Here is a 72,089-nt window from a genome sequence, read left to right on the forward strand (position 1 = left end):
ACAGTTATTTCTTTCCGTAAGGGTACAAAACAGTTGTCCACAGTATCATCAGCTTCTGTTCAATCCATTCACCTTACCCGTTCCGTCTTAATTTCCCTTTTGATTCTAACTTATTATTATCAATAACACAATCCCACAAGAAGCCTCTTCCCAAGCATAATGTCAATTACTTACAGACCTACTGGAATATTACTGATTGCAGCCACAGCAACCAACAACACACTGGGTAATGATTTGTAGTTCCCGACGATCGATGCCAGGACAGCCAACAAACCAGGACAGCCAACAAACCGCAGAAGAGCATGGTTGTTGCACAACACTAAAGCTTTGCCACATTGATTTACACTGCCATCTCTGTTTGATCAGGCCAAGAAAAGAACACTTAAAGAAAACAACTGCAGGTTTAATAATTATTTCCAGGCACTTCATTACAAAGTTTCATTAAAATATGACAATAAAGCAAACAATTGTGTACACTATTGTAAGAATACATGACAAATGGCAATGATGACAGTAAAAGGAATGCATAATGCAAACATACAGAAAAGATATCAAAAGTATATGCATAAATTCTGATATGTATAAAGGTAGCTTGTTTCAGCAAGTCACTTCAACATTTTTCTTTCAATTGTACAAATGATTATTACACACAGAATATTTGTTACTGGGTTTTCACCAAGACATTCATTTTTTTTATCCACATCTTTTAATACTTCAAGACATCACTTAAATGTATCTCAGACTTTCTGAAAGGTAAAATGGCGTTTAACGTCGCGTCCAAGATTATTGCACTTATATATTGATGAACATGCATGTGTGTGTGGCTGCTTGTACTAGTCCAGATCAATGCTGATTTTATAGTGCTAGCCCACAGGGATACCATTCCACAGGTTACATGAATACCCCACTCAGACACAGAATACTGACTCCCAGCCAACCACTCCTTGTTTCAGCCCCTTAATGCTGAGCACCAGGCAGGGTAACAACAAATACCACCTTTTAACATCTCTTGCTATGACACGGTCGGGGATCAAACCCCAGACATTCCACTCCCGGGCAGATCCTCTACAACTGGACCAGGGAGGCGTTCTAAATGTAGATTATATATATATATATATAGTTTCTCTTTTTGTTCACACATTTAGGTAGTTCCCTAAATTGCAGGACATCCCATTGATGACATCATGTAACAAGGTTACAATATAGTGATGTCATAGTTGAAAGGCCGTTACAGCATTCTCTCATTCACTTCCAGGGCAATTGGTGACCTGTCCTAATATGGACTTAATCCCCTTTTCGTATGGTATATTACGTCAGTTATTCTTCGTTTGGGTTTTTGACTTCGTCGCGTCATACATACTGGTGAGGTGGGGTTTAACATCGTGTTCAAGATCATTGTACCGGTACTTATATAGTGATGTGCATGCCTGTGTGTGTGGCTGCTTGTACTAGTCTGGACTAATGCCAATTATATAGTGCTAGCCTACTGAGATACCTTCTGAATACTCCATACAGTACACTGACTCCAAGCCGACCAGTGCTTGTTTTAGCCCCTTAAGCACCAGGCAGGGTAACAACAAGTACCATCTTTTAACGTTGCTTGGTGTGACACAGCCAGGGATTGAACCCCTGAACTTCCGCTCTCCAGGCGGACACTCTACCACTAAACCATGGCGGCAGTCTCATACCATCTTCCTGAGGCAAGTGAGGTAACTGACTGTAAAAGTCCAGTTTCCACCCTTGCCGAACTAGGCTGGTATTATGGAGTTACATTTTGGCTGGACTAACGAGTCTATGCATAGTCCAATCAAAATCGCGCACCAAAATCGAAATCCGATTCGTAAAGTGTCATGCATAGTTCGGTCGACTGCAGGATTTGCAAAGCATGTGCACCACTAACACATTGTCAACAAATATTTTCTATATCTTTTCATGTTTTTCATCAAGGTGCTCACGTGATTTGATGCACTTCGCGATGTAAGACTCGTTTGATGACAATATAGATCTTGATTATCGATCAGATCATCTTGACTGGGCGCCACCGTTTTGTTTAAAGTAAATGCTAGCGATACGAGAGGTTGAATCTGATTGGTCAATAGGATAGGCATAGAAAGGACATAACTCGTTATAGCCACTGGTGGCGCTACGATCGAGCCAAGGAATTCCAGCCTAGTTCGGCATGGTTGGAAACTGGACTTTTAAAGTCAGTTAACTCTCTTGCCCCGGCAAGATTGTCTCATACATACTGGAGATAGATAGACTAATAACATGTCATTACAGGACACAGATATGTAATAGTTTGAGACACACAGTAAACATATAACCATACAAGCAGCCTTGACCTGAGGCTAAACAGGCTTCAGTCCCTTAGCAGTACTGACTACTATTGGCATGACAATCTCTCCAAGCAATCTGTCACATTCAGTCCCCAGCTAACACTCAGTATATCCCTATTGTAAGTTGAGTAGTATATATATCGTTGGATCATTGGTTTTCGGACATCATACGTTTTCGGACGGCCATGTTTAAAGTGACTACTAGCGATACAGCACACAGACATTGTAATTACTCCGATGATTGCCTGTTTTTTAAGAGAAAGCTGCCTTTAAAAAGTGAATGTCATGTTTTAGAGTTGTTCATATGATTCTTAAAAAACACATAACATTGGGATATATATACATAAAAGGTTATAAACATCTGCACAGTACTTTCACTATGTAACTGGGATGTCATATTAAATATCTCAAGACTTCTGACTTCAATAACCTCAAATTAATCATTTGCAGTCACAAGTAGAAAATTCACAATAAATCAGGCCGTTTTTGTTTGTTTGTTTGTTTGTTGTTTAACACTGCATTCAGCAACATTCCAGCTATATGATGCAGTCGAGCAAATAATCGAGTCTGAACCAGACAATCCAGTGATTGATATCATGAGCATCAATCCATGCAATTGGGATACGATGACATGCATCAACTAAATCAGCGAGCCTGACCACCCCATTCCGTTAGTCGCCTTTTATGGCAGGCATGGGTTTCTGAAGACCAATTCTACCCCGAATCTTCACGGGCACAACAGAGCACATCTAACAAGTGTACTTCCTTGTTTTCCTAACACCACTTTCTGACAATGATGCAGTGGCATTACACACAAGTGTGGCATAATGGTGCTTACAATAATCTTCCAGTTATACCACCGCACGTCCCCTTAATGTGGGAGGAGAGCGATGCGACATGGCCGGAAAAAACTGCCACTTTGGTAAAACAAACACTAGTGTAGAACTCGCATGTTAACGGCGGATCCAGCATTTTTAAAAGAGAGGGGTCCGAAATACCAATATCCTCTCTCGGTCAATTTTACTGCCTTCAACATACTACCAAATTTGGTTTTCAAAAGGGGATTCTCCTCTGCAGACCAGGGATCATAAGCAAGAAAATCTGACATTTCCCTCCTACAATCAGCGATTGTCACCAATGGTTGAAGCCACTTCGCACCCTTTGGCTTAGGGGTCAGTAGGGGTTATCATCCAGTGATGACAGAAATCACCATTCATTTTGGCATCATTAACAACACTCATAGTACCAATGTTACAATATAACAATAATTGAACAGGTTCATACAATTGTTCGATGTAGGAAATACCTAATCAGAGTATCACAATAAATATAGATACAAAAATAAAATTCCTCCACCACAAATTGGATAACAAGTATAATAATTATAAAATATATCAATATAAAATTTACAAAAATACTCACACCATGGCATCACTGAGTTCATTTTTACAGTGTGAAAAAAAAAGGTCAATAACTCTGACGACAAGTGATTTCAATTTTTCTTCTGTGATGGAGCTGGAGAATTGACAGTTGACGTTGTTATTGCAAGTCCTGATTTGCCACGATTCAGCAGTATGAAATTTCCGGCGGCAGTCACCCATGTGTGAGTGAGTGAGTGAGTTTGGTTTAACGCCGGTTTTAATATTATTCCAGTTATATCACGGCGTGTCAGCTTAATGTGGGAGGAAAGCCCGAAATGATGCAGGTCTGGGATGTTTACCACTCCAGTGAAAACCACGAGCACAGGTATGGTGCTGACAAACCTAGAAACATAATCGGGGCGAACCGGGATTCTAACCCACGATCATAGGTTTCTGGCGTGCCCAAGGGACGCAACTCTGCACAGCGAATCGCGGTGCCTTAGACGACTGGGTCACCTGTGCCCCGGTCACCCATGACATAACAAGCTCAGGCACGTGAAGGATAGATATACAGTGGCAAGCACTGGACAATGTAAGGGAAAATGATTGGCTTCGTCATGTACGAGATGTTCATATATTGATAACCATATTGATCAATGCGTGTAAATGGTGTGATGGGAATTACAACTAAACTTGTAAGCAACTGTTTCTAGTTATTATTTTTATCAATATTTACATTTATGTTAAGGCTTTGACCCAGTGTGTAATCTCCTTTTGCTCCTGTCAAGACTTTACCTTACAGAAAAACAACAGAGTTTTTGAGTGTGCTTAATACACAGATAACACTGTTTCACAAAACGTGTACCCCTCTATATATTATAACCTTAATATTTATTTGCTAGTCCTAAAGACTGGTTGGACCAGTAGACAAATAAAACATTACCAAAATAAAATTACTTCCATTACCGAAAAAAATATGCATCTTTTTATGCAAACTATTAAAGTTAACTCAGTTTGCGAACGATGAAAAATATATCTTCTCACTGATGCAAGAAGTCAGTAACTTTGGGATGGGAGTGTTTTAGATGACATTCTATAACCAGAGGTAGTATTGTCAAGTTGTAATCGTGACCAAAACCTTTTTAAAGCAGGGACCCATCCTGGAAAGGTATATACCAAGTTTAATGATAATCACACTCACTTTTTTAAAACATGCATGAAAGACAGTTTATGGAAGAATAATCGCTTATGTCAATAATGTTCCATAGTAGTCATGGGATGATGAATAAAATTTTAATAAAATGACTTAAAATATGAAACTAATGTCGAGTGAGTATTATTTTATGCCTCTCAAAGCATATCTTAGAAAGATCACGGAGCCCCCCGGAGGAGGATGCCAGAAAGGGCTTCACACATTGTACTCTGTGAGCGTGGACCAGCAACCAAGGCGCCGTTGTACAAAACAACCATAGCGCTATGACTGTCGTAAGTCTATGTTAAGGTATGGGCGTTACAATCACCTTAGCGCTAATATCGCTTTGTACAATGGCACCCTGGTCTTCAGCATGCTCCCCCACCTCCCCACATAAAGAAAACAAGCTACAAATGTACTTCAGTGCTGCCGACAAATCCATAAAAATAATCTTTGAGGAGAGAACACATTTTTGTAACAGTGTGAGTTTTGAGACATTTATCAGGATCATGTGAGTATTAAGTGTGTGAGTGAGTTGAATTATACACAAGGGCTGGGATGGGTAATGCGGGTACCTGGGTCGGGTGGGTACTGGGCAGGACCCGGGTACCCTCAGGACTACCCTGACACATGGTTAGTCACATCATTTACTGAATAATGACACAAGTTATCTCGAACTCACCCATTGTACCATGACGTCATATGAGCATTCCATAGCATACCCGTAGCATTCGAGAGTGATGCCATGTCTGTCTTACAAATGTGAGACTTTACATTGTGCTTCAGGAAAGGACTGATATCTTTTGCATTTTACTATGTCAATAAACATGTATGAACACACAATGCCATTTCGAAAGTGGTCAAATGTAACAAATGGTATATTTGGAATAACACTTTCTTAGTTAAGTACAGTTTCTCGTACATTTTTTGGTTGAGTCCCGTTCGGGATTCGAACCAACACTGCCAGAATAAGGCACCTAATCGCCAGCACACAAAGTCAGCGATCTCACCCACTCAGCCACCGAGGCTTCCACAAAAATGAAAGTCTGACAACTGGTAGTCCAGATCACGTACTTTGTGTACCCCTCTGTCAAGAACCCCTCTTTGTTATCCCAAATATAATATCCTGACCATCAGTCACATATTAAGGAGATAAACATGCAGAGCTACAGATAAGTTTTCTTGCATAAAGGTATTTGCGTAAAATATCCCCCCCCCCCCCAAATATTCAAAACCCAATTACTTTCAATTAACTTGCGTACAGAAACGCATGCATTAAATGAAAAACTCACATGTATCAAAACAGCACACTTAAATACCCAATGAAGCTTTTCCAGCATTCGTACAATGGAGCTAATTTCTGAAACACAATTACAAGCTAATTTACTTTCCGAGTCAAATTTTAGTAAGAACCCTTATATACATCTAAAACATTATTTTATTTTATTTTAAATCTCAAAATGTTTACTCATTTTGGGAAAAAGGCAAAAGAGTGATGAATAGATGAGTGAAAAAATATTGGTTCCCCATTGAAAAATGTAATAACCTAATTAAAATAAAAACCTTTGAGTAAAACCTCAATTGCTCAAAAACTTATCTGTGGCTCAGAACATGTGTCTTCAGATTTGTGGGTGTGATTGAGAAATAACGCCGGTGGTTTCCAGTGAAAGTTCCAGGCATCAAACACTCAATAAAACCAGCAAATCTGAAAACTCATGTTTCTTAATATGTGACTGATGGTCAGCAACATACTGTTCAATAACGGCCTCAAGCAGTATTAAATATTCCAAGGCACAATGAACTTTATTGTTTTACTCCTATAAATATATAGAAAGCAAATAAAGTATATTCCTATGAAAATATGTTTGATATCACAAATATGGTTATTCTGACAAGCTCCTATATGATAATGGTTGCATGGACCCATTGGCGGAAACGGTTGCAGGGGACATCTCGGTTGGCTGATCACCGTCAGCGCTGTTGTGCTGTAAGAGGCTTCTGCTGCGCGGGATGATGGTGTGGCCACAGATCTAGTGACATAAAAAGGCATGACTTCATTCCGCCTGATCTGATAATATGTGAACTTTCTACTTAATATACTACTTGACATGGTGTGCCAGATGATACCGTGGGAGAGGGCAATATTTAGAGGTTATCATATGGCATTTTTCTTGTTATAGCCCATATCAGCCCGAGACATCCATATCAACCCGGGTCCCCCATATCATCCTGAGTCCCCCATATCAGCCCGAAACCCCCATATCAACCAGAGACCCCCATATTAAGCCAAAGTCCCCACATCAACCTGAGACCCCCATATTAACCTGAGACCCTCATAGCAACCCAAGACCCCCATATCAACCCAAGGTCCCCACATCAACTCAAGACTCCCATATCAGCCCCAGACCCCCATATCAGCCCAAGACCCCCACATCAACCCGAGACCTCCACATCAAAGTGAGACCCCCATATCAACCCAAGACCCCCATAACAGCCCGAGACGCCAATATCAATCAGAGTCCCCCATATCAGCCCGAAACCCCCATATCAACCAGAGACCCCCATATTAAGCCAAAGTCCCCACATCAACCTGAGACCCCCATATTAACCTGAGACCCTCATAGCAACCCCAGACCCCCATATCAACCCACGGTCCCCACATCATCCCAAGGTCCCCACATCAACCCGAGACCCCCATATCAACCTGAGACCTCCATATCAACCTGTGACACCTTTTCAGCCAAAGACCTCCATATCAACCCAAGACTCCCATATCAACCCCAGACCCCCATATCAGCCCAAGACCCCCACATCAACCCAAGACCCCCACATCAACCCAAGACCCCCATATCAGCCCCAGACTCCAATATCAATCAGAGACCCCCATATCAACCCCAGAGCCCCATATCAACCCAAGGTCCCCACATCAACTCAAGACTCCCATATCAGCCCCAGACCCCCATATCAGCCCAAGACCCCCACATCAACCCGAGACCTCCACATCAAAGCGAGACACCCATATCAACCCAAGACCCCCATATCAGCCCGAAACCCCGATATCAACCAGAGACCCCCATATTAAGCCAGTCCCCACATCAACCTGAGACCCCCATATTAACCTGAGACCCTCATAGCAACCCCAGACCCCCATATCAACCCACGGTCCCCACATCATCCCAAGGTCCCCACCTCAACCCGAGACCCCCATATCAACCTGAGACCTCCATATCAACCTGTGACACTTTTCAGCCAAAGACCTCCATATCAACCCAAGACTCCCATATCAACCCCAGACCCCCATATCTGCCCAAGACCCCCACATCAACCCCAGACCCCCATATCAGCCCAAGACCCCCACATCAACCCAAGACCCCCACATCAACCCAAGACCCCCACATCAACCCAAGACCCCCATATCAGCCCCAGACTCCAATATCAATCAGAGACCCCCAAATCAACCCCAGAGCCTCAACCCGAGACCTCCACATCAAAGCGAGACACCCATATCAACCCAAGACCCCCATAACAGCCCGAGACGCCAATATCAATCAGAGACCCCCATATCAGCCCGAGACACCAATATCAACCTGAGACCTCTATATCGACCTGAGACCCCTTTTCAGCCGAAAACCCCCATATCAACCCAAGACCCTCATATCAACCCAAGATCCCCATATGAACCCGAGTCCCCCATATTAGCCCGAGGTTGAAAATATTACGAATCTTACCACAATTTTCTTAAGACATTCTGCTCCCATCATTGCCAGGCAGTGTAGAGACTGAAACATGCAACAAGACAGTTGTAACTACAGATGAGGTCAGGTGAGGTGAAATGGGGTTTAACGTCGCGTCCAAGATTATTTTCCTTATATAGCGACGTGCATGTACGTGTGTGTGTGTTTGTGGCTGCTTGTACTAGTCCAGACTGATGCCGATTTATAGTGCTAGCTCACTGAGATACCATGATGCAGTTTAACATGAATACCCCACTCAGACACAGTATACTGACTCTGAGCCGACCAGTCCTTGTTTTAGCCCCTTAATGCTGAGCGCCAGACAGGGTAACAACAAGTACCATCTTTTAACATCTTTTGGTATAACACAGTCGGGGATCGAACCCCAGACCTTCCGCTCTCCGGGCGGACACTCTACCACTAGACCACGGAGGCGGTCTTAACTACAGATGAAATAACCCGAAACTAATAATGATACACGATTCAAGAACCATGATGATACAATACAATACAATACACATAGCTTAACTTTCCTAGCAAAAGAATAACCCGGTTGGAACAGGAATAAATGTGAGCTGTAAAGGCCACATGTGTCCTACAAATCAGCTGTTTGGGATCACATTGGTTTCCATGACTTTGAAATGGACTCAGTCAACAAGGAACCAACTGTTCATATCTTTGGGTTGTTTTTCAAGCATATCGAGATATGCAACATATCGTGACCAGTGAACTGAGATACATATCGTATCATGGCCTTCTGTATCATTGTACTGTTAGTCGGTGGGGTATCCTGGTGGGGTAGCCTAGTGGTCAAAGTGTTCGCTTGTAACGCAGGTTCGATTCCCCACATGTGCAGACCCTTCAATGTGTAAAGCCCATTTCTGCTCCCTTGTGATATTGCTGGAATATTGCTAAAACCCGTAAAACAATAGTCACTCACTCATGTTGTATAGTAGGCATTGTTGGAAGTGTATTTATCACGTTTAGAAAGTATTTACAGAACCTGTTTCAAAAGATGAGAAAGAAGCTACCAGTCGCATCTGTCTAATTATTGACCGATCGTCATTTAATCCCTAAATTTATCTTTAAAAAATAATGTATTGACCCTATTTACAGTCAAATTCCTTTAATCCTACATGGTTGGTTGCATATGATTATGTCGGATTAATGAGTATGTCAGATAAAGAAATTAAGTAGTATCAATGTTTGTGGTCGAAAATTGGACAACAACTCACTAGATAACGATAGAAACACGTAATAAAAAAAGGGAGAGGAAATATTTTAATATTGTTGTGTTACATCGTTTGCAGAATGTTTTCTAATCATGCAACCTCTAAAGCTTATGACTGTATGAATGACTGACTGATTCAAAATACTTTGTCTGGAATGGAAGTCACCAGTTTGAAACTAGTGAAGCAAGAGCTTGTTTTTTATTGGCTAATGTTGACTTCCTGTTAGTCATCTCATTGGTTGCGAAAGGTCATTCTGACATGCCCTGTAATGGGATATCCTCAGAGGTAGCGAGAACTTGCATCTGATGTTAATGAGATTGAGCTAATCTAAGCATGTGATTAATCCTGTTTTGTTTATTTAAAGCAGTAATTGTTTATTGTTAAGCAAGTTTATCTCTGCACCCGTTGTAATATGTAGCTACTAGCAGACTCATCTCATATCAAAACATGGTCTGTATACTGGCGGGCAGTTGACTACAGGGTACACTGATCTCTGTGTCGGATTAACGAGACTGATTTCAGTAATTTGTTGCTAATTAGGTGTGTCGGAGTCGGAGTGCGAGAATGTCGGATTAACAGGTTTAAATAGCACTGATCTAATCTGTTCCCATCATTAGTGTCGGATAAAGCTGATTGTCAGATTAACAAGACTTGACTGTATTTCAATAGCCATCTGGGCCAAGGAAATATGAAAGCAGTGGTCTAGGTCAAATTTCACTAGCACTTGTCAAGCTGGCCAGCATATTTGTCAAGCCAGCACTAGAAATTGGCACTGTAGTCCTTGCCAAACTGCCCAATAGTGAAAGTATCATAACGACTAGTAAAAATTTGCCATTTTAAAGGGTTTTGCTACATGTTATCATAAGGATTCGTGACTGAAAATGTAGCCCTGTCTACTTACCAAATAGATAACAAAACAGATGTAGAAGCAAACAACGATGGCCACAGCCAGGTAGATGGCCCAGTGAGCAGGTGCTTGCTGGATGTAGACGACGACGAAGAACAAGTTTATGATGATGACTCCCACAGCCAGGAGGCCTGCCAAAATCTTCATCACCCTGCAAAGAGAGATGTGGGTCCTTTAGAATCGTGTGTACAATGTGCACTTGAGCATATTTCACACACCCAATTCTTGGGTACAATTTCAAGAAAAATTGCAGAATCGTATATCGTAAGTGTAGCATCGTTGGTCACAGGGAATCCTTGGATAGGTGACTAAATTTCAGCAGCTTGACTCCTGAGAGTTTGTAGGGCTTCGGTCCTTCCCCCCACTGAAGCACATGCACCACATGTGGTGTCTCCTTGGGCAATGGACTCTGTTCGAAATGTGCCTCTGTTCCAAGCAGTGAATGGGTAACTTCTTTAAGTGGCATTTAGAAGTTGGTGTGATGAAGTTAGACAAGTTCTATGGATGAACAACTTCTTTATTACAATTAGTGTGACGTTTCGGTGTAGATCCTAACACCTTTATCACTTGCTTGATAAAGGTATTAGGATCTACATCTTAACGTCGCACCAATTGTAATAAAGAAGTTATGAATACACAATGCCATTTAGAAAGTGGTCAAATGTAACTAATGTTATATTTGGGATAACACTTTCTTAGTAAAGTACAGATTCTAGTACTTTTTTGGGTTGAGTCCCGTCTGGGATTCGAACCCACACCTGCCAGGGTGAGGCACCTAATCGCCAGCACACAAAGTCAGCGATCTAACCCACTCAGCCACCGAGCCCTCCACAAAATGGAAGTCCGACAACTGGTAGTCCAGATCACGTACTTTGAGTACCCCTCTGACAAGAGTAAATTTGCACGGCTCCCATGGCCGAAAGTTATGAATACACAATGCCATTTAGAAAGTGGTCAAATGTAACTAATGTTATATTTGGGATAACACTTTCTTAGTAAAGTACAGATTCTAGTACTTTTTGGGGTTGAGTCCCGTCCGGGATTCGATTAGGTGCCTCACCCTGGCAGGTGTGGGTTCGAATCCCGGACGGGACTCAACCCCCAAAAAGTACTAGAATCTGTACTTTACTAAGAAAGTGTTATCCCAAATATAACATTAGTTAAATAAAGAAGTTGTTCATCCATAGAACTTGTCTTACTTCAGTGAATGGGTCCCTATTCTCCTGGTGGGTCACATTTGTTGATTCAATGTATTATATATGACTACAGATTAGAAATGCACCAACACAATTTTCAAGTTACATGGTACCAAGATATTTTCCTCAACTACATGAGTGTCCTACAATTTCACGTCAAGGTCAATAATGATGACTCGTCAAGTACTTACACGCCATTGGCGAAGTCCTCCATGATGTCGGGTGAGCTTGTGAACGTAAGGATGGGGATGAGGGCAAAGGGCAGCTGCAGACTCATCAGCACATTGAGCAGGTCATTCATCACAGTCAGGTGGTCGATGCCTTGGAATATGGCCACAAAGATAGTTGGCAGGATGGCGATACTCCGGGTCAGCAATACACGCTGCCATCTCTTCCACGTCAAGTTCAAGAAACCCTGGAGTTGGTAAACATCATAATTTGTAATTAATTCAGGACATAATTAAATCCTATATAGGCATTTACTCATTAACATGAATGACTTAAGCAGTGCCTCTTTACAAGGTGAGGCGGTCGGATAGTCTAGTGGTTAAAGCGTTCGCTCGTCACGCCGAAGACCCGGGTTCGATTCCCGACATGGGTACAATGTGTGAAGCCCATTTCTGGTGCCCCCCCCGCCGTGATATTGCTGGAATATTGCTAAAATTGGCGTAAAACCATACTCACTCACTCACTCACTTTACAAGGATTGTCTCCCTTTGATATATTGGTGATTCAGTATATTTGTTTGTTTTTTCACACCGCATATTTCAGCTATATCATAGCAGTCTGTAAAATAATCAAGTCTGGGCCAGATTTTCCACTGTTCACTAAGCTCTTCTCTTTTCTCCAACCTTATATTTCACTTCTTGTTTTATTACTTTTTGATCTACCACTAAACGGGTCATCTGTTTGGCACGGGTGGCCATGTTGTCTAAGGCGCCGCGATTCGCTGTGCAGAGTTGCGTCCCTTGGGCACGCCAGAAACCTATGATTGTGGGATCGAATCCCAGTTCATTATGTTTCTAGGTTTGTCAGCACCATTTCCGTGCTCGCGTGTTTCACCGAAGTGGTAAACGTCTGAGAACTGCATCACTTCTGGCTTTTCTCCCACATTAAGCTGACCGCCACAACTTAACTGTAATACTGTTAAAAGCGGCGTTAAACCCAACTCACTCACTCACTGGCTTCAAGATCACACAAGTTCTGAGAAAAAAAATCGGGTCTAGAACATAAAAAGACTAAACCCTACCTGCTAGGCTACTCCCCTTAAAGGTATTGCTCAACACTTCACTAAACATATTAAACAACGTTGTCAGTTGTCAAATGGCAATAATTATCAACCACCATCAACAGATAATGGTCATATTTCAATGGCAAGTTGTTTCTTACCTAAATAAATCTAAAATCTTACCAAAAAAAATCAGATTAAATTCTAATTAGAGAAGGCCAAATTCCAATAAGAAGCAACACTTTACTATTTAGGTAGTCTCCATGAAAAGAAGTAAATATGAACCACAGTGTTTCCACTTCAGCTTAATCAGTGCAATGCTTCATAGAAACGCTGTGTTTGAAGAGAAATACTGTAAACAGCTTTATTTCTGCGCCGTTAAAATATTGCGAATACCACATCAAAGACAATACTGCGACGAGATATTTTTGCGAGTTGCTGTGTTGAGATGACCACTCAATTACCAAACAATAGACAGCTTCTCTCCGAAGCTAGTTAATCTGAGTTGGCCGGAAAGAAGGCAGGATTACTGTGAGGTAACAGTGACACTAATTGGTCTGTTTACACTGTCATTTGTTATGTATTGTGTAACCATTCTGCATTCATTTGTGTTTTTAACTTATTGAGTAACTTGTGGTTCTGGTTGATGATTTCAACATTTGATGACGTGTTGCAATGAATAAAATATGTATGTATTATTTATACTTATTTTTGCGTTTTTAATTTTTGCGATTGAGTCTCGTTCGCAAAACTCGCAATAATAAAACGGTCGCAAAAAATTCCCTGTTTACAGTAAGTGGCTCTGGCACAATTAATCTATACTACTGGACTTGTACAAAATTTCAGCTGGGCCAGACAGTAAAGTGACTGTAAGCATGGATGAATATAGTCTACACAATAAGGGCATAATACCATGATTACACGAAATAAGACCACAGAGACCTTGGGGCCTTTTCACCTTAACCAATGTCGAGTCAAATTGGTCAGGACATATGGATTCTTCATGTACTGAACAATTATCATCATATCTTATATAACAATTTTACAAAAGAAATTGGTCTAATAATGTAAAAAACGTCTCAATATTCAATATTCTCACCTCCATCACAAACTGTCCAGTATATGTGCCGGTCATGGTTGAACTTTGACCAGCGGCCAGGATCCCCACTGCCCAAATGTACATAGCAGCGACCCCAAACTGACATCCCAGAAACACCCCCTGGAGAAGGAAGGAAGAATTCCTATTATGCCAATCTCGCAGACATGTACTAAAAGAATGTACGTTTAAGGGAAAATGTGCTTCTTTCAAAGGACGAAAAACATTAAATGAATCCTGTTATTACATATAGGTTTTTAAGGAATAGGAGGAGTTATTCTATCAATATAAACACACACTGTAAGCAATAGTAAGTAATAAATGTGGCCCAACTAAGTTGTTATTTTAATTAATTTTTTTTTCAAATTTGTAGATTATTTTTAGCACCTATCCCTGTTGCTACATAAGTGCAATAGTCTTGAACACGATATTAAGACCCATTTCACCTCACCTCACCTCTCATCATTCTCGCAATGTTGACACTAGTCCTAAGCATGAACCACCAACTCACCATCACCACTGTTCCCAAGCATCAGCTGCAAGATCAACTCACCCCTCTGTAGATGTCCACTTCAACCAGCCCATTAGTGTCATTCACCTGTTGAAGGAAACATGCAGGATTTGAATACACAGGCAGTCTCCTCCACTAATCAGGTCTACCTCAGACTATCTATTCTATTCTTGTCAAGGGGAGTCTCTAGGAATACATCGTGGGGTCCAAGGCTGAGTAGGGGGCAACAGCCTGACATCTTCCCGAGGCAAGACAGTTAACTGACCATAAAAGTCCAGTTTCCACCCTTGTTAAACTAGGCTGGTATTATGGAGTTACATTTTGGCTGGACTAATAAGTCTATGCATAGTCCAATCAAAATCGTGTAACAAAATAAAAAACCAGTTCGTAAACTGTCGTGCAGGTTTCAGTCAATTGCGGGATTTGCAAAGCATGTTCACCGCCAACTAGTTTTCAACAGATATTTTCCAAATCTTTTCATGTTTTTAATCAAGCTGCTCATGTGATTTGATGCACTTCGAGATGTAAGACCTGTTTTATCACAGAGATCTTGATTATCGATCAGATCGTCTTTACTAGGCACCGCAATTTTGTTTGAAACAATTACAAGTGATACGAGGGTGGAATCTGATTGGTCCATAGGAGAGGCATAGAAGGGACATAACTCGTTATCGCCAATGGTGGCGCTACAATCAGGCCCAGAAATTCCAGCTTAGTTCGGCAAGGGTGGAACTTGACTTTTAAAGTCAGTTAACTCTCTTGCTTGTGGCATGTGGCATACTTAATTTCATTTCCAAGAAGGTCTTCAAGGAAATTAACGTCAAAGTAGTCCTGTCAAATCTGTAAATCAACACATAACATTGGCCCGGACCGTCACCAAACATGCAGGTAAATTCGGTGATCATTTAAGGAACTTAATTTAATTTTCATCAGGTGCATGATGACATGACAACCAGACCAACCTGGTTGCACAGTACACAGTCTTGGTTTATTTACACCTCCTCAACAAAGTCAGATCTTCACTGCAACATGATACCTATCTGAGTGAGTGAGTGAGTGAGTGAGTGAGTGAGTGAGTGAGTGAGTGAGTGAGTGAGTGAGTGAGTGAGTGAGTGAGTGAGTGAGTGAGTGAGTGAGTGAGTGAGTGAGTGAGTGAGTGAGTGAGTGAGTGAGTGAGTGAGTGAGTGAGTGAGTGAGTGAGTGAGTGAGTGAGTGAGTGAGTGAGTGAGTGAGTGAGTGAGTGAGTGAGTGAGTGAGTGAGTGAGTGAGTGAGTGAGTGAGTGAGTGAGTGAGTGAGTGAGTGAGTGAGTGAGTGAGTGAGTGAGTGAGTGAGTGAGTGAGTGAGTGAGTGAGTGAGTGAGTTAGTTAGTTAGTTAGTTAGTTAGTTAGTTAGTTAGTTAGTTAGTTAGTTAGTTAGTTAGTTAGTTAGTTAGTAAGTTAGTTAGTTAGTTAGTTAGTTAGTTAGTTAGTTACAATATTATGGCGCAGCCCTTATAATTTTGCTCACTCGAACCAAACATTTAGAAGCCTCGAGGCTGAATGGCTGATTAGATAGTTCATTGACGTGACATCCCATGTAGGGGTCCAACCTTCATGCAGAGAGGTATCACACTGGGGCAAAAGACCCTGATATCAACGAGATTGTGCTTAAAAAGAATTCATGTGTATCAAAATTACTTACATCAAAGACATACGCATGAGGGTTACCAGCGGCAACACAGCTGTTGTACTGAAAAGTGAGCAAAACATAGAATCAGGTTGGTCGGAAGATGTCTGCATATGCAGTGGAAATTCTAGAAGTTTTTGAGCTACAAATCCAATCTAAAACCCTTTTAAATCAAATAGTGGGACACAAACAAGTTCCTTTATCATTGCTTTGTTGTTTCTTTGTTGTTTAACGCCTCACTCAGCAAATTCCAACTATGTGATTGCAGTCTGTTAATAAAAGAGTCTGGACCAGACAATCTAGTGATTGATATCATGAGCATTGATCAATGCAATTGGGATATGATGACATTCATCAACCAAGTCAGAGAGCCTGACCACCCAATCCCGTTAGTTGCCTCTTACGACAAGCACAGTCCTCTTTCAGGGTAGGACGCTGACAAACCTAGAAACCTAATTGGGGTGAACTAGGATTCATACCCATGATTGTAGGTGTCTGGTGCGCCCAAGGGATGCAACTCTGCAGAGTAAACTGTGGCATGGTAGACACCTAGGCCACCCCTGCCCCTAGCCAGGTTTGTGCAAGTACAGAGCTCATTCATGTTAAAGGGACATTACTAAACACAGAAATTATTCCTGATTCTGTTTGCAAAATAATTTTTGTTTTACTACTGGCTTGACAGGCCAAGAGTTACAGGCCGTCATGATATCGCAAGAATACTGCTAACTGCTGAAACAAATAACAAACAACTTTTGATCTGCTTACAATCTCCCTCGTGGTTCTGGAGTAAAGCCCTTCAGCAAACACTGCCACCACAAACAGATTGATGACAAAGGACACAAACAAGGCAATCACAGCCTCGATAAAGAAGTAGAAGTTGGCCTCGCGGACTTCTGCCTTCTTATTCCGGTCTACTTCTCTTGACTGAAAAAATACATGAAATGGTAACAGCGCCAGGTTGTTCTTTTGATATTTTGGAGCTTTGAGTTAACAAGATTTTTTTATCTACGATTCCCAGCCCCCAGCCCATGCCACAGGTTAACTTGGATATCTCATTCAGACACAGAATACTGACTCCCAGTCATCCAGTCCTTGTTTTATCTTCTTAATGCCAAGCTATGGGCTGGGTAACAACAAGTACCATCTTTCCACGCCTTTGGTATGACACGGGATCGAACCACCGGCCTTCCGCCTCAAAGGTTGAAACTCTAGCCACTAGACCACAGAAGTGGTCCAATAAAGATTTGACAAAACTATGACCTCTCACTTCTTAATTCAAGAATTAATAGTCATTTGAATTCTTGAAATTGTTAAATGAGCAACAGCTGACCTCAAAATCATTGTTACCTCAAACATGTCAAACAATCAAATCTGCTGAAAAACAACTTTCATAAATTACATTTCTCTATGTTTACCATTAGCAGGCTGCAAAACTTTCAAAGCAATATGTGTTGCTTATGAAAAGCGAAAGAAGGCTCACCTTGACGAGAGCTGAATGTAGGTAGATGTTGTGGGGCATGATGATGGCGCCAACCATGGCTATGCCCTGCATCAGCTGTGTGGGGCCACAGCCCCCACAATAGGGCACAAACAGCCCCTTCATCACCTGGCCCTGGTCTGGGGCCACCACCACATACTGCAAGAGAACAAGTCACTCAAACAGGGAATCTACAGACAATGGCCCACCACCAGAACACATCACTCAAACAGGGAATCTACAGACAATGGCCAACCACCAGAACACATCACTCATACAGGGAAACTACAGACAATTGACCACCAGCAGAACACATCACTCAAACAGGGCAACTACAGACAATGGCCAACCACCAGAACACATCACTCATACGGGGCAACCACCAGAACACATCACATAAACAGGAAAACTACAGACAATTGCCAACCACAAGAACACATCACTCATACAGGGAAACTACAGACAATGGCCCACCACCAGAACACATCACTCAAACAGGGCAACTACAGACAATGGCCCACCACCAGAACACATCACTCAAACAGGGAAACTACAGACAATGGCCCACCACCAGAACACATCACTCAAACAGGGAAACTACAGACAATGGCCCACCACCAGAACACATCACTCAAACAGGGAAACTACAGACAATGGCCCACCACCAGAACACATCACTCAAACAGGGAAACTACAGACAATGGCCCACCACCAGAACACATCACTCAAACAGGGAAACTACAGACAATGGCCAACCAGCAGAACACATCACTCATACGGGCAACCACCAGAACACATCACTTAATCAGGAAAACTACAGACAATGGCCCACCACCAGAACACATCACTCATACAGGGAAACTACAGACAATGGCCCACCACCAGAACACATCACTCAAACAGGGAAACTACAGACAATGGCCCACCACCAGAACACATCACTCAAACAGGGAAACTACAGACAATGGCCAACCAGCAGAACACATCACTCATACGGGCAACCACCAGAACACATCACTCAAACAGGGAAACTACAGACAATGGCCCACCACCCGAACACATCACTCAAACAGGGAAACTACAGACAATGGCCCACCACCAGAACACATCACTCAAACAGGGCAACCAGCAGAACACATCACTCAAACAGGGCAACCAGCAGAACACATCACTCAAACAGGGCAACCAGCAGAACACATCACTCAAACAGGGCAACCACCAGAACACATCACTCAAACAGGGAAACTACAGACAATGGCCCACCACCAGAACACATCACTCAAACAGGGAAACTACAGACAATGGCCAACCAGCAGAACACATCACTCATACAGGGAAACTACAGACAATGGCCAACCACCAGAACACATCACTCAAACAGGGAAACTACAGACCAAGGCCCACCACTGCATATAAACAGTAGTATCATCCAAGTTTGTGTTTTCATTTATCAATCATAATGACCAAACCTCTGTTAAATGTTCCTCACAACAAATATTAAGTAATAGCCTCATATATAATATATATAACTATATTTTACAATGTCCATATATATTACTTCAGGATGAATCAGTTTGAAAGACACACTCCATTCATTTCACAATGTACAGACGAACACACAGCTGGAAATAGATTTTCAACACACCTCATAGCCAAATGTTACAGCCATAGCAAAGATGAGGAAGGCAAAGAAAGCCTCCAGCTTCCGTAACCCATATTTGTCCAGCAGCAGGAAGGTGAAGGTGTCTGCTATAGTGATGATTACTCCGCCATAGAGAGGGATTCTAAAACAATAAACGGTCCTCTTAGAAAATTGCAGTGTGGTATTAAAGTTAGCTCACCTGGTACATGAATATCTGCAGTGTTACATGTTAACAGTTAGGGCCGGAACGGGTAACTCGGGTACCTGGGTTAAGTAGGTACCCACAGGACTACCCGTACCCGTGGTTAGTCATGTGATATATTGTTTAATGACAAAAATTATCTGGAAGTCTATGGTTACACTACAAGTCACTAACGTTCATATTTCTTTCTGATTATGCACCCATTCCTTCTGACTTTTCAAATGGTGAATAAAGATATAACTTGAGTCAACTCCAGTGTAAGCATGACCAGATTGTTTAATACATGTATCTAAATGCATTTTGCAAGTGCTGTGGTAAACAAATTCTCAATCAGACATTTTGTATCTCTTGAGACCTACAGCGGGTACCCAAGTAGGGTCAGGTAATAGGGGGTGGGTACCTGGGTAGGGTCAGGTAATAGGGGGTGGGTACCTGGGTAGGGTCAGGTAATAGGGGGTGGGTACCTGGGTAGGGTCAGGTAATAGGGTGTGGGTACCCGGGTAGGGTCAGGTAATAGGGGGTGGGTACCCGGGTAGGGTCGGGTAATAGGGGGTGGGTACCCGGGTAGGGTCGGGTAATAGGGGGTGGGTACCCGGGTAGGGTCGGGTAATAGGGGGTGGGTACCCGGGTAGGGTCGGGTAATAGGGGGTGGGTACCCGGGTAGGGTCGGGTAATAGGGGGTGGGTACCCGGGTAGGATCGGGTAATAGGGTGTGGGTACCCGGGTAGGGTCGGGTAATAGGGGGTGGGTACCCGGGTAGGGTCGGGTAATAGGGGGTGGGTACCCGGGTAGTAAATTTGGACTCGTCCCAGACCTACTGACAGTACATATAGCTGCAGTGGGAGTTGGAAACTTAAACATGTAAAACAATGTTCCTAAGCAAGCCACAAATCTTAGAGACAAAAAACTGCAATCCAAAATGTTTGTAGTAGTCAATTATATTATCTTCAACACATTGACTTGTTTAGTAATAATTGATTACAAGAACATCATTAGGACTGCGTACTCATCAACATGATAAAATGTATATTATCATATTTTTAAAACATATGAAGGATAATGAATGAAGTTCTGATCAGAAGAACGAAATTGGGAGGATTATCCATGCAAACTTAAGGTTTCATTGGTTTAGTGATTTTGGTGCTAATGTATCAGGTGTGAAAAGTGCATAGAGAAATTCACAATTCATCTTCACAATGCTTCCACAAATAGTATTGGAAAATAGAAATCGAAGAGAGAGTTTGAACTGTTGATCTTTTCATCTTTCAAAATGTTTGAATACAAGAGTGATGCTGACCTCTAGGGTTGGTTGGTTTGTTTGTTGTTTAACGCCAAACTCAGCAATATTCCAGCTATATGACGGTGGTCTGTAAATAATCGAGTCTGGACCAGACAATCCAGTGATTGATATCATGAGTATCGAGCCACGCAATTGGGATCGATGACATGCATCAACCAAGTCAGCAAGCCTGACCACCCGATCCTGTTAGTCGCCTTTAACAACAAGCATAGTCGCCTTTTACAGCAAGCATGGGTTCCTGAAGACCTATTCTACCCCGGAATGACCTCTAGGGCTTCCATCTGTTAGCAACATGGTTAGTGATTATGATGGAAAGCTTATTCATGCTTACCTATCCAGTGTTCAAAATTATGGTCGCTTCTGGAGTCCTAAAGGATTACTCCTATAGTGTTGTTTGTTTATTTGTTGTTGTTTATTGGCACACTCAGCAATATTTGAGCTATATGACAGCAGTCTGTAAATAATCGGGTCTGCACAAGACAGTGATTGACATCAAGAGCATAGATCCACGTCATTGGGATATGATAACATGTATAAACCAAGTCAGCAAGCCTGACCAACCGATCCCGTTAGATGCCTCTTACGACAGGCATGGTCGCCTTACACAGCATACTCCTATAGTACCTATATCAATATAGGGACCCACTAAATCGTTCAACTTCCAACATTAGGGTTATGACAAGAACCCTTGACTTTCAAGCTCAATGTCAAAAAATGTCCATCATCTGGGTTAGAGTAGGTTTTCAGCAACCTCTGCTTGCCCTAAAACACGGCTTTTCTTGTCGTAAGAGACAACTAACAGGATCTGGCGGTCATGATCACTGACATGGTTGATGCATGTCTTCATATCCCAATTACGTGGATTGATGCTAATGATGTCAATCACTGGATTGCCTGGTCCACACTTATTATTTACAGACTGCCATCATATAGCTGGAATATTGCTGAGTGCGGCACTGAACAAACAACTTTTGAAGTCCTGGTAAATTAAATTCAAATTTATGCCAAGTGCCAAGGCACATTTGTTGCCATCATATGGGCTACACAATGTGTATGAGACATTTACAGTTGTCAGTTTTACTTACTTTCCATTTGACAAAATATATAATGCAATGGATGTTCCGATGACCTCTTGCATGTCAGAGCCAATGATGGCGATCTCTACCATGATCCACAAGATGAGGCGGGATGCTTTAGGGTACTGCCGGTAACAGACCTCGGCTAGATGCATCCCTGTGACCACCCCGAGGCGTGCTGCTAGTCGCTGCAGCATCAGCCCCAACAAAGTAGAGGCTAGTAGAACCCATAGCAGCTGAAACAAACAGAACAGATGACTGATACGTTTGTGCGGCAAGTCGCTGCATCATCAGCCACAACAAAGCAGAGGCTAGTAGAACCCATAGCAGCTGAAACAAACAGAATAGATGACTGATACGTTTGTGCGGCAAGTCGATGCATCATCAGCCACAACAAAGCAGAGGCTAGTAGAGCCCATAGCAGCTGAAACAAACAGAACAGATGACTGATACATTTGTGCGGCAAGTCGCTGCATCATCAGCCCCAACAAAGTAGAGGCTAGTAGAACCCATAGCAGCTGAAACAAACAGAACAGATGACTGATACGTTTGTGCGGCAAGTCGCTGCATCATCAGCCACAACAAAGCAGAGGCTAGTAGAACCCATAGCAGCTGAAACAAACACAGAACAGATGACTGAGTAAGTTTTGGAAGCAGGTATAGATTTCAAGCTCTGTTGCATTGTCAACTTACCTACTAGGTACACCCTAGTCAGCTAACTGATTACTAACCTTGAACTGAGCGACGGCACCAGACTGCAGATCAGACTCTACGTTCCCAGGATCCAGGTATGCAATGCTCATCAGAAAACCTGGCCCAGTGAACGCCCATAATTTCCGGAAACTAAACCGAGGCTGTAAAGATATGATTTGTTGGATTCTTAAGACAGAATATGTGAGCCTGGTAAATGTTGCGACTTACTTTGTGAAGGGAGTTTGGTAAAGGAAGACCTCAGTAAATATAGGCAGGCTCGAAAGTTACTATTTTGCATGGTCACAATTCTATTTCAGGCAACAACTTCATTTCATGGAGCCAAACCACTTGTCTGATGGATTTTCAGGTACATTATGTACCATCTTCCCAAGGCAAATGAGTTAACTGACTAAAAAAGTCCAGTTTCCATCCTTGCCGAACTAGGCTGGTATTATGGAGTTACATTTTGGCTAGACAACGAGTCTATGCACAGTCCAATCAAAATCGTGCTCTGAAATCGAAATCAAGTTCATAAACTGTCATGCAGATTTCGGTCGAATGAAGGACTTGCAAAGCATGTGCACCGCCAACTCATTGTCAACAGATATTTTCCAAATCTTTTCATGTTTTTAATCAAGGTGCTCATGTGTTTTGATGCACTTCACGATGTCAGACTTGTTTCATCACAATATATAGATCTTGATTATCGATCAGATCGTCTTGACTGGGCGCCGCAGTTTTGTTTGAAGCAAATGCAAGTGATACGAGAGGTGGATTCTGATGGGTCCATAGGAGAGGCTTATAAGGGACATAACTCGTAATAGCCACTGGTGGCGCTATGATCGAGCCCAGGAATTCAAGCCTAGTTCGGCAAGGGTGGAAACTGGACTTTTAAAGTTAACTCTCTTGCCTCGGGAAGATGATCATGTACAAGATTTCCAAATTTAAATTCTATGTCAATGCGAAACTGAGGGAGTGAATGTTGTTTAGCATCACAGTCAACAATATTCCATCTTGATCATCTTCATCACAGGTGCCCTTTAAATGATGAAGTCTGAAAACAGACAAACCAGTGACTGACTGCATGAGCAATGCCCCATGCCATCACGCTACATCATCAGCAAGGATAGACATGGCCACAAGTCCAATATCTTGACTGCAACAAATATTAGGGCTGGGCCAGTGAGGTGAAATGGGGTTTAACGTCACGTCCAAGATTATTGCACTTATATAGCGACGTACATGTCAGTGCGTGTGTGTGTGTGTTTGCTGATTTATAGTGCTGGCTCACTGAGATACCAGGCCGCAGTTTAACATGAATACCCCACTCAGACACAGGATACTGACTCCGAGCCAACCAGTCCTTGGCACAGCCGGGGATCGAACCCCAAACCTTCCGCTCTCCGGGTGGACGCTCTACCACTAGACCACAAAGACAGTCTAGGGCTGGAACGATACACAAATTGTGTGATCCAATATGTATGACGATACTTAGCTCAATATCCCCCGCATTATAGGGATAGAACTAAACTGAAAGCTTTACCAGCCAGGGTAAAGATAAATGCCCATGTAATGTTAAAACAATGGGGAAATTTGGAAATATGTACTAGCCCACAAAAAATTGTACTAGCCCCTGGGTAGCGTTAATTTCTAAACCTGGGGTCACTATATGGCTAAAATAATGCTGATGCAATGTTAAATTTGAACTCACTCACTCTAAACCTGGCATTTTATGGTGAGGAATAAAAAAGACCCCTACAAAAGACCAATGACTCTCTGTTGTCCGGCTAGGGATCATGATAACCTTCCAGGCCATGGCCAGAGCTCCAGATAAGCTTTTGGTGTTGTGGGTATTTTACCCATGCATTTTAAAAACATTGGGTATCAGTAATTCTATCTGGGCATTCAAATTTCTGTTACCCACTAGTTTTTACACATGTGGGCATTTAAGTTAAATATTTAATAACACTATTCATCTAGTCCCCGCAAACTGGTGTCGTGTGGGTTCAAGAGCTTTATAGGACTCAAAAATACCATGATACGAGAAAGTGTGATGGCAAATGATCATGATGTACCGTAACTGTCATCATGGAGTTTGTCAAGGTTGATGGAATGCCCGTTTATAATTACAAAATAAGTTTGTGATTTCCTAATAGAATACGCAGGGTTACTTCACAATATTTTGATGATACGCACAAGTTTTATTTTTGTAGCGTATCTGTAACGTTCGTTGCGTATTTGATACGCTTGGATTTTATTTTACTGCGTATTTCTGCATTTCTGATGCATATTTTACGCAGATACGCAGTTTATCTGGAGCTCTGCATGGCAAACCCTGTACTCACATTCCCAGCATCAGGGATGGGAATCCTTTCATTGAAATACGTAGATGCTGCAGTGGAGTTGGCAGCAGCTTGGGTGCGGTCATCACCATGGGTCCTCCCTGAATCTTCCCCTCCCAGGTCAGACATGGCAGTGTGGCCATCTTTCCCTGCCATGGCTGTTGTAGGTCCAATTATATCAGGAGTATGTCCCAATCATGCCACCACTCATTGTCTGAAACAAAACATGATAACACTGTTAAAAAGTGGATGATTGCATGCATGATACGTACTTGACAAGTGTTTGTCTTGTGTGTACATAAGTACTCTGCTGACCCAGATAACATGTTGCATAATCACGATAACGTACATGTAGGCTATTGTTGTCAGAAACATCTCGACCTGGGGCAGGTAATCACTTAGTGTAGTCCCGGATGCAGATAAAGTTGGGACTGATGGTAAACAACCCAAATTTCACAACTGTGAAATATTAAGTTTTGTTGTGTTATTTCACTAGGACTAATAATGTTGTGGGTAAAGGCTCATTTGCAAGACTCATAAAAGGTATAAAAAAAAAGGATGTCCATTACCGTATATTTCCACTCTGGGTTTTTTTCTCAACAAAATTATATTTTAATAAGATCCCCCTATTTCTCATTTTACAGAGCGCCCTGGGCACATATCACGTCGAATATGGTATAAAATATAATTGTTACTGTTGCATAATCATTGATAATGGCTTTGGAATTCTTCCCTTTAAAATTGACAAAACTGGTCAATAGTGGTCATGTATTTACTTTGTTTGGGCTAACAATTTTACTACTCTCTTAAAAAAGTAGAGAACATGAAATGTATCATTTAATGGGCATGATGGGTATGCTTCTCAGCAGGATAAAGCCAATTATATAATTATCAAATCCGGCCCTACCCGGATACCCACTGTAAGACTCAAGAGTTATGTACAAAATGTCTGAAAGCGAATTGTCTTACTGCAGCCCTGCCAAAGACTATTTAGATACATGATCATGTATAATCTGCAGTTGATAGACGCTTTATTCTCACCCGATCATATCAAAGTCAGAACAAATACCTGCATAGTGAGAAAGAAATGTGAACATTAGCTATAATACTTGTAATGTAACCATTGAGTTTTATTGATAATGTTATTAAACAGTATGTCACATGACAAACCACGGGTCCGGGTAGTCATGTGGGTACCCGGGTCCTACTCAGGACCCACCCGGCCCGAGTATCCCGTCCTGGCCCTAGTAGCCATTGACAAAATAAGTGTCCAGAAAGTGTGAACTAACATTCATTTTTTAAATTAGTACCATCAAAACCACCAATAACACAACCATGAAAATATGGTATATTTAAGTCAAAACATTAATAATCATGATAATAATTTTTACAACTGAAGAGGTGTGATTGATCATGTGCAGATACTGTTTAGACAAAGGCAATAAAGGTCTTTGAAAGGCATTTAGAAGTGATTCACATAAGGAGTGAGTGAGTGAGTGTGTGAGTCGGGTTTAACGCCGCTTTTAACAGTATTCCAGTTATATCGTAGCGTGTCAGCTGAATGTGGTAGGAAAGCTCGAAGTGATGCAGGTTTAAGACATTTACCACTTCGGAGAAAAAAACGAGCACGGGTATGGTGCTGACAAACCTAGAAACATAATCGGGGCGAACCAGGATTCGAACCCACAATCATAGGTTTCTGGCGTGCCCAAGGGACGCAACTCTGCACCAGAGAATCGCGGCGCCTTAGACGACTGGGCCACCCGTGCTCCGATTCACAAAAGGAAGAGTATATATGGATGTCAACTTCTTTATTATGAGGAACACATAATAAAGTAGTTGACATCCATATATTCTCTTCCTTAATAACTAGTACAGTTAGTCCGTAGGAAAGTTCTATATCCACTGAGTTGATTCCCTCTCTTCACAGTGAAACAAAAATCATAAGTTTCAACAAATACTTGATGATAGTATTATGGGTCTGTTCTCATGTTGAAAACCTTCCAAATGGCATGCTGGTTTTCTTGGGGGAATTAGTCAGCAAACAATGGCAAAGAGCCGGAGTCACAGGAGACTAATTACAATTTTATTTTGTGCAACATTTATACAAAATTTCATATAATTCTAGTTAGCAAGTAATACATTAAACAAGGTAAAATGCAGATACAAAATATCAGTAGTTTCAGTTATAGCTTTTTAGATAGATGCTACATTGCTAGCCTAAGGTAACAAGATCCAATCTCTCAGACATACTAATCAATAAGACAAAAGTTCTGGCTACATAGTTTTATAGTGAGTGAGTGAGTTTGGTTTTACGCCGCTTTTAGCAATATTCTAGCAATATCACGGTGGGGGACACCAGAAATGGGCTTTACACATTGTACCCATGTCGGGAATCGATCCCGGATCTTCGGCGTGACAAGCGAAAGCTTTAACCACTAGGCTACCCGACCGCCCCACATAGTTTTATAGATTGCCTTGAACATGTTGAACTATTTTATTTAAGTAAATCTGTAATCACCTATCTTAGAATAACATTCAGCAAATACTTCAATTTAGACTCATTAAGGATTAGCCCCTATACAAGCTCGTCTAAAGTGATACCATAATCTCTTTCCAAGCACCCAGTAAATATGTCAACAAGTTAAGTGCCAGTCCAACAGGATTAACAGGATTAAGTATTCCCCTCTGTCTAGCCATTCATTAACCATAGGGCACACCTCATCGTGCATCAACCAATCATATTTCTTTTTATTGTTCTATGTTTTGTTAAATACATACAGAAGCAAAGTGTTAAGCAGAAGGGGTTTGACACTCATACAAAGCAGACCTCTCCCACAGCCCAGAGGGTTGTACCGACTCTCTGTGGCACCCTCAGCTATAGCTAAGATATTGTAAACTGTTCATTGTTAATTGTTCTTGTAAATAAAATTGTGATTAGTCTCCTGTGACTCAGGCTCTTTGCAGACTAATTTCCCAAAGAAAACCAGAGCGCCATTTGGAAGGTTTTGTTCATCCGAACAAAACCATAATAGAACAATAAACAATATCTTAAATATAGCTGAGGGTGCTCCAGAGAGTCGGTATAACCCTGGGTAAGAGGTGTCCTTGGTTTAAGCATCAAACCCCTCCTGCCTAACATCTGAGAAATGGTGTTTTTAAATTGACGTATTTGCTCAATGAATAATTCTATTACTGAGTGTGGTGATGACAGATTTACTTAAAAATAGTTCAAGACAAGCCATAAAACTATGTCGACATGACTTTTATCTTATTGAATACCGTATATGACCGCAGATAAGCCGACCCCGTAGATAAGCCGAGGTGTTAACTTGACCATTGAAATACAAAGAAAATGACATGACCCGTAGATAAGCCGAACAAAGAAGTGATAAGCAAAAAAAACAATGCAAAGTTGGATGGCACGACATGTGCTGGTACTCGCATATATTCAATAATATAAGATGAAAAAGGTTTTAATTATATTGAAAAAGTCATTGTTATTTCTAATAAAGATTTAACAAACCAGTCATCCACTCTCATAATGTGGGAAGCTGTTGCTCTTGTCTTTTTATAATCTCATAATAATTGTTATATGTTGCCATTAACAACAAAGTGCCATTTTGTGAATCAGTGTATATAGAATTATGAACCCGTGAGAAAATACAGCTAGAGCGAAGATTCACAGTTTGAATGCATCACTGTATAAGCATGGCGTTTTCGTTTCAAACTCATGATGAGAATGTCAGTCAGTAAGAATATACCAACTTTTATACACCCCTTTATACCACTATTGTATGTTAATCCAATCGAATTAAATAAACTTAAATAAGCCGACCCCTTTCTACAGAATCTTTTTTCTGGTCCTCAAAATTCGGCTTATCTGCTGACATATACGGTGGTATGTCTGGCAGATGGGTTCTCGTTATCTTAGGGTAGTATCTATCTAAACATCTATAACTGAAACTACTGATATTTTGTATCTGGTTTTTTCATGGATCCTAATATATATTACATGCTGTTCTATAATTATATGAAATTTTGCATAAATGTTACAGCCCTTGCTGTGGATCTAATTATTATATGAAAACTTAGTATAACTGTTATATCATGATAATAGTCTAACAATTATTACAGCATGGAATAGTAAACTCTAGTGAAGATTGTTTTTACAAATATTACATTAATAAACATGTGGACAGAAAAGAGGCCAGAGAATAGTGGATCAGTATATATACTCTTAAAAAAAAGAAACTTGACATAGATGTAAAACCACTTTTTGCCAAATGTCTAAAATAATTACATCAAATGAGAACCAAATAAGTCAAACAGAAAGATGATGTGTCTATAATTCGTGAAAACACATGCAAAGCACATAAACATAGAGTTTGGGGATCAATTTCACAGCTTCATCCAAACGCAACCGCCTGTAAAAAACGTGCAGCACAGGATCCTTTATTTAGGCAAGCAGGCCCCCTTGCTGAATGGGTATAAAAATCCACATCAACAGCTGTTCATACAGTCCTTATAACGGCAGTAGAGGCGGTGACAGAATGCCAAGACTGAATGCAGCTCAACGGAAGAACGTCATTGGGAGATTACATCCGGCTGGGACACCTCCGAGACCGCACTACCACAGCCACGTCTACAACCACACAGGTACGCAGAATATCAGATCAAACGGTACGCAACAGACTGAGGGAGGCTGGCCTTTTTGCACAAATACCTCTTCGACGTCATGTATTGACCCCACGTCATCTGGCGGACCATCTGCTTTGATGCCAACAGAAGATTAGATGGGCACATGCAAGGTGGAGAAATGTACTGTTTACTGACGAGTCCCGTTTCCTACTCACACGTGCTGATGGGCGCGCACGTGTCTACAGACGTCAGGTCATACATTACTCCCCAAATGTGTGCAGCTGGTTGTCCCATTTGGAGGCGGGAGTGTCATGGTATGGGCCGGAATTCATCACGGTGGTAGGATGCCTCTCGTGCATGTGGCAGGTGCATTGACAGGTGTGCGTTACAGAGACTTGATCCTACAGCCATACGTTCTTCCTCACGTCAACATTCATGGCGGACAGCTCCAGCAGGACAACGCTATACCGCATATTGTACGTGTTTGTCAGGACTTCTTACAGCACAACAACATCCAGACAATACCTTGGCCAGCCCAGTCACCAGATTTGTCCCTTATTGAGCATCTGTGGGACGAGTTGGATCGACGCGTTCGCAGAAGGAATCCACCGCCCAAAACACTTCCGGCGCTTCTTGATGCACTTCAGCATGAATGGCAGCACATCCAACAGCCTGTTATTGACAACTTGATTGCATCTATGGGTCGTCGGTTTCAAGCAGTGATTGATGCACCTGGTGGGCACAACCGATACTGATCATTTTCTGTACCCCTGTGACATTGACTGTATCGTGTATGTGTGTCTTTCTAGCTGACACGATTAATGTTTTGAACATTGTGTACATTGATCTTCAAACAGTGTTTCAATTAGGGTTTCTGTGTCCTATTTTGAAACAATCGCATTATATTAAATTTTGAAAGTCCATGTCAAGTTTCTTTTTTTGAAGAGTATATATTATATATATATATATATATATATATATATATATATATATATATATATATATATATATATATATATATCATATAATGGGTAGGTTTCTCGGCAGGATAAAGCCAATGGATGAAAACGATATCCGTTGGGGTCATATGCGGATAGAGATGCAAATATCAAAGGTCAAGTAGGACTACTTTCACTGTTTATAAACAAACATGGCGTCGGCCCTCTTCATTTGGCGATCGAGTCAGATTTAACCATCGGTAATCTGGATAAACTACAGGGATAATTGCTATCATTATCAAAAGAACAGTCTAATATACTGAAAATCAGTGTCTAACTGTGACATGGCTAAGGCATTTTATAAGTTTTGGTAACTTTGGAGATATAAATTTCGAAACAATTTTGCGAGGGCACTAGCCAGTAGCCATATCTGTGCTTGTAGACCTCTGCGGCTTGAAACCTTCTGCACAAATCAAAATAGTTGGATTTGGCTGAAATATGTTTGAATTGTTACCTTGTTTCGTTTTGTCGCTGTGTGTACATCTGACTACACTCCTTAACGTTATGACAGGACAGACCGACTGTCAACAACGTCTGACCGTGGCCGTGACGCCTCATAGACTAGGGTTAGAGTAGCTTCTCTTTGACAAAGGGCAGTTACTTTACCAGACAGACCAATGGATTGCCACGAAAGGCAATTAAAAACAACTGTTGTTTTGCGTATATGTTGCTTCGCCACTGTATAAGATAAAGATTTCAGTTGGAACTGTATTGGCTACTGTCACTGTCCGACTGACACATCACTTACCCTGTGACGTAGCATATACATAAGCTTGTTTGTTGTTAACTCCACACTCAGTAATATTCTAGCTATAGAAATGAATGTGGCAATATATAGCCATTTTAGGTCAACTAACAGTTTTAGCTGCTCATTGGCAACATATGGCAAATTCAATTATCCTACAGATACACTACAAAATAGTACTGATTTCATATTACTTGTTTACAGACTATTTGCCACAGTGTAAAAAGAGGTTATCACGCGAGTGTGTTTGGGGATGGTAAATTGGCGAGCTAAATACATAGTGTTTAATATGAAAAGACATCCCAGCTAACACACAACGTTGTCACAACGTTGTGGAAAGGTTGTGGATTGGTAACGTCTTGATATTACGTTGTCACAACGTTGTTATAACGTCAACGTGCAACGTTATTTCACAATGTTATAACAACGTTGCACATTCACGTTGTGAAAACGTTGTGCATTGGACATCACACAACGTTTTGTAGCTACGTTTCTGAAACGTCGGTGAAACGTTATAGAGTTTGCTTCTCGATAGTCATAAAGGAATAGAACTGCTTTATCAAAATCAACATGAATTTGTCAGAATACCAAGGCAGTAATGCATTATCTTTGTATATATTCGGCATTTAAATTTTCATCTCTTAATACTAAAATTTCCAGAACATAATTGCGTATCTCTATGACAACGTTATTCCATAACGTAACAACAATGTTGCAAATTATCGTTGTGATAACGTTGTGCTTTGGACATTACAACACTTTTTGTAAATGATGTATAGGAAACCACTTGTAGATCTACCATCTCTTAGTTTTATTATTTTTAAACATATATATATATCTATAACGAAGTTATCTGTCTACTAAATGTTGTCACAAGCAATATTACAGTTAAAAACAATTGCGCCCATTTTTTGCGGCGTGAGAGCGACTGCTGAAAAGTTTAGCCTGTTGCCTCGTGAAGTGACGTCAGAATGACGTCACATTGTCGCGGAAGATTTGTTGTCACCAGCCATCTTAGTTCAAGCTCACTCTAGACATATTAGAAGTCTACAACCAAGAGATTGTGCAGCAACTGGAACTGGACAGATGATCTGTGAATTCGGATGAGGTAAGTTAATTTTTCAGAAGCAGCCTCCGCTTGTTGATATGTTTCTGTACATGCAGATCGTCAAATGATTTAAATGTATCGTATTATTCAGAAGTGGCGGGCTTTAGAATGCAGTTTGCCAGTCACTTTCACTGAGCTGAGCGTCAGTGTTGATATTAATATTTGATACACAGAACATAATGTATATAAAGGTGAAGGAGGCCCAAGACTTTTTTCCATATTATTATTTTATGGATACCAAGGGTAATTACCAAGGGCAAGCAGTATATGTTTGACCAGAATTCAGTCTGGCGGCGTTTTGTGGCCGTCATATTATGTTCGGGTTTCGATCGTAAACGTGTAGATCTGTAAATAGGCCTAACTTATGCATCGCCTACTGACCACTGAGAGTTATCGCCATTTCTTCCGTGTTATTTCGGAAATCATTACTATTCAAAGTTTACTTGTGCTAATCTTAGGACTTTGATTTTTGTGAAACAATGTGGCTCATTCAGGCCATGGGAAAGGTTTAGTATATTTCTCTTATACAGCGAAGAGAGGGAATCAAAACAATGGAAGTATTTTCAGATCGACTCTCTGTAGGCTGCTAGTTATAGCCTTAGTCTTAATGCGCTCAATGATGTTATGAAAAATTGTATTTTCGGGAAGAGATAGAAACATACTTGTTGTTTCCGAAAAGGCCTATTTAGCACTGACTGAAGTAGCCTAAATGTGGACCATCAGGTTGTTGGTGCTGTCTATACATTTTATTTTAGCAAGGCTCTTATCATGGTGTATTTTTATTATTTCCAAAAAAGAATCAATTGATCATTTTCCGATAACTAGATCTATGTCCGACTCCCTTCTAATGAAAACGAGCAAAAGTAAAACGAGTCTCTCGTTGCGAGCTATAACGGGGTGTTTGCGGTATTGTCATATTGGTGATGATAAGCTAGTCAATAGTCAAAAGTTAAATAACACCATATATTGTCAGTGATTTGGTCATCGTTTGTTGATTATTAAGGTGAGATAGGTGTAGCCAATGTGCACCAATGAAAAATACAATGGAATTGATAGCAACCCTATTCGTTCGGTTTTCGATCTCCATATGTTGCCACGTAGGCTACCATACTAGGTCTACAGAATTATATTTAACGATATTGAACTGTATTATGTTAATAAACGTAGTAACAAATAAATTTCAATAAATATTTACAGAGCTTTGTAAATATTAGAACATAGATTATATATAAATATCCTGGCATATTAATATGGAAAATATTAAGGTTAGTATTTAAAAAATAATCACAATTTTAATTAGGATAAATACCCCAAAGTGTTAACACTTCTAGGCCTATTCATAATTCATATTCAACATTCATGCTTCAAATATGGGAAATATTCATTTTATTTGGCAATGCATATTTTTCATTTATGTATATATTTTTCAAATAAGGTTTTAGAAACTTGGCCAACATATTCACTTGAATCACTAGTTTGTGATGTACAGCAGAAAGGTAAAGTTACTGCTTTTGAATAACTACAGTTGATCTATTGACTGATAAAACTATTTGCCAATACTACCACCAGTTACATCATACTCTAAGTAAATGTGATTTATCAATACAGTACTGGTTTATTTAAAAATGTGATACTTTGTGGTTTCTGTTTTTCTTTCAGGTGGAGAAAACAGTATTGTGGGAGCATATTTGTTTAAAGTACATCACTGACAGAAAGGTATGTATGATGCAATAATATATACAAACATCTTCAAGAATTAAAATTTAGATGATTCTTATTTAATTATACCCACAATCTAAAAGGGCGGGGGTATAAAGTTACACCAATGATTCAGTGCTAAAAGCTTTTCTGCTTATGTATGATCCAAGAGCATCATGGTTTTACTGTCAGCGCCTTCTTCCCACTTTCAGCAGTTTTTAACTGTTTAAAGACTGACATCAGACATCAAAATATTATTTTGGGGAATGCAACCATTATTTTGTTATGTGAGAAATATGTCCCTTGCCTTGCCATTTTATAACATTTGTGTCATTTTGTATTCAGTTACCAAGGCTTAAGGAGAGACTATGGATACAGTTGAAGATCATCCCTGTGACTTTTCATTTGAGGATTGAAAAGGCTCCTCAGCCACTCAGCCCAAGTTCTGACTTGTCATTTAATAAATAAATAAAGGTCACCTCAACCAGAATACTATTGTCATTTCATTGCTGGGAAATGGATCTTAGGACATCAGATGCATAGACTATTCTGTGTGTCACAGTGTTGCTCTCAATGCTGAATGTATGGGGTAAGGCCAAGAAAAAAATTTAAATGTTTCAATTTGTGCAGGGCTTATTGTTTGATGGTTTTTAATTTGCAAATTTGTGGGAAAATCAAATATCTTTTAATTGTGTTGAAACATTTGTGAACAATTTGCACATAGCCTTGAAAACTGTTTGGGAAAATAAATATTATATAACCAAATTGTACATGTAATTTAAAACATTAAGATTTTTATCTTGGCCGTATTTCAAACTCTGCCAAACGAGAGTGCATTTCATTGACTTGCTGTTTCACGGATAGGGTTAAAGTGAATTCAGTTTGCAGAATGTATTGCTTGGTACCTTATGTCTTAACTAGATTGGTACAAACTTTTCAGGCTGCCTGGGAGGTATTGAGGAATAAGACAGGCGTTAATCTACATGGACATTGCAACAACGTGCTGCAATGGCTGTAGTGTCGCCATATGTATGCGATACCTATGTTGTCGCGACGTTTTGGATAAATGTTGTAGCAACGTAAAAAATGGATGTTGTGACAACGTCTTGATTTGGTTGTATTTTGGTTTACGCACAACGTTGTAGCAACCAAGCTGGGAGTCTACAGATTGACGTTGTAACAACGTTACATCACAACGTTGTAGCGACGAAAAGTCAACGTTGTCACAACGTTGTCACAACGTAGAATTGTTTGCTGGGATGAGAGTGAGATTTTATTTATATATTATTTTTATTTAATTTATATATATATTGCATGTCATAGAATATATTTATAAATATATCAACACTCATTAACAAAAAAATTGAAAAACTCCTTGTCAAGCCTTAGAGTTTTTCCACTTTTATCAACTCATGTTCATATTTGATATCAAAAGACACTCGGGTAAGATTCTCTACATATTGTTTTTGTAGACCTACTGTCATAAATAACTTAAAGCAAGTATGATAAATATGCAAAGTCAGGTAACACGAGAACGCCATCATTAACCAGCTGTTACCATGACATTGGTCAATGTCAATAACCTGCACACTAAAACATGAAAAGTACGACAGTGAAAAACGAAATACTACACTATATGGTCTACTGCGTTCTGGGTATAAGATATGTACAGGAACTTAATGATAGCGTATACACTGTATAGCATAAATATATTTGTATAGAAATAGAATCACATCCCTCTATAGATCTATAGAGGGGTGTGATTTATACTAATGCGAATACATATATGCTACACATGCTACCATCGAATTCCTGCCAAGAATTTTTTCCAACCAAAACAGCTGTTGAACACATTGACCGCAAATTAGGCCTGAAAATAATGTTAAATATTACCTTAGTGTTTGAGAAATCCCATGTATATCAGCAGAAATTTGAGGTTAGACAACCAAGTTGAAAATGATATCTTGTCAGCTGATGTGCAGTGGCAAAACGATCTCGTACCGAGTGTCATTTCATCCTTCAACCGTGTTCTCAAGCCGGATATTTACATTTGCCGTATTTACTCTTTCTTGACAGAGGACAACTTCTGTCTGAAACAATTTATACAAACCTTTGCTTGTTGCTTAACCCCCTTCGCTTATCATACAATCTTGTTCAAATATGTGACGTTCCTAAATCCATTTTGACTTGCTTCGTCTATTATTGGCAAAGAGAAGACACGGTGCCGCTTTGTATAAGGGAGTTAACTCTATATGAACTCGACTCCCTTAATAACTAGAACTATATAGAGTTAGCTCCCTTATATCCTGTCGAGCCCTGTTAAGTCGTATTTCATTTCATATATATATATATATATATATGAGTGGCTCTCATATAAAGTAATAAATAAGATAGTTTGTTTTCAATGAATGCAAACAACGGATAATATATGTACTTACTCAAATGTGACGAGACCAGTTCATGTCGCTCATTGAAACAAGGCTGTACTTAGAAATTGAATATTCCTTTAATATTGAACAATAGTTATCATTAATTGCATGTCATAGAATATACAATACCTTTAACTCGGTTCAGAGTGGGTTCTCGTAATCAAGTGAGTGAGTGAGTATGGTTTTACGCCGCTTGTAGCAATATTCCAGCAATATCACGGCGGGGGACACCAGAAATGGGCTTCACGCAATGTACCCATGTCGGGAATCGAACCCGGGTCTTCGGCGTGACGAGCGAACGCTTTAACCAGTAGGCTACCCGACCGCCCCGTAATCAAGTGATTGAAGAGGACAGGTGGGCAAATTCTTAGAAAAGTTGGGAAAATCGTACTTGCCCTTTTTGTATTAATGAATTTGAAGACGAATACCATGCTTTTATGGGGTACATTATCCTTATTTCAATATTTGGAGACGACGATATATACCTGGATAGATATGTAGATTTCCAAGAGTGCAATGTGTTGCTAGACGAGCGTCCCAAAATAATTCATAATCTATCTACATGCATATTTCATATGCGCAACGTTAGAGATAACTATTATTTCACAGGACCAAAAATTAACCTGCACTCGCGTGCGTGTGTGTGTGTGTGGAGGGCTGAGGGTGGGGGCGTAATCTCCGGGGGTCGGTCGAGGGCCATGTCTTTGGGTGGGTTGGGGAAGGGGCTTGTAGTAATAATCTGTACATGTTTCATTAATGTTTTCGGTGAATTTTTGTCATTATTATTTGTATTTTGGCCTTTGGCTTACATGGAATAAACTACTACTACTACTACTACTACTACTACTACTACTACTACTACTACCACTACTACTACTACTACTACTGCTGCTGCTGCTGCTGCACTGTCCTTATGCACCGAGCGGCGAAGGCCGAGTGATCCTAATTGTTGATGATGAAATTCTTGGAAGATTAAATTGTCTAGTGCAATGGTATTGAGAAATATGACGTGTGATTATATGTATCTACGATTCTCGGATTTGAACAGTTACAGGTATAATCCATGGTAACGGCACTCTGTCACTTATATTTACCTGACAAAGACTATAGCAGTGATTTGAGTGAAACACAAACAGAAGCTCCAGCTGCTCAGAGCCAATGGGAGAAAAACGGATACACCGACGTGTAGGAGTGTGGACAGCTCCTTGCTGTATCCTGGACACTGTATCGTTTGGCGGGACAGTGTGATGGCCCGGGGTGCCCAACAAAGAACACAGATGGTTGTCATTGTTGAGAGTCATAACACTCAGCGTTATATTGACATCGTGTTACCTCCCGTCGTGTTACTGTTCTTGAAGCACAGCCCCATGGCCTTGTTTCAACAGGACAACGTGTTTCTATCCACGAACGTCTGTGTTCGCCATGGCCACCCATTTCACCGGACGTCCCCCAAAGAACACCTTTGAGATCATCTTGACAAGAACATCTGACACCATCCCAGTCCTCCAATAAACAGAAAGCAGATTTCATAAGTACTGAGAGAGGAATTGAGGGCAGTATCCGATGACGTCATTAGACTCTGTTCGACGTCGTGAGCACGCCTTTACGTTTGCCCATGGCGGACAAGCAGAAGTATGTACGAAAAGGTAGGGAGATCCTGTTGAAAAAAATAATTATAAACATTTTCAAAATTGTTGGTTTTGTTTATTAAGTTTAGAACCTTTTCACCAGCCCTCGTACTGACATTCGGGGTGGTCGTTTAGCCTAGTGTTTAAAGCGTTCGATCGTCACGCCGAAGACCCGGGTTCGATTCCCGACATGGGTACAATGTGTGAAGCCCATTTCTGGTGTCCCCCGCCGTGATATAGATGGAATATTGCTAGAATCGGCGTAAAACCATCCTCACTCACTCACTCACTCGTACTGACATTCAATAGTGGGGGCGGTCGGGTAGCCTAGTGGTTAAAGCGTTAGCTCGTCACGCCGAAGACCCGGGTTCGATTCCCGACATGGGTACATGTGTGAAGCCCATTTCTGGTGTCCCCCGCCTTGATATTGCTGGAATATTGCATAAAGCGGCGTAAAACCACACTGACAGTTATCACAGCTAATTCACACGTGGTTCTGAGTGTAATCTGTAATCGCCCATGCACTGTGTGGGATCTGTGGTACTGACATTTGTTGTGTTTATCAGAATTTGATTCTCATCAAATGATTATACTTTCGTAATACAACATTTGCGTTTTTTGTTTAAAAATGATCGATATTCTTTTTTATGATCGTCTGTTCAGATTAAACTCTTTCTCTTTTTACGGGAGATTGCGATTAAGGAAGAAATGTCCAAATCGATAGTATCCAACATTTTCCATGGAATCTGCAGACCGTGTAGCGATATCGCATTAGCTAAGTAACGTACAAGTACCTAACAATGTCCACCGATTTCCACTATCGCGATGACGTCTTCGTAGACCGTAATCGTTCTATGTCGGAAAATGGGGATCCGATTTCAGATTAGGATCCGAGATCGATGTGTTTTGTATCGATTTATTGGGGAAAAACTGAAAGCGCAATTGGCTCTTTAGACCGTTCCTGTTATAGGGTAAGATTAGTGATCGATGTCAGTGTGTGTGTGTGTGTGTGTGTGTGTGTGTGCGTGCGTGCGTGTGTGTGTGTGTGTGTGTGTGTGTTGCGAGCATTGTTCAACCAAACCGCTCATCCCATAAACATATTGGCGCTCAATCTATGCCATAGCTGTTTTCAGTTTAAAAGTAGTTGCAATATGATTAATTCAGATATTTAGGATAAACTAGGTGTCGCACTGATACAATTGTTGTAACACTGTCCGGTAAAAAAACCCTTTGGAGTACTTCTGGCTGGGGGGATGGTGGTGGTGGTGGTGGTGGTGGTGTGTGTGTGTTGGGGGCGGGGGGGATTTTTACTTCCAAAATATAACTTGCACCCTTTTGTTTAACTGATAAGCCATCTGTATGATTAGAAATTTACCTCAACACTGACAATCTCTCACTGAATTGGGCACGATTCCATTTCCACACAGCGTTTCTCGACAGTTTCCGGAATTGCGATGTAGGGTGTGTTCTCAAAGGATATATTTTCCGATAAGAAACGTTTAAAGTTTTAGATGAATCACCTAATTGTTTTTAATGTCATGAACGTGACAAGGCCACGATTATTTTCATTGATTTAAGAGAAACGAATCAAAGTAACGAGGTAGATAAACCTCCCGATAGAGTCTCCATGTGGACGGCGGGCTAGTTCGTGTTAAGACAGCCAGTGTGTGTGTGTGTGTGTGTGTGTGTGTGTGTGTGTGTGTGTGTGTGTGTGTGTGTGTGTGTGTGTGTGTGTGTGGATACCCCACTCAGACAGCGTGTGCCGCATGATGACGCGCATGTATAACATACACATATATTTCCCCTTTCTCTCTGCATTTGGGCAGTTGTTAAGTGGACATTGTGCTTCACAAATTCTTCATTTAATGTAATTGATTATGCATTACATTTAATGATATCAATGATTTCTTTGGATTTATCAAAAAGGACAATATCAGGTTTGTTGGCCTGGATCTGTCTGATGCTGTATACGGGCCTATTCCAAAGGATTTTGTATTGATCATTTTCCATGACGCCCTCTACATATTCCGGGTCGTACCATGGATGGACCTCTGTGTCAAAACCACAAGCACGGCGAAGACGGTAATAAAATGATCGAGCCACCCCATCATGTCGCTTAAGATACTCTGTCTGTGCCAAATCTGGGCATCCACTCACAATGTGTTGGACAGTCTCATTAACTTCAATACATAATCTAAATGTGTGCAAAACTGCACAAAACAATTCTATCACGAAGACCCTCCACATTAATCAAACTAAGCCCTCCCATCATAATTGGTAAATATATGCGATTGAGTGAAGCGCGAGGGTGGTGGGATCTATTATTTACGAGATTTTAATACTGTCCGCAAGATTCTGCGACGGGTCGTCCTGGAATCAGGTGGTGAAATGGTGTTTACCATCGCGTTCAAGATTATGTCTTATACAGCTGCGTACGTGTTGGGGGAAGAGGGAAAGGAAAGCTGGAAAGGGCGAATCTTGGAGTCCTTGTCATACGGCGTTCGTCTGACTTCTTAAACAGCGCATTACCCCTTAGTTTAACGTCGATCAGTGTCCAGTATTAATCATTACAATTGTCATCGTTGTTTTCGTCATCACCATCGACCCTTTAGCTGTACATCATTGTACAAAACAATATGGACGATGTGAAAATCGAAATAATACCGTGCCAGCTCGATATTCATGTTTGAGTAAGTTTATAAATACATTGCGTTTTTAATGATGTAACATAGTTTCACGATCCAATCCAATCTATAGTCTCTACGAATTAAAATAATGGTCATTAACTGATTGTTAGATCAATGATATAACTGATCGTTTGATTTTATAAATGATGAACGTACGTGTATCTACTTTGTGTCAGTGTGACTGCATATGTGCCGCACGTGTGTCTGTTTCTTTGTGTGCGTGTATTCATACATTCTCATCCCAGAGACAAAAATGGGAGGAAAAAAATATCACAATATACCACCAGTGAGATACATTACTCTTATTGGGATAGAGACGGTAAAACATATTACTTTTACCTGAATAGAAAGGAAATGGGCGCGTGTCCGTCATGTAATCCCCTGTTTCTGCGTCATTGAAGACACACCAGGATGAAGAAACGTTTACAAGGAAACACTATCCCTCACCCGGGATGGCCTTATTGATCTTCAGTCTGGATTTGTAAAGCAATGTATTCTCATTTAAACCACCAACGTGGTGTTTGGCACTTACGTTCACTGACAGAATCCGCTGCGTTATATTGTTAATGCCATTTATCTGAGTTGACATGAGAATCCTTCGTCTATGTGGTGTCGTTAGGTAACAGGCACTGTTTCCTTTTATTAAGCAAATGACTTCAATTTGATTTTCAAACGCAATAGCCGTGAACGAATTGTGAGATTGACATCATAGTATAATGCGAAGATAAATGAGTGAAGGTTTGGTTATTGATGCAGAGTGTTTTCACAACGAAACCCTCTTACCCTTTCACCGGAATGTGCCAATTATGGTTCTCGTTTAACGGTATTATCATGACCATTTATTTTACGCGGGGGGTAAACATACCCTACACAACGATGTCACGTTAGTTTTAGTTAGATCAACTAAACTGCCAAGCAAAATGTTTGATGGTGGCTAACATTGAAACAAACAGGAAATGGCTACTCGATGGTAGTGTACATTTGCTGTAGGCATTATAGTTTTGCTTTCAACCTTAAGTTTGCAATGTTACGGCAACTCTATTCAGCATAGTTTTGCACCTGTCACAAACACATGCACATGACAAATCACTTTTCAAAATAGGATGTTAGACCGATGTGTCCTGTATCGATATATAGGAAAAACGTTGAGGTCAATTGTTTCTTAAGTGTTATGGGATCAGTGGTGGTGTTTTGTTCCCTTTTTTCATATTATTATAATTATTATTACTATTACTTACGAGATTTTAATTAAAAGTAACCTTATGTTAATTACAATTTCGTCGGGCGTTACCTTAGAGACCTGCGAACGTCATGCAGGGAAGAGACCCGCCCTGTAATAGTGTCCACAGGCTTCTGCGACGGCTCGTCCTGGAATCAGGTGGTGAAATGCTGTTTACCATCGCATTCAAGATTATGTCTTATACAGCTGCGTACGTGTTGGGGGGAGAAGAAGAGGGAAGCTGGAAAGGGTGAATATGAGAGTCCTTGTCATAAGGCGTTCGTCTGACTTCTCAAACAGCGAATTACCCCTTAGTTTAACGTCGATCAGTGTACAGTATTAATTATTACATTAGTCATCGTTGTATTCTTATTCCCCGTCGACCCTTTCGGGGTACATCATAGTCATCTCCATCACTGACAACAGCATCCCCTTGCCTGCTGGAACTGACACTTATTGTCTCGAGTCTCAGATTTGTTCCGATTTTTATCCTTGATGTATAAATACATTCCCATGCTCATGGCTTCCACTGACATAGTGAACAGCCAATATCAGCGCCATTTAGAACGTCGTTCTAACATAAAGCTGGCACGCCCAGATATAATTTGAGATTGGGATAGACTAGATGTTAGAATAAACATTATGCAAACCCTCTTGCTGGGAAATGAAATCGAAATTTTCTCATCAGTACCTACTGTAGCATAATTCCAACTGGACAATCTTGTCAGAATATTATCCTGTTGAAAGTTCGGTTTCCAAATTAATCACTTACATTCTCTAACATGACCATGACTCTGCCACGGCCCTGTTTTCACTAAGAGTGGCTGCGTGTGTTGGGTTTGACGCCACTTTGAACAGTATTATAGTCATAACAAGACGTATCAGCTTCTTTGAGAAGACAACACTAAGTGATGCAGGTTAAAGACGTTTACCACTTTGGTGAAACCCACGAGGGGTGACAAAGCTGGAAACATGATCAGGTAGCACGGGATTCGAACCCACGGTCATTGGTTTCTCGCGTGCTAAGGGACGCAAGTCTACACAGCGATTTGTGACGCCTTAGACGACTGGGCCAACCGTGCCCACCTTCCACTGAGAATGCCAGTAATACATGAACATGTGTATGATGTCTAAGCCAACAGATACCACTCTACCAGATATAACCAACATGACGTTAAGCAGACTGTAAGTTTCTATCGGTTGTATAAATTCCGTTATTCAAGAAGGTGTCAGCTTGTATTACTCCAATGAAACACCCTTTTGGCGCATGGTGATAAAAATTGCCACTTTCAACTTCTAGTTATTTGTTTCAGAAATAGAGAACATAGAACTATCTTAGAACATGTTGGTCGTAGCCCTCGCACCTGTTGGGTGAAACACGCGTTGTCTATTTCATCCTATCTTCATGACTTGATCAGTGCAGGGGCGACTTATGTGATGTCTATAGCTGTCAACTCTTAAACTAACAACGATAAGAGGGATGGCGGTTTATTTGATTCACGTGTTGTACGTCAGAAATGGTTGAGTTATCTCCAGCGGAAGGTTGGATTGTTGTGGTGATGCACTGTTGTTGTTCGTCAGTGAACATTTACTGTTATATGAGACTTGAAATGTACATCTGGGATGAAGTGGTCTCTTTCATGTGAGTTAAGAGATGATCTGATTGTGTTTCAAATTTAGAGGTTTCGAAAGTAGACTGAAGGGGTTTGTATTCATGTATTTTGTTTGTTTGCTTATTTGTTGTTTAACGCCGCACTCAGCAATATTCCAGCTATATGACGGCGGTCTGTATAAATAATCGAGTCTGGACCAGAGAATCCAGTGATTGGCATCATGAGCATTGATCTACGCAATTGGGATTCCATGACATGCATCAACCAAGTCAGCGAGTCGGACTACCTGATCCCGTTAGTCGCCTCTTACGACAAGTATAGTCACCTTTGCGGCAAGCATGGATTGCTGAAGATCTATTCTACACCGGATCTTCAAGGGTTGGGTCGGTGTGTGACCACTCTGACAAAGTAACGAAATAAATTATGTGGCAATAGTGGAATTCGAAGTTATGAAAGATTTCATTTGTTTGTTTCTTGTTTAACGCCAAAACCACCAATACTCAGCGATATGACGACGGTCTGTAAAAAATAGTCTGCACGAGACAATCCAGTGATTGACGAGCATCGATTTATAAAATTGGGATAAGGAGACATGCATCAACAAAGTCAGCAACCCTGACCACCCGATCTTTTAGTCGCCTCTTAAGACAAGAATGGTTGCTGAAGACCAATTCTAACCGTGATAGCCTTGATATAACTGTAATAAGGTTCTGAACAGTGTTAACCCCAACCACACACTCATCATGAAATGGTGGACAAGGCATTTCCTGAGTGCTTAATTAGCCTAATCGTGTCAAGACTCTTAGGCTCAGCCAGTAACGGCGCTTGTGTCCCTTCAGCAGTGGAAAATAGTTCTTTTCTGTGTGATGTATAGTTTTTGATGTGTAATGCCGGAAGAACATACGTGAATATTTTTAAACGGCTTTTTATATATAATAACAATAATAATATTATAATAATGATATAGTTTATTACAGTGTCATGTGTTACAAAGCAATACAACATTTAGCACATACTTAAATTACAAACACCAGGCCTCAGATGACACCTTAAGAAATATTAAAATACAATTAGATAAAAAAAGTAATCATGCACATTCTTAATATCTACATATACACATATTCACTAACACAATCACATAATGCATTTATGCATACACACATATATACATACGCACTCACGCACGCACGCACGCACGCACACAATCAATCATTCTAATATTCTCCCGCACATACTAAACAGACACCCAAACACATTCAGATATCCCCCACCCCCTCACTCGAGACATACACCCACGCACACACACACACACACACACACACACAACCTCACTCACAAATACACCCATACCCAAATTCCTGCATCTACACACACTCCATATCCTTTCTTGTGACCGTACCAACATTCATATCCCCTCCCCACACACACCCATGAACCATAACCTCACACACTCAATTACACTTTTCATATAAAATTTATATTGAATAGTTATTGTACACCTTGCAGCCTTTTGTGATACATTTTTCTGAATACATCTCGCCAATTCTAGCTGGATATATTCAGTGTTCATCAACCACTTATATTTATCTAACGTGGACAGTTCACAGAAACTACTGAACTGATTATTGCATGTATCAAATAAACATTTCCTTAAATCATTGTAGCATTTGCACACCACAACAAAGTGTACTTCATCTTCGATTAAACTGTTCGTGACATAGTTGACAAAGTCTATTTACCAAAGGAGTCACAGGCTTGGTATACCTGCCACTTTCTATAGCCAGAGGAAGGTTTCCACAATGTAATGAGGCTAATATACTTCTTTGTTGTCTGGGTAGAGACATTTTCACATAGTGAGAAGTTTGGATAGTTTCTTTATATTTCCTATATGTTCGTAATTTATTTCCATTGCAATAACCTTTGTCATTCAATATATCCGAGAACCACTTTTGTATGTCTCTTTTATGTTTAGGCATGTTTTGAGAAATGAGGCACATTTAGCCTTGACACAAAAATCTAAAACGTCCATTTTTCCATGAATATCTATTTTATTTTATAATTGGGCAGAAACAAAAGACCAGTGATTTAATTGGGTCATCAGTGTGTGTTAAAGGCGATATAGGGACGTGGAACTAGAGCTTCTCTGACAAGGGCTTCATAAAGTAGGAATATTTCCTGTGCTCAGCTATTATTGAACTTTACATATTGCGGGGAGAAAGTAATGTTTTTTCCTTTATTGGAATATGTAACTCTAGATTAGAAGAAAAAGGGTTCAGTTATTATTTTGACATTTATTAATGTTTTTCGAAATAGTTTTCATTTCCTCTGCGGAAATTATGACATGAGTTCGCCTCGTGCGTTTAGTGATAGTGTTTTGCTTAGATTGTCAAACAAAACAATATGGACGATGTAAAAATCGAAATAATACCGTGCCAGCTCGATGTTCATGTTTGAGTAAGTGTATAAATACACTGCGTTTTTAATGATGTAACATAGTTTCACGATCCAATCCAGTCTATTGTCTCTACGAATTAAAATAATGGTCATTAACTGATTGTTAGATCAATGATATAATTGATCGTTTGATCTTATTAATGGTGAACGTACGTGTATCTACTTTGTGTCTGTGTGACTGCGTATGTGCCGCACGTGTGTCTGTTTCTTTGTGTGCGTTTATTCATACATTCTTATCCCAGAGACAAAACTGGTAGGAAGAATACCACAATCACAATATCACAATAAACCACCAGTGAAATACGATTCTATTATTTCCATAGAGACGGTAAAACATATTATGCCAGTAATACATGTATAATGTCTAAGCCGACAGATACCACTCTACCAGATATAACCAACATGACGTTAAGCAGACTGTAAGTTTCTATCGGTTGTATAAATTCCATTATTCAAGAAGGTGTCAGCTTGTATTACTCCAATGAAACACCCTTTTGGCGCATGGTGATAAAAATTGCCACTTTCAACTTCTAGTTATTTGTTTCAGAAATAGAGAACATAGAACTATCTTAGAACATGTTGGTCGTAGCCCTCGCACCTGTTGGGTGAAACACGCGTTGTCTATTTCATCCTATCTTCATGACTTGATCAGTGCAGGGGCGACTTATGTGATGTCTATAGCTGTCAACTCTTAAACTAACAACGATAAGACGGATGGCGGTGTATTTGATTCACGTGTTGTACGTCAGAAATGGTTGAGTTATCTCCAGCGGAAGGTTGGATTGTTGTGGTGATGCACTGTTGTTGTTCGTCAGTGAACATTTACTGTTATATGGGACTTGAAATGTACATCTGGGATGAAGTGGTCTCTTTCATGTGAGTTAAGAGATGATCTTATTGTGTTTCAAATTTAGAGGTTTCGAAAGTAGACTGAAGGGGTTTGTATTTATGTATTTTGTTTGTTTGCTTATTTGTTGTTTAACGCCGCACTTAGCAATATTCCAGCTATATGACGGCGGTCTGTATAAATAATCGAGTCTGGACCAGACAATGCAGTGATTGGCATCATGAGCATTGATCTACGCAATTTGGATTCCATGACATGCATCAACCAAGTCAGCGAGTCTGACTACCTGATCCCGTTAGTCGCCTCTTACGACAAGTAAAGTCACCTTTGCGGCAAGCATGGGTTGCTGAAGACCTATTCTACCCCGGATCTTCACGGGTTGTGTCGGTGTATGACCACTCTGACAAAGTAACGAAATATATTATGTGGCAATAGTGGAATTCGAAGTTATGAAAGATTTCATTTGTTTGTTTCTTGTTTAACGCCAAAACCACCAATACTCAGCGATATGACGATGGTCTGTAAATAATAGTCTGCAAGAGATAATCCAGTGATTAACGAACATCGATTTACAAAATTGGGATAAGGAGACATGCATCAACAAAGTCAGCAACCCTGACCACCCGATCTTTTAGTCGCCTCTTAAGACAAGAATGGTTGCTGAAGACCAATTCTAACCGTGATAGCCGTGATATAACTGTAATAAGGTTCTGAACAGTGTTAACCCCAACCACACACTCATCATGAAATGGTGGACAACGCATTTCCTGAGTGCTTAATTAGCCTAATCGTGTCAAGACTCTTAGGCTCAGCCAGTAACGGCGCTTGTGTCCCTTCAGCAGTGGAAAATAGTTCTTTTCTGTGTGATGTATAGTTTTTGTTGTGTAATGCCGGAAGAACATACGTGAATATGTCTTAACGGCTTTTTATATATAATAACAATAATAATATAATAGTAATAATATAGTTTATTACAGTGTCATGTGTTACAAAGCAATACAACATTTAGCACATACTTAAATTACAAACACCAGGCCTCAGATGACACCTTAAGAAATATTAAAATACAATTAGATAAAAAAAAGTAATCATGCACATTCTTAATATCTACATATACACATATTCACTAACACAATCACATAATGCATTCATGCATACACACATATATACATACGCACTCACGCACGCACGTTCGCACGCACACAATCAATCATTCTAATATTCTCCCGCACATACTAAACAGACACCCAAACACATTCAGATATCCCCCACCCCCTCACTCGAGACATACACGCACGCACACACACACACACACACACACACACACTCAACCTCACTCACAAATACACCCATACCCAAATTCCTGCATCTACACACACTCCATATCCTTTCTTGTGACCGTACCAACATTCATATCCCCTCCACACACACACCCATGAACCATAACCTCACACACTCAATTACACTTTTCATATAAAATTCATATTGAATAGTTATTGTACACCTTGCAGCCTTTTGTGATACATTTTCTGAATACATCTCGCCAATTCTAGCTGGATATATTCAGTGTTCATCAACCACTTATATTTATATAACGTGGACAGTTCACAGAAACTACTGAACTGATTATTGCATGTATCAAATAAACATTTCCTTAAATCATTGTAGCATTTACACACCACAACAAAGTGTACTTCATCTTCGATTAAACTGTTCGTGACATAGTTGACAAAGTCTATTTACCAAAGGAGTCACAGGCTTGGTATACCTGCCACTTTCTATAGCCAGAGAAAGGTTTCCACAATGTAATGAGGCTAATATACTTCTTTGTTGTCTGGGTAGAGACATTTTCACATAGTGAGAAGTTTGGATAGTTTCTTTATATTTCCTATATGTTCGTAATTTATTTCCATTGCAATAACCTTTGTCATTCAATATATCCGAGAACCACTTTTGTATGTCTCTTTTATGTTTAGGCATGTTTTGAGAAATGAGGCACATTTAGCCTTGACACAAAAATCTAAAACGTCCATTTTTCCATGAATATCTATTTTATTTTATAATTGGGCAGAAACAAAAGACCAGTGATTTAATTGGGTCATCAGTGTGTGTTAAAGGCGATATAGGGACGTGGAACTAGAGCTTCTCTGACAAGGGCTTCATAAAGTAGGAATATTTCCTGTGCTCGGCTCTAATTGAACTTTACATATTGCGGGGAGAAAGTAATGTTTTTTTCCTTTATTGAAATGTGTAACTCTAGATTAGAAGAAAAAGGGTTCAGTTATTATTTTGACATTTATTAATGTTTTTCGAAATAGTTTTCATTTCCTCTGCGGAAATTATGAAACGAGTTCGCCTCGTGCGTTTAGTGATAGTGTTTTGCTTAGATTGTCAAACAAAACAATATGGACGATGTGCAAATCGAAATAATACCGTGCCAGCTCGATGTTCATGTTTGAGTAAGTGTATAAATACACTGCGTTTTTAATGATGTAACATAGTTTCACGATCCAATCCAATCTATTGTCTCTACGAATTTAAACAATGGTCATTAACTGATTGTTAGATCAATGATATAATTGATCGTTTGATCTTATTAATGGTGAACGCACGTGTATCTACTTTGTGTCTGTGTGACTGCATATGTGCCGCACGTGTGTCTGTTTCTTTGTGTGCGTGTATTCATACATTCTCATCCCAGAGACAAAACTGGTAGGAAGAATACCACAATCACAATATCACAATAAACCACCAGTGAAATACGATACTGTTATTTGGATAGAGACAGTAAAACATATTAAATTTACCTGAATAGAAAGGAAATGGGTGCGTGTCCGTCATGTAATCCCCTGTCTCTGCGTCAATGAAGAAACACCAGGATGAAGAAACGTTTACATGGAAACACCATCCCTCACCCAGCATGGCCTTATTGATCTGCAGTCTGGATTTTTAAAGCAATGTATTCTCATTTAAACCATCAACGTGGTGTTTAGCACTTACGTTCACTGACAGAACCCACTGTGTTATATTGTTAATGCTATTCATCTGAGTTGACATGAGAATCCTTCGTCTAAGTGTTGACGTTAGGTAACAGGCACTGTTTCCTTTTATTAAGCAAATGACTTCAATTTGATTTTCAAACGCATTAGCCGTGAACGAATTGTGAGATTGACATCACAGTATAATGGGAAGATAAATGAGTGAAGGTGTGGTTATTGATATAGAGTGTTTTCACAACGAAACCCTCTTACCCTTTCATCGGAATGTGCCAATTATGGATCTCGTTTAACGGGATTAACGTGACTATTTATTACATGCAGGGGGTAAACATACCCTACACAACGATGTCACGTTAGTTTTAGTTAGATCAACTAAACTGCCAAGCAAAATGTTTGATGGTGGCTAACATTGAAACAAACAGGAAATGGCTACTCGATGGTAATGTATTTGCTGGGGGCATTATAGTTTTGCTTTCACCTTAAGTTTGCTATGTTTTGGCAACTCTATTCAGCATAGTTTCGCAACCGTCACAATCACATGCACATGACAAATCACATTTCAAAATAGGATGCTAGACTGAAGTGTCCTGTATCGATTTATTGGAAAAACGGTTAGTTCAATTGTTTCTTAAGTGTTATGTGATCAGTGGTGGTGTTTGTTTTCTTTTTGTCTGTTTTATCTTCATTGTTCTCGACGGGTTTGTTGTTTACATCCAGATTGAACGACGTTTTGTTCATCTTTGGACGTTTCATTTAATCTACTCAACATATTGCCGCTGACTTTGCTAGCTATGTCTGTTTTGAGGTCGAAATAATTGCAATATGATAAACTAACATTCCAAATAAACTAGTTGTCTAACTAATCAAAAATATCTAACCCATCTATATGAAAGGAAAATGGATGCAGACCACAGCAATGTTGATGTTAACACAATCTTTCCCCAAAATAAAACTTCAATCTTGTGTTTAATATATATAACCTATCTGCATGATTGGAAAATGGATGCAGACCCCTGGAATGTAAAAAAACACAACTATTTCGCAAACAAATTTAAATCAGCAATGAAGTCCACCCATTGAATAGCACAATACCTACATTGTGTGTGAAGGTTCAATGTGCGTTCAGTACCACTAGAGTCGAGTTATTCCGCTCCTCACATAATACCACTGACACTTCTCGCGTAGTGATAGCAAATATTTTTTGCTGCCGTTCTTGTTCCGCCACATACCACTGCATATAGTTCACACAACGCAATGACTGTTTAGAAATAGTTTAGTGTACCTAAAATGAAGTTGGGAAAACAGTTTGAAGAAACTATCGTTAATTTTATATCCGGTACTGCGGAAATGTCGTCTTCTTTTTTGTGGCTGAAAATAGTTCCATTTTGGATTCCCCCCAATGCTGGCTGAGATGGACATATGACAGGAAAAGGATCAGTATCCAGGAAAATGCAAATAATATCAAGCTGAAAGTGTCTTCCTGCCTCTTTGGTGCTGGATACATGTTTTGTTCAACGTTTTGGAGGTGCGGTATTGACTTTATTGTTGAAGTATTCACTTGCTGCACCGGACACCTGTGTTATGGTACTTACATTCCTACAAGGTATGACGACCCTTCAGATTACGTGTCTCCCTCTCTGATATTTCTGGAATTCACCTTTTCTCATCACAATCACATCTTTGACTCTGATTTGTATCCCCTACTTACCCAGAACTGCTACCTTCAGCATCTTCATCTTTACTGTGTTGTAGATGTTGTTGGCAATGGGGAAGAAATCTCGATCTATTCCTCAGAAATAGTCGACAGTTTTGTAAACTTTATGCACAATTTGATACTTCGTGATGAAAGGAAATATGAAAAGTCAAAATGTGACACTACATCTAATCATAAGATATTTCTTGCGCCTACACAAATTATGACACATTTAAGTCTGCTCTGACATTTGACGTTATAAATCTATCCTGATCCGGAGTTCCCTCGGCGAAAGTAATTTGGATTTGAGTTCAATGACCTAACGACACAAAACTAGCCTTGTTGGCTTAAAATATTTCCATGACAACGTGCCCATATCCAGGTAATACAAATGAATCGACGCCCTTGACAACACGACCTTGCCGTCAGATCAAGTCTTTTAAGATAGGGAATTGGAGCTGGAGAACTTTCGTTCTTCCCAGGGAGAATAAGATATTAAGTGAGACTGAATATATTTTCAAGAAGATAGATAACATGTTGACACTAGCGAATCTATTGTCTCCACAAATCATAGTAATGGTTGGTTGGTTGGTTTGATGTTTAACGCGTCACTCAGCAATATTCCAGCTTGTCGTAAGACGTTGAACCTGCTTTTCTAACTCAGCCAACATTGATTTGTGAGTTTTGAGTGGCCTGTGTGTGTGTGTGTGTGTGTGTGTGTGTGTGTGTCTGTGTGTGTGTGTGTGTGTGTGTGTGTGTGTGTGTGTGTGTGTGTGTGTGTGTGTGTGTGTGTGTGTGTGTGTGTGGCTGTGTGTGGCTGTGGCTGTGGCTGTGGCTGTGTCTATGTCTGCTTGTACTAGTCCTGATCTAATCCTAGTTATACAGAACAAGCCCACTGAGATACGCGCATGTATAACATACACATATATTCCCCCTTTCTCTCTGCATTTGGGCAGTTATTAAGTGGACATTGTGTTTCACAAATTCTTCATTTAATGTAATTAAATATGCATTACATTCAATGATATAAATGATTTCATTGGATTTATCAAAAAGGACAATATCAGGTTTGTTGGCCTGGATATGTCTGATGCTGTATACGGGACTATTCCAAAGGATTTTGTATTGATCATTTTCCATGACGCCCTCTACATATTCCGGGTCGTACCATGGATGGACCTCTGTGTCAAAACCATAAGCATGGCGAAGACGGTAATACAATGATCGAGCCACCCTATCATGTCGCTTAAGGTACTCTGTCTGTGCCAAATCTGGGCATCCACTCACAATGTGTTGGACAGTCTCATTAAATTCATTACATAATCTACATTTCATATTCACATTTTGATGCAAAATCAAACATTGACGGTTTCGAGTTTCGGAAGTGACTGGTCCTGAGCAGCGAACAGAAAGCCTTCTGTTTCACTTTTCAGGCCGGACGACTTCATCCAAGTGAAGGACTCTCAACACACTCCACGTTAAACTGGATGCAGTGGTCGTTCAGAAAGCCTCTCCTTGAAAAACTGAGTCTGGGCCGATTTGATATGGCACCTCACTTGGATGACACTCATTGCTGTACCGTCCAGCAGTACACAACCATCAACAAAATCAACACCGACATCGAGATTATGTCCCACATCCTTGGCTCGTTTTAGAAAACTGTGGAATGCCTTGTTTTCATCATGAGTCTTGACATGCATCACAAGAGGATCATCAGACAAATAAATGTGTGCAAAAGTGCACAAACAATTCTATCATGGAGAGCCTCCACATTAATCAAACCACGTCCTCCTATAGTGATTGGTAAATATAAGCGATTGAGGGAAGAGCGAGGGTTGTGGGATCTATTATCTACGAGATTTTAATATTGTCAGAAGGCTTCTGGGACGGCTTGTCCTGGAATCAGGTGGTGAAATGGTGTTTACCATCGCTTTCAAAGGGAACGAAGGAAGCTGGAAAGGGCGAATCTCTGAGTCCTTATCATACTGCGTTCGTCTGACTTCTTAAACAGCGAATTACCCCTTAGTTTAACGTCGACCAGTGTACAGTTTTAATCATTACAATTGTCATCGTTGTTTTCATCATCACCGTCAACCCTTAAGCTGTACATCATTGACACCTCCGTCACTATCAACAGCATCCCCTTGCCTGCTGGAACTGACGCTTATTGTCTCGAGTCTCAGATTTGACCTGATATTTATCCTTGGTGTATAAAAACATTCACATGCAGATGGCTTCCATCGACATAGTTAACAGCCAGTATCAGCGCCATTTAGAACGTCGTTCTAACATAAAGCTGGCACGCCCAGATATAATTTGAGATTGGGATAGACTAGATGTTAGAATAAACATTATGCAAACCCTCTTGCTGGGAAATGAAATCGGAATTTTCTCAACAGTACCTACTGTAGCATAATTCCAACTGGACAATCTTGTCAGAATATTATCCTGTTGAAAGTTCGATTTCCAAATTAATCACTTACATTCTCTAACATGACAATGACTCTGCCACGGCCCTGTTTTCACTAAGAGTGGCTGCGTGTGTTGTGTTTGACGCCTCTTTGAACAGTATTATAGTCATAACAAGACGTATCAGCTTTCTTTGAGAAGACAACACTAAGTGATGCAGGTTAAAGACGTTTACCACTTTGGTGAAACACACGAGGGGTGACAAAGCTGGAAACATGATCAGGTAGCACGGGATTCGAACCCACGGTCATTGGTTTCTGGCGTGCTAAGGGACGCAAGTCTACACAGCGATTTGTGACGCTTTAGACGACTGGGCCACCCGTGCCCACCTTCCACTGAGAATGCCAGTAATACATGTATGATGTCTTAGCCGACAGATACCACTCTACCAGATATAACCAACATGACGTTAAGCAGACTGTAAGTTTCTATCGGTTGTATAAATTCCGTTATTCAAGAAGGTGTCAGCTTGTATTACTCCAATGAAACACCCTTTTGGCGCATGGTGATAAAAATTGCCACTTTCAACTTCTAGTTATTTGTTTCAGAAATGGAGAACATAGAACTATCTTAGAACATGTTGGTCGTAGCCCTCACACCTGTTGGGTGAAACATGCGTTGTCTATTTCATCCTATCTTCATGACTTGATCAGTGCAGGGACGACTTATGTGATGTCTATAGCTGTCAACTCTTAAACTAACAACGATAAGAGGGATGGCGGTGTATTTGATTCACGTGTTGTACGTCAGAAATGGTTGAGTTATCTCCAGCGGAAGGTGGGATTGTTGTGGTGATGCACTGTTGTTGTTCGTCAGTGAACATTTACTGTTATATGGGACTTGAAATGTACATCTGGGATGAAGTGGTCTCTTTCATGTGAGTTCAGAGATGATCTTATTGTGTTTTAAATTTAGAGGTTTCGAAAGTAGACTGAAGGGGTTTGCGTCGATGTATTTTGTTTTTTTGCTTGTTTGTTGTTTAACGCCGCACTTAGCAATATTCCAGCTATATGACGGCGATCCGTGTAAATAATCGAGTCTGGACCAGACAATTCAGTAATTGGCATCATGAGCATTGATGTACGCAATTGGGATTCCATGACATGCATCAACAAAGTCAGCGAGCCTGACCACCCAATCCCGTTAGTCGCCTCTTACGACAAGCATAGTCACCTTTGCGGCAAGCATGCCATTGGGTTGCTGAAGACCTATTCTATCCCAGACCTTCACGGGTTGTGTCGGTTTGTGACCACTCTGAAAAAGTAACGAAATATATTATGTGGCAATAGTGGAATTCGAAGTTATGAAAGATTGCATTTGTTTGTTTCTTGTTTAACGGCACAATCAACAATACTCAGCGATATGACGACGGCCTGTAAATAATATAGTCTGAACGAGACAATCCAGTGATTGACGAGCATCGATTTACACAAATGGGATACGGAGACATGCATCAACCAAGTCAGCGACCCTGATTACCCTATGTTTCAGTCGCCTCTTACGACAAGAATGGTTGCTGAAGACCAATATAATATAACTGTAATAAGGTTCTGAACAGTGTTAACCCCAACCACACACTCATCATGGAATGGTGGACAACGCATTTCTTAAGTGCTTAATTAGCCTAATCGTGTCAAGGCTGTTAGGCTCGGGCAGTAACGGCGCTTGTGTCCCTTTAGCAGTGGAAAATAGTTCTTTTCTGTGTGATATATAGATTTTGTTGTGTAATGCCGGAAGAACATACATGAATATGGCGCAACGCCTTTTTATAATTGGGCAGAAACAAAAGACCAGTGATTTAATTGGATCATCAGTATGTGTTAACGGCGATATAGGGACGTGAAAATAGAGCTTCTCTGACAAGGGCTTCATAGAGTAGGATATTACCAGTGCTATTATTGAACTTTACATATTGCGGGAAGCAAGTGATGTTTTTTCCTTTATTGGAATGTGTAACTCAAGAAGAAAAAAGGCTAAGTTATTATTTTGACATTTCTTAATCTTTTTCGAAATAGATTTCGTTTCCTCTGTGGAAATTATGAAACAAGTTCGCCTCGTGCGTTGAGTGATAGTGTTTTGCTTAGATTGTCAAACAAAACAATATGGACGATGTGAACATCGAAATAATACCGTGCCAGCTCGATATTTATGTTTGAGTAAGTGTATAAATACACTGCGTTTAATGATGTACCATAGTTTCACGATCCAATCCAATCTATAGTCTCTACGAATTAAAATAATAGTCATTAACTGATTGTTAGATCAATCATATAATTGATCGTTTGATTTTATAAATGATGAACGCACGTGTATCTACTTTGTGTCTGTGTGACTGCATACGTGCCGCACGTGTGTCTGTTTCTTTGTGTGCGTGTATTCATACATTCTCATCCCAGAGACAAAAATGGGAGGAAAAAAATATCACAATATACCACCAGTGAGATACGATACTCTTATTGGGATAGAGACGGTAAAACATATTAATTTTACCTGAATAGAAAGGAAATGGGCGCTCGTCCGTCATGTTATCCCCTGTCTCTGCGTCATTGAAGACACACCAGGATGAAGAAACGTTTACATGGAAACACTATCCCTCACCCATGACGTTAAGCAGACTATAAGTTTCTATCGGTTGTATAAATTCCATTATTCAAGAATGTGTCAGCTTGTGATAAATATTGCCACTTTCAACTTCTAGTTATTTGTTTCAGAAATAGAGAACATAGAACTATCTTAGAACATGTTGGTCGTAGCCCTCACACCTGTTGGGTGAAACACGCGTTGTCTATTTCATCCTATCTTCATGACTTGATCAGTGCAGGGGCGACTTATGTGATGTCTATAGCTGTCAACTCTTAAACTAACAACGATAAGACGGATGGCGGTGTATTTGATTCACGTGTTGTACGCCAGAAATGGTTGAGTTATCTCAAGCGGAAGGTTGGATTGTTGTGGTGATGCACTGTTGTTGTTCGTCAGTGAACATTTACTGTTATATGGGACTTGAAATGTACATCTGGGATGAAGTGGTCTCTTTCAAGTGAGTTAAGAGATGATCTTATTGTGTTTTAAATTTAGAGGTTTCGAAAGTAGACTGAAGGGGTTTGTATTTATGTATTTTGTTTGTTTGCTTATTTGTTGTTTAACGCCGCACTCAGCAATATTCCAGCTATATGACGGCGGTCTGTATAAATAATCGAGTCTGGACCAGACAATTCAGTGATTGGCATCATGAGCATTGATCTACGCAATTGGGATTCCATGACATGCATCAACCAAGTCAGCGAGTCTGACTACCTGATCCCGTTAGTCGCCTCTTACGACAAGTAAAGTCACCTTTGCGGCAAGCATGGGTTGCTGAAGACCTATTCTACCCCGGATCTTCACGGGTTGTGTCGGTGTATGACCACTCTGACAAAGTAACGAAATATATTATGTGGCAATAGTGGAATTCGAAGTTATGAAAGATTTCATTTGTTTGTTTCTTGTTTAACGCCACAACCAGCAATACTCAGCGATATGACGACGGTCTGTAAATAATAGTCTGCAAGAGATAATCCAGTGATTAACGAACATCGATTTACAAAATTGGGATAAGGAGACATGCATCAACAAAGTCAGCAACCCTGACCACCCGATCTTTTAGTCGCCTCTTAAGACAAGAATGGTTGCTGAAGACCAATTCTAACCGTGATAGCCTTGATATAACTGTAATAAGGTTCTGAACAGTGTTAACCCCAACCACACACTCATCATGAAATGGTGGACAACGCATTTCCTGAGTGCTTAATTAGCCTAATCGTGTCAAGACTCTTAGGCTCAGCCAGTAACGGCGCTTGTGTCCCTTCAGCAGTGGAAAATAGTTCTTTTCTGTGTGATGTATAGTTTTTGTTGTGTAATGCCGGAAGAACATACGTGAATATGTCTTAACGGCTTTTTATATATAATAACAATAATAATATAATAGTAATAATATAGTTTATTACAGTGTCATGTGTTACAAAGCAATACAACATTTAGCACATACTTAAATTACAAACACCAGGCCTCAGATGACACCTTAAGAAATATTAAAATACAATTAGATAAAAAAAGTAATCATGCACATTCTTAATATCTACATATACACATATTCACTAACACAATCACATAATGCATTCATGCATACACACATATATGCATACGCACTCACGCACTCACGCACGCACGCACGCACGCACGCACGCACGCACACAATCAATCATTCTAATATTCTCCCGCACATACTAAACAGACACCCAAACACATTCAGATATCCCCCACCCCGTCACTCGAGACATACACGCACCCACACACACACACTCAACCTCACTCACAATACACCCATACCCAAATTCCTGCATCTACATACACTCCATATCCTTTCTTGTGACCGTACCAACATTCATATGCCCTCCCCACACACACTCATGAACCATAACCTCACACACTCAATGACACTTTTCATATAAAATTTATATTGAATAGTTATTGTACACCTTGCAGCCTTTTGTGATACATTTTTCTGAATACATCTCGCCAATTCTAGCTGGATATATTCAGTGTTCATCAACCACTTATATTTATCTAACGTGGACAGTTCACAGAAACTACTGAACTGATTATTGCATGTATCAAATAAACATTTCCTTAAATCATTGTAGCATTTACACACCACAACAAAGTGTACTTCATCTTCGATTAAACTGTTCGTGACATAGTTGACAAAGTCTATTTACCAAAGGAGTCACAGGCTTGGTATACCTGCCACTTTCAATAGCCAGAGAAAGGTTTCCACAATGTAATGAGGCTAATATACTTCTTTGTTGTCTGGGTAGAGACATTTTCACATAGTGAGAAGTTTGGATAGTTTCTTTATATTTCCTATATGTTCGTAATTTATTTCCATTGCAATAACCTTTGTCATTCAATATATCCGAGAACCACTTTTGTATGTCTCTTTTATGTTTAGGCATGTTTTGAGAAATGAGGCACATTTAGCCTTGACACAAAAATCTAAAACGTCCATTTTTCCATGAATATCTATTTTATTTTATAATTGGGCAGAAACAAAAGACCAGTGATTTAATTGGGTCATCAGTGTGTGTTAAAGGCGATATAGGGACGTGGAACTAGAGCTTCTCTGACAAGGGCTTCATAAAGTAGGAATATTTCCTGTGCTCGGCTATTATTGAACTTTACATATTGCGGGGAGAAAGTCATGTTTTTTCCTTTATTGGAATATGTAACTCTAGATTAGAAGAAAAAGGGTTCAGTTATTATTTTGACATTTATTAATGTTTTTCGAAATAGTTTTCATTTCCTCTGTGGAAATTATGACATGAGTTCGCCTCGTGCGTTTAGTGATAGTGTTTTGCTTAGATTGTCAAACAAAACAATATGGACGATGTGCAAATCGAAATAATACCGTGCCAGCTCGATGTTCATGTTTGAGTAAATGTATAAATACACTGCGTTTTTAATGATGTAACATAGTTTCACGATCCAATCCAGTCTATTGTCTCTACGAATTAAAATAATGGTCATTAACTAAATGTTAGATCAATGATATAATTGATCGTTTGATCTTATTAATGATGAACTTACGTGTATCTACTTTGTGTCTGTGTGACTGCGTATGTGCCGCACGTGTGTCTGTTTCTTTGTGTGCGTTTATTCATACATTCTCATCCCAGAGACAAAACTGGTAGGAAGAATACCACAATCACAATATCACAATAAACCACCAGTGAAATACGATTCTATTATTTCCATAGAGACGGTAAAACATATTAAATTTACCTGAATAGAAAGGAAATGGGCGCGTGTCCGTCATGTTATCCCCTGTCTCTGCGTCATTGAAGACACACCAGGATGAAGAAACGTTTACATGGGAACACTATCCCTCACCCAGCATGGCCTTATTGATCTGCAGTCTGGAGTTTTAAAGCAATGTATTCTCATTTAAACCATCAACGTGGTGTCTAGCACTTACGTTCAATGACAGAATCCACTGCGTTATATTGTTAATGCTATTTATCTGAGTTGACATGAGAATCCTTCGTCTAAGTGTTGACGTTAGGTAACAGGCACTGTTTCCTTTTATTAAGCAAATGACTTCAATTTGATTTTCAAACGCAGCCGCCGTGAACGAATTGTGAGATTGACATCATAGTATAATGGGAAGATAAATGAGTGAAGGTTTGGTTATTGATGCAGAGTGTTTTCACAACGAAACCCTCTTACCCTTTTACCGGAATGTGCCAATGATGGTTCTCGTTTAACGGTATTATCATGACCATTTATTTTATGCAGGGGGTAAACATACCCTACACAACGATGTCACGTTAGGTTTAGTTAGATCAACTAAACTGCCCGGCAAAATGTTTGATGGTGGCTAACATTGAAACAAACAGGAAATGGTTACTCGATGGTAGTGTACATTTGCTGTGGGCATTATAGTTTTGCTTTCAACCTTAAGTTTGCTATGTTTCGACATCTCAATTCAACCTTGTTTCGCAACCGTCACAAACACATTCACATGACAAATCACATTTCAAAATAGGATGCTAGACTGAAGTGTCCTGTATCGATTTATTGGAAAAAACGTTGAGGTCAATTGTTTCTTAAGTGTTATGGGATCAGTGGTGGTGTTTGTTTCCCCTTTGTCTGTTTTATCTTCATTGTTCTCGACGGGTTTGTTGTTTACATCCAGATTGAACGAAGTTTTGTTCATCGTTGGACGTTTCATTTAATCTACTCAACATATTGCCGCTGACTCTGCTAGCTATGTCTGTTTTGAGGTCGAAAATAATTGCAATATGATAAACTAACATTCCAAATAAACTAGTTGTCGAATTAATCAAAACTATCTAACCCATCTATATGAAAGGAACATGGATGCAGACCACAGCAATGTTGATGTTAACACAATCTTTCCCCAAAATAAAACTTCAATCTTGTGTTTAATATATATAACCTATCTGCATGATTGGAAAATGGATGCAGACCCCTGGAATGTCAAAAAACACAACTATTTCGCAAACAAATTTAAATCAGCAATGAAGTCCACCCATTGAATAGCGCAAAACCTACATTGTGTGTGAAGGTTCAATGTGCGTTCAGTACCACTAGAGTCGAGTTATTCCGCTCCTCACATAATACCACTGACACTTCTCGCGTAGTGATAGCAAATATTTTTTGCTGCCGTTCTTGTTCCGCCACATACCACTGCATATAGTTCACACAACGCAATGACTGTTTAGACATAGTTTAGTGTACCTAAAAAGAAGATGGGAAAACAGTTTGAAGAAACTATCATTAATTTTATATCCGGTACTGCGGAAATGTCGTCTTCTTTTTTGTGGCTGAAAATAGTTCCATTATGGATTCCTCCCAATGCTGGCTGAGATGGACATATGACAGGAAAAGGATCAGTATCCAGGAAAATGCAAATAATATCAAGCTGAAAGTGTCTTCCTGCCTCTTTGGTGCTGGATACATGTTTTGTTCAACGTTTTGGAGGTGCGGTATTGACTTTATTGTTGAAGTATTCACTTGCTGCACCGGACACCTGTGTTATGGTACTTACATTCCTACAAGGTATGACGACCCTTCAGATTACGTGTCTCCCTCTCTGATATTTGTGGAATTCACCTTTTCTCATCACAATCACATCTTTGACTCTGATTTGTATCCCCTACTTACCCAGAACTGCTACCTTCAGCATCTTCATCTTTACTGTGTTGTAGATGTTGTTGGCAATGGGGAAGAAATCTCGATCTATTCCTCAGAAATAGTCGACAGTTTTTTAAACTTTATGCACAATTTGATACTTCGTGATGAAAGGAAATATGAAAAGTCAAAATGTGACACTACATCTAATCATAAGATATTTCTTGCGCCTACACAAATTATGACACATTTAAGTCTGCTCTGACATTTGACGTTAAAAATCTATCCTGATCCGGAGTTCCCTCGGCGAAAGTAATTTGGATTTGAGTTCAATGACCTAACGACACAAAACTAGCCTTGTTGGCTTAAAATATTTCCATGACAACGTGCCCATATCCAGGTAATACAAATGAATCGACGCCCTTGACAACACGACATTGCCGTCAGATCAAGTCTTTTAAGATAGGGAATTGGAGCTGGAGAACTTTGGTTCTTCCAAGAGAGAATAAAATATTAAGTGAGACTGAATATATTTTCAAGAAGATAGATAACATGTTGACACTAGCGAATCTATTGTCTCCACAAATCATAGTAATGGTTGGTTGGTTGGTTTGATGTTTAACGCGTCACTCAGCAATATTCCAGCTTGTCGTAAGACGTTGAACCTGCTTCTAACTCAGCCAACATTGATTTGTGAGTTTTGAGTGGCCTGTGTGTGTGTGTGTGTGTGTGTGTGTGTGTGTGTGTGTGTGTGTGTGTGTGTGTGTGTGGCTGTGTGTGTGGCTGTGTGGCTGTGGCTGTGGCTGTGTCTATGTCTGCTTGTACTAGTCCTGATCTAATCCTGGTTATATAGAACAAGCCCACTCAGATACGCGCACGTATAACATACCCATATATTCCCCCTTTCTCTCTGCATTTGGGCAGTTGTTAAGTGGACATTGTGTTTCACAAATTCTTCATTTAATGTAATTAGATATGCATTACATTCAATGATATAAATGATTTCATTGGATTTATCAAAAAGGACAATATCAGGTTTGTTGGCCTGGATATGTCTGATGCTGTATACGGTCCTATTCCAAAGGATTTTGTATTGATCATTTTCCATGACGCCCTCTACATATTCCGGGTCGTACCATGGATGGACCTCTGTGTCAAAACCATAAGCATGGCGAAGACGGTAATACAATGATCGAGCCACCCTATCATGTCGCTTAAGGTACTCTGTCTGTGCCAAATCTGGGCATCCACTCACAATGTGTTGGACAGTCTCATTAAATTCATTACATAATCTACATTTCATATTCACATTTTGATGCAAAATCAAACATTGACGGTTTCGAGTTTCGGAAGTGACTGGTCCTGAGCAGCTAACAGAAAGCCTTCTGTTTCACTTTTCAGGCCGGACGACTTCATCCAAGTGAAGGACTCTCAACACACTCCACGTTAAACTGGATGCAGTGGTCGTTCAGAAAGCCTCTCCTTGAAAAACTGAGTCTGGGCCGATTTGATATGGCACCTCACTTGGATGACACTCCTTGCTGTACCGTCAAGCAGTACAGAACCATCAACAAAATCAACACCGACATTGAGATTATGTCCCACATCCTTGGCTCGTTTTAGAAAACTGTGGAATGCCTTGTTTTCATCATGAGTCTTGACATGCATCACAAGAGGATCATCATACAAATAAATGTGTGCAAAAGTGCACAAACAATTCTATCATGGAGAGCCTCCACATTAATCAAACCACGTCCTCCTATAGTGATTGGTAAATATAAGCGATTGAGGGAAGAGCGAGGGTTGTGGGATCTATTATCTACGAGATTTTAATATTGTCAGAAGGCTTCTGGGACGGCTCGTCCTGGAATCAGGTGGTGAAATTGTGTTTACCATCGTGTTCAAAGGGAACGAGGGAAGCTAGAAAGGGCGAATCTCTGAGTCCTTATCATACTCCGTTCGTCTGACTTCTTAAACAGCGAATTACCCCTTAGTTTAACGTCGACCAGTGTACAGTTTTAATCATTAAAATTGTCATAGTTGTTTTCATCATCACCGTCGACCCTTTAGCTGTACATCATTGTCACCTCCGTCACTATCAACAGCATCCCCTTGCCTGCTGGAACTGACGCTTATTGTCTCGAGTCTCAGATTTGACCCGATATTTATCCTTGGTGTATAAAAACATTCACATGCTCATGGCTTCCACCGACATAGTTAACAGCCAGTATCAGCGCCATTTAGAACGTCCTTCTCACATAAAGCTGGCACGCCCAGATATAATTTGAGATCGCGATAGACTAGATGTTAGAATAAACATTATGCAAACCCTCTTGCTGGGAAATGAAATAGGAATCTTCGCAGCAGTACCTACTGTAGCATTATTCCAATTTTGACAATTGTGACAGAGTATTATCCTGTTGAAAGTTCGATTTCCAAATTAATCACTTACATTCTCTTACATGACCATGACTCTACCACGGCCCTGTTTTCACTAAGAGTGGCTGCGTGTGTTGGGTTTGACGCCGCTTTGAACAGTATTACGATGTGTGAGCTTTTTGTGAGAAGACAACACTAAGTGATGCAGGTTTCAGACGTTTAACACTTTGGTGAAACCCACGAGGGGTGACAAAGCTGGAAACATGATCAGGTAGCACGGGATTCGATTCACTGAGAATGCCAGTAATACCTGTATGATGTCTAAGCCGACAGATACCGCTCTACCAGATATAACCAACATGACGTTAAGCGGACTGTAAGTTTCTATCGGTTGTATAATTTCCGTTTCTCAAGGTGTCAGTTTGTATTACTCAAATGATAAATTTTACCACTTTCAACTATTATTGTTTCAGAAATAAAGGGACATATAATTATCTTAACATGTTGGTCGTAACCCTCACACCTGTCGGGTGAAACACGAGTTGTCTATTTCATCCTATCTTCATGACTTGATCAGTGCAGGGGCAACTTATGTGATGTCTATAGCTGTCAACTCTTAAACTAACAACGATAAGAGGGATGGCGGTGTATTTGATCCACGTGTTGTACGTCAGAAATGGTTGAGTTATCTCCAGCGGAAGGTGGGGTTATTGTGGTGATGCACTGTTGTTGTTCGTCAGTGAACATTTACTGTTATATGGAACTTGAAATGTACATCTGGGATGAAGTGGTCTCTTTCATGTGAGTTAAGAGATGATCTTATTGTGTTTTGAATTTAGAGGTTTCGAAAGTAGACTGAAGGGGTTTGTGTCGATGTATTTTGTTTGTTTGCTTATTTGTTGTTTAACACCGCACTTAGCCATATTCCAGCTATATGACGGCGATCCGTGTAAATAATCGAGTCTCAACCAGACAATTCAGTGATTGGCATCATGAGCATTGATCTACGCAATTGGGATTCCATGACATGCATCAACCAAGTCAGCGAGTCGGACTACCTGATCCCGTTAGTCGCCTCTGACGACAAACATAGTCACCTTTGCGTCAAGCATGGGTTGCTGAAGATCTTTTCTACCCCGGATCTTCAAGGGTTGGGTCGGTGTGTGACCACTCTGACAAAGTAACGAAATAAATTATGTGGCAATAGTGGAATTCGAAGTTATGAAAGATTGTATTTGTTTGTTTCTTGTTTAACGCCACAACCAGCAATAGTCAGCGATGACGACGGTCTGTAAATGATAGTCTGCAAGAGATAATCCAATGATTGACGAGCATCAATTTACAAAATTGGGATAAGGAGACATGCATCAACCCTGACCACCCGATCTTTTAGTCGCCTCTTAAGACAAGATTGGTTGCTGAAGACCAATTCTAACCGTGATATACTTGATATAACTGTAATAAGGTTCTTAACAGTGTTAACCCCAACCACACACTCATCATGAAATGGTGGACAACGCATTTCCTGAGTGCTTAATTAGCCTAATCGTGTCAAGGCTCTTAGGCTCAGCCAGTAACGGCGCTTGTGTCCCTTCAGCAGTGGAAAATAGTTCTTTTCTGTGTGATGTATAGTTTTTGTTGTGTAATGCCGGAAGAACATACGTGAATATGTCTTAACGGCTTTTTATATATAATAACAATAATAATATTATAATAATAATATAGTTTATTACAGTGTCATGTGTTACAAAGCAATACAACATTTAGCACATACTTAAATTACAAACACCAGGCCTCAGATGACACCTTAAGAAATATTAAAATACAATTAGATAAAAAAAGTAATCATGCACATTCTTAATATCTACATATACACATATTCACTAACACAATCACATAATGCATTCATGCATACACACATATATACATACGCACTCACGTACGCACGTTCGCACGCACACAATCAATCATTCTAATATTCTCCCGCACATACTAAACAGACACCCAAACACATTCAGATATCCCCAACCCCCTCACTCGAGACATACAGGCACGCACACACACACACACACACTCAACCTCACTCACAAATACACCCATAACCAAATTCCTTCATCTACACACACTCCATATCCTTTCTTGTGACCGTACCAACATTCATATCCCCTCCACACACACACCCATGAACCATAACCTCACACACTCAATTACACTTTTCATATAAAATTCATATTGAATAGTTATTGTACACCTTGCAGCCTTTTGTGATACATTTTCTGAATACATCTCGCCAATTCTAGCTGGATATATTCAGTGTTCATCAACCACTTATATTTATCTAACGTGGACAGTTCACAGAAACTACTGAACTGATTATTGCATGTATCAAATAAACATTTCCTTAAATCATTGTAGCATTTACACACCACAACAAAGTGTACTTCATCTTCGATTAAACTGTTCGTGACATAGTTGACAAAGTCTATTTACCAAAGGAGTCACAGGCTTGGTATACCTGCCACTTTCTATAGCCAGAGAAAGGTTTTCACAATGTAATTAGGCTAATATACTTCTTTGTTGTCTGGGTAGAGACATTTTCACATAGTGAGAAGTTTGGATAGTTTCTTTATATTTCCTATATGTTCGTAATTTATTTCCATTGCAATAACCTTTGTCATTCAATATATCCGAGAACCACTTTTGTATGTCTTTTTTATGTTTAGGCATGTTTTGAGAAATGAGGCACATTAAGCCTTGACACAAAAATCTAAAACGTCCATTTTTCCATGATTATCTATTTCATTTTATAATTGGGCAGAAACAAAAGACCAGTGATTTAATTGGGTCATCAGTGTGTGTTAAAGACGATATAGGGACGTGGAACTAGAGCTTCTCTGACAAGGGCTTCATAAAGTAGGAATATTTCCTGTGCTCGGCTATTATTGAACTTTACATATTTCGGGGAGAAAGTAATGTTTTTTCCTTTATTGGAATATGTAACTCTAGATTAGAAGAAAAAGGGTTCAGTTATTATTTTGACATTTATTATTGTTTTTCGAAATAGTTTTCATTTCCTCTGCGGAAATTATGACATGAGTTCGCCTCGTGCGTTTAGTGATAGTGTTTTGCTTAGATTGTCAAACAAAACAATATGGACGATGTGCAAATCGAAATAATAGCGTGCCAGCTCGATGTTCATGTTTGAGTACGTGTATAAATACACTGCGTTTTTAATGATGTAACATAGTTTCACGATCCAATCCAGTCTATTGTCTCTACGAATTAAAATAATAGTCATTAACTGATTGTTAGATCAATGATATAATTGATCGTTTGATCTTATTAATGGTGAACGTACGTGTATCTACTTTGTGTCTGTGTGACTGCGTATGTGCCGCACGTGTGTCTGTTTCTTTGTGTGCGTTTATTCATACATTCTCATCCCAGAGACAAAACTGGTAGGAAGAATACCACAATCACAATATCACAAAAAACCACCAGTGAAATACGATTCTATTATTTCCATAGAGACGGTAAAACATATTAAATTTACCTGAATAGAAAGGAAATGGGCGTGTGTCCGTCATGTTATCCCTGTCTCTGCGTCATTGAAGACACACCAGGATGAAGAAACGTTTACATGGAAACAACATCCCTCACCCAGCATGGCCTTATTGATCTGCAGTCTGGAGTTTTAAAGCAATGTATTCTCATTTAAACCATCAACGTGGTGTCTAGCACTTACGTTCACTGACAGAATCCACTGCGTTATATTGTTAATGCTATTTATCTGAGTTGACATGAGAATCCTTCGTCTAAGTGTTGACGTTAGGTAACAGGCACTGTTTCCTTTTATTAAGCAAATGACTTCAATTTGATTTTCAAACGCAATAGCCGTGAACGACTTGTGAGATTGACATCACAGTATAATGGGAAGATAAATGAGTGAAGGTGTGGTTATTGATATAGAGTGTTTTCACAACGAAACCCTCTTACCCGTTCATCGGAATGTGCCAATTATGGATCTCGTTTGACGGGATTAACGTGACTATTTATTACATGCAGGGGGTAAACATACCCTACAAAACATTGTCACGTTAGTTTTAGTTAGATCAACTAAACTGCCAAGCAAAATGTTTGATGGTGGCTAACATTGAAACAAACAGGAAATGGCTACTCGATGGTAATGTAATTGCTGTGGGCATTATAGTTTTGCTTTCACCTTAAGTTTGCAATGTTTTGGCAACTCTATTCAGCATAGTTTCGCAACCGTCACAAACACATGCACATGACAAATCACATTTCAAAATAGGATGCTAGACTGAAGTGTCCTGTATCGATTTATTGGAAAAAACGGTTAGTTCAATTGTTTCTTAAGTGTTATGGGATCAGTGGTGGTGTTTGTTTCCTTTTTGTCTGTTTTATCTTCATTGTTCTCGACGGGTTTGTTCTTTACATCCAGATTGAACGAAGTTTTGTTCATCGTTGGACGTTTCATTCAATCTTCTCAACATATTGCCGCTGACTCTGCTAGCTATGTCTGTTTTGAGATCGAAAATGATTGCAATATGATAAACTAACATTCCAAATAAACTAGTTGTCTAACTAATCAAAAATATCTAACCCATCTATATGAAAGGAAAATGGATGCAGACCACAGCAATGTTGATGTTAACACAATCTTTCCCCAAAATAAAACTTCAATCTTGTGTTTAATATATATAACCTATCTGCATGATTGGAAAATGGATGCAGACCCCTGGAATGTAAAAAAACACAACTATTCCGCAAACAAATTTAAATCAGCAATGAAGTCCACCCATTGAATAGCACAATACCTACATTGTGTGTGAAGGTTCAATGTGCGTTCACTACCACTAGAGTCGAGTTATTCCGCTCCTCACGTAATACCACTGACACTTCTCGCGTAGTGATAGCAAATATTTTTTGCTGCCGTCCTTGTTCCGCAACATACCACTGCATATAGTTCACACAACGCAGTGACTGTTTAAAAATAGTTTAGTGTACCTAAAAAGAAGAAGGGAAAACAGTTTGACTTAAAAGAAACTATCATTAATGTTATATCCGGTACTGTGGAAATGTCGTCTTCTTTTTTGTGGCTGAAAATAGTTCCATTATGGATTCCTCCCAATGCTGGCTGAAATAGACATATGACAGGAAAAGGATCAGTATCCAGGAAAATGCAAATAATATCAAGCTGAAAGTGTCTTTCTGCCTCTTCGGTGCTGGATACATGTTTTGTTCAACGTTTTGGAGGTGCGGTATTGACTTTATTGTTGAAGTATTCACTTGCTGCACCGGACACCTGTGTTATGGTACTTACATTCCTACAAGGTATGACGACCCTTCAGATTACGTGTCTCCCTCTCTGATATTTCTGGAATTCACCTTTTCTCATCACAATCACATCTTTGACTCTGATTTGTATCCCCTACTTACCCAGAACTGCTACCTTCAGCATCTTCATCTTTACTGTGTTGTAGATGTTGTTGGCAATGGGGAAGAAATCTCGATCTATTCCTCAGAAATAGTCGACAGTTTTTTAAACTTTATGCACAATCTGATACTTCGTGATGAAAGGAAATATGAAAAGTCAAAATGTGACACTAGATCCAATCATAAGATATTTCTTGCGCCTACACAAATTATAACACATTTAAGTCTGCTCTGACATTTGACGTTATAAATCTATCCTGATCCGGAGTTCCATCGGCGAAAGTAATTTGGATTTGAGTTCAATGACCTAACAACACAAAACTAGCCTTGTTGGCTTAAAATATTTCCATGACAACGTCCCCATATCCAGGTAATACAAATGAATCGACGCCCTTGACAACACGACCTTGCCGTCAGATCAAGTCTTTTAAGATAGGGAATTGGAGCTGGAGAACTTTGGTTCTTCCCAGGGAGAATGAAATATTAAGTGCATACTGATCCATTGGCCTGAGCAATAATAATGTCGGGGTGCTGGGATTTTGTCTTGAAAGTAGATATTTCTGTTTATTAAAGGCATGAGACTGAATATATTTTCAAGAAGATAGATAACATGTTGACACTAGCGAATCTATTGTCTCCACAAATCATAGTAATGGTTGGTTGGTTGGTTTGATGTTTAACTCGTCACTCAGCAATATTCCAGCTTGTCGTAAGACGTTGAACCTTCTTCTAACTCAGCCAACATTGATTTGTGAGTTTTGAGTGGCCTGTGTGTGTGTGTGTGTATGTGTGTGTGTGTGTGTGTGTGTGTGTGTGTGTGTGTGTGTGTGTGTGTGTGTGTGGCTGTGGCTGTGGCTGTGGCTGTGTCTATGTCTGCTTGTACTAGTCCTGATCTAATCCTGGTTATATAGAACAAGCCCACTGAGATACCATGCCACAATTTACATGGATACCCCACTCAGACAGCGTGTGCCGCATGATGACGCGCATGTATAACATACATAGAGATTACTACACGAGTGTCTATCAGATACCATTGATCTTACAACGAGTTGTGTCAAAACGTATCTAACGAGCGAAAGCGAGTTAGATAAGCTTTGTAACAACGAGTTGTAAGATCAATGGTATCTGACAGGCACGAGTAAAGTAATATGTTTCTTACAGACCCTAAAATCGCACCTTTTTAGCATCGAACCGATGAATTTTGTCTATATTCTCATGATTGCAGTAGCGCATTAATACATCACACCTCTGTCATAAGTGACGTCATCCTATGTGCTGCTTGCTACTCATAAATAATGTTACCCTACACAAAAAGGTTTCCGTCCTATCTGTGGATTATCAAGGCGATGATGAAAATGCAAACTAGACAAAAACCAAGAACACACTGTGTGCCAAGTTGAAAGTTTACACCTCAAAGAAATTACCAAATATGTACAACAAGTCTGAGTCTGGGCCGATTTGATATATCAACTCACTTGGTTGACACTCATTGCTGTACCGTCCAGCAGTACAGAACCATCAACAAAATCAACACCGACATTGAGATTATGTCCCACATCCTTGGCTCGTTTTAGAAAACTGTGGAATGCCTTGTTTTCATCATGAGTCTTGACATGCATCACAAGAGGATCATCAGACAAATAAATGTGTGCAAAACTGCACAAACAATTCTATCATGGAGAGCCTCCACATTAATCAAACCACGTCCTCCTATAGTGTTTGGTACATATAAGCGATTGAGGGAAGAGCGATGGTTGTGAGATCTATTATCTACGAGATTTTAATATTGTCAGAAGGCTTCTGGGACGGTTCGTCCTGGAATCAGGTGGTGAAATGGTGTTTACCATCGCGTTCAAAGGGAACGAGGGAAGCTGGAAAGGGCGAATCTCTGAGTCCTTATCATACTGCGTTCGTCTGACTTCTTAAACAGCAAATTACCCCTTAGTTTAACGTCGACCAGTGTACAGTTTTAATCATTACAATTGTCATCGTTGTTTTCATCATCACCGTCAACCCTTAAGCTGTACATCATTATCACCTCCGTCACTATCAACAGCATCCCCTTGCCTGCTGGAACTGACGCTTATTGTCTCCAGTCTCAGATTTGACCCGATATTTATCCTTGATGTATAAAAACAT

General features: G+C 40.1%; 1 protein-coding gene across 2 annotated transcripts; it reads right to left on the reverse strand.

Annotated features, from left to right (window-relative positions):
- Positions 1–403: 403 nt before the first annotated feature.
- On the reverse strand, positions 404–36,613 carry LOC139464861 (natural resistance-associated macrophage protein 2-like). 2 transcript variants are annotated; one of them, XM_071246418.1, is made up of 14 exons: positions 36,492–36,613; positions 25,195–25,405; positions 22,888–23,010; positions 22,166–22,392; positions 19,582–19,720; positions 17,940–18,095; positions 17,225–17,383; positions 16,475–16,522; positions 14,836–14,880; positions 14,286–14,405; positions 12,150–12,373; positions 10,757–10,913; positions 8,618–8,668; positions 404–6,919 (listed from the first exon to the last, which is right to left on the reverse strand). In XM_071246418.1, the coding sequence occupies exons 2-14, from the start codon at positions 25,345–25,347 to the stop codon at positions 6,773–6,775; spliced, it is 1,749 nt and encodes a 582-aa protein (XP_071102519.1). In that variant the 5' UTR covers positions 25,348–25,405; positions 36,492–36,613; the 3' UTR covers positions 404–6,772. The 2 variants fall into 2 exon arrangements, with proteins under 2 accessions (XP_071102519.1, XP_071102520.1); XM_071246419.1 differs by lacking the exon at positions 36,492–36,613 and adding an exon at positions 36,275–36,485.
- Positions 36,614–72,089: the final 35,476 nt, after the last annotated feature.

The sequence above is a fragment of the Haliotis cracherodii genome, unplaced genomic scaffold (genome assembly GCF_022045235.1).
Source record: "Haliotis cracherodii isolate W230 unplaced genomic scaffold, xgHalCrac1.p SCAF_17, whole genome shotgun sequence".
Taxonomy (NCBI): Eukaryota; Metazoa; Mollusca; class Gastropoda; order Lepetellida; family Haliotidae; genus Haliotis; species Haliotis cracherodii.

Coding starts and splice junctions, on each gene's coding strand:
- LOC139464861 (XM_071246418.1), bottom strand. CDS start 25,347: ATGGCAGGGAAAGATGGCCACACTGCCATGTCTGACCTGGGAGGGGAA. Junction 23,011..25,194: donor CCATCCCTGATGCTGGGAAT/GTGAGTACAGGG, acceptor ATATCTTTACAG/CCTCGGTTTAGTTTCCGGAA. Junction 14,881..16,474: donor CTCATGCGTATGTCTTTGAT/GTAAGTAATTTT, acceptor TTCCTTCAACAG/GTGAATGACACTAATGGGCT.